We start from the raw sequence: 72,089 nt of genomic DNA, 5'->3' as shown, positions 1-72,089 counted from the left end.
AAAATTTTTTCATAAACTGATTTTTTGAAAATATATTAAGAAAAAATGTCTTAGAAAAATCGTTAGGAGATGCATCTTGAGGGATGAATAGACGGTTTTTACATTAGGGACAAATGGGAGTACCTAAGAGAAATTAATACAGAAAAACTGGTACTGCATATGGAAAACAGCTGACCAAGAGTTGCAACTCTGGATACTGAGGGCTAAGCTCTCAATAGACTACTTAGAAGGTAAATTAAGTAAAACATTCTTTGTACATAAGTATGCAAGTAAAGAATAATAATTATTAGAATTATTGTAAAAAATTCATGACGACTGTATTTTCCCACCTCCAAAACTAATGTAACCAGAATGAAATCGAATCAATGACCCATATTCATAAGTCATCATACAAAATGCCATAAAAATCTGTTAAGTTAATTTTAAGACATCAAATAACTGATGATAAAACCAAAAAAATTAGGCTTATTATTAGAATGAAATTCTAATGAAAAATCCAAATGAAATTCCCTGAATATATAACCAAAGTTACATACTAATGTAATGGAATCATCTAATTCGTGGTAGAATGTGACTTTGAGTCCAGAACAACAAAAAAGAAAATACGGTTTTTTCCCCCATCCCTTCATGGGGAAGACCAAATACCATCAGAAAGTATCTCAGGTGCATTTAATTATATCAAAAAATTTACCTATCCTTTGAGTAAAATTTTGAGATATGAGATCTATAAGATCCCTTATAATGTGATTTCCTTACCCCCTTGACTGATTGTAACCAAGATCAAAAAATAACATCAGATCTTATACATAAAGATCACCATCATGCCAAGAATTCTTAAAAATAATCAAATGTTAGTTATAAATTAATTTCTCTTATTTTCCATACTTTCATAAGAAATGTTTTGTTTTTTAAAATAGGTTCTTCAGTGGGAGAATCTTTTAACCAATGAAACTTTTGTTCTGATCAGTTAAAGTAGTCAATTGAAGTAATACTACTTAGAACAAAAGAAGTTAAAAAAGAAAGAAAAGTAAAAAAGTGGCTTTTACTGATATGAAAGTGTCATTCTTTTATCCACATATTACCTATATTTTAAAGGAATTGCTCTTATCTAACAGTATATTTTACCCAATAAATCAAACGGGGAATCACTTTGTTTTTTTACTTTATCTAGTAAGGCTAGCATGGGATGCTTGTTCTCTTGGAATTGCTATGACATTTCAAGACTTACATCTCATGTCAAGTTCCTCACAATCATTACATCGGTGATAATGCTAATCAAAAACCCAACTGAGAGGTTTTCAGTAAATAAACAAATATTTATTATTTGAGAGGGTAACTAACCTCATTTTCATATTCCCAGCCAATGATAACACCTATGTAGGAGTAAGTGTGAAACTGTACAACTTGACCAACCCTAAACAATAGATCAGATGGCCTTTCTTTATGCACTCTTGTTAATCTTGACGGTAAATCAAAATCTTTTGGAAATTTCCCATCTTCTGTGGATTCCTCTGTAGTTTCATCATCTTTGTCATTATCATTACCTAAAATATCTATCAAAAACAATAAGAAAAAAAAAATAATAGCTAATGAATATAGCAGTCAATAACAGTTAAAAAAACATATGCTATGTATAGATACACTTACACTTAAATAGACATTTTAATTTGTATAAACACATAGAAATACTGAATATGTTGTCTGTGTGTGCTTACGGAGGGATTAGAAGTAATTTCCTTGTAAACATTTATACAGTGATACCTTCACCAAACCACACAAACAACAAGGAAGAAATACTGTAACTCCTAAATACTGAATTCTAAATCCTTAGTATTGATCCAATAGAATATCTCATTAAACTCTCACACCCCAACAGGAAAAAAGGAGTTAAGGGAAAGCAGTAAATAATTATCCCTTTCTTCCGGTAAGAATGTTCCACCCAAACAGGGAAAACTGATCTAAAAGTTTTTTAATTGCTTTTGCAAGAGACTCACAGTTCACTTTAAGGATAACTAAAAGCTACTAAAAATTACTTAGTTATTTACAAATTAAAATAACTACACATTAAAAAAAATTCTGATCTGCAGGAATAGAATAGTCTAAGTAAAGACAAATTTAAAATTATAAGTAAAATTCTAGGTGAATAATTTTTGTCTATCTTTGGGTATGATTTTATATAAATATTGTCAAGAAAATATACACTGAATAATACAGGTAGCCATTTGTTATGTCATCAACATGGTGCAAAGAATAAAAGCCCATAATTGAAAAAAAAAAAAAAATATATATATATATATATATATATATAATGCAGGCAGCTGCTTCCATTATTCAATTTTAAAAAATGAGCAAACAAAAGTGACCCTTTATTTCAAATTTAACAAAGGATGGCATTATGCCATCCTGACTGAAGATTTGATGCAACGGCAGAATGCTAATGTTGGCATTTTGTCACCACTTTTAACTTCACTAAATATATTTTTTTTTAAATGAACAAAAACAAATAAATCCTCAATTTCTTTCAAAAGTAACATTCATAAAATAAGAAAAAAATATAAGTAATAAAAATTGAGATAGGTTTTTTTTTGGGGGGGGGGGGGTATTATATCACAAGTCTTTAAAAATTAAGTTAAAAAAATAGTTTACTAACCTGCAAACATCCAAACCATTAACTCTTGCCATTTTAACGTCCAGAAATTACTACTTAATAAATTGTCTTTAATTTCACCGATACCTTTCATTGTATTTATCACAATTTGAGATCTTTCTCTATCTTTTACATTTGTAAAATATCCTGATATATAATATTGAACCGGAACACAAAGTAACAATAAACAAAACTGAATAATTTCCCGTTGCTGCCAGGGCATTATTTGTTTTCAAATCGTCCATAAACTTAATATATTAAATAAAAATTTAATTTCCTAAAATTAATATTAAAAAAAAAAGAATCTTACATAACCTCAAAATACGAATTATAATTTTCAAATTAATTTAAAATAATTTTTCGACAAAATAGCGGCGAATTAAACCTTTTTAAATCACTGATAACGAACTGATAGCTGGCATTAACGTAATTTAAAACATGACGTGTTAACACTTTGTTGATACAGTATAAACATGATTTTTAAACAATTCTTGACTAAACATAACCTTGCACATCAGCTGTTGAATAAAAATTGTATAATAACGTTCCTTTTATATTTTTAATTTCTAAAAGTAACACTTATTCCTCGGCTAAAAATCATCGTAATAATACTACATAAAGATTTAGACATTTGTTATGATTCTATTTGTTATAATACTCGCTGGCAAAATTTTATAGACGATGTTATGATTACTTTTGTGGTTAGAGAAAAATTATTATATTAAAAAGAACTGTGATTCAACTTTCAAATATACAGCTGAATTGTTTATAAAGTGCAACAAGAAAGGATGAGTAAACTATTATAAATTATATGTTGGCATCTCTGTGGAGGGTCGTTAGTATTTATGTTATGGGCTGTGATTAGACTGTCATGTGAAAAAGTGTAATGTAATACAATGGGGATTATGATTGAAAATTAAGAAATATAAGCCAACAAAAATGAATAATATGACTATATCGGCTGTTCGTCCGAAAACGAGTATTTTGGATAAATCTCTTAGTAAAGGTAGAGGAGAGGTTAATCTGAGCTGTTACGCGTTATTGTTTTCTGAATTAGTTCAGTACTGTCAAAACAGAGTTTATACAGTGCCAGAACTTCAAAATAAGTGAGTGATTTAGGTCATGATAGAAGTTGATTTGTATTTTTTTTTTCTTTGAGAATGGTTTATTTTATAATCTATAAGTAACGTTGCATAGTAAACTAGTAAGTTAATAAATATTTCTTTGTTGCATAGTAAATTAGTAAGGTTACAAATTTTTTTTATGTTCATGAATTTGGTTACAGATTGGCAGAAATGGGGCAGGAAGTTGGCATCAAACTGTTAGACTTATATTTTGTTCGTGAAAAAAGTTGTAAAAGAGAAACGAAATTGTTAAATATGTTACTTTTCATAAAAAGTACTTTGTGGAAGGTTTGTATTTTTTGTACAAGATTTATAATAGATAATATCATTAAATGATTCTGACAATCTATAAATCAGGGAATAGTAATCAGTAAATGTTTACTGCTATCCAATTACCGCTTATAGTTTGCAAACATTTCTTTAGCAGTGTAACAATGTTTTCTATATAATATGAGTACATATCAACTTCGTAAGTTAAATCAGCATACTTAGTTTTTATTATTATAATGAGTTTTAGTTTAATGGTGTCATCTCATTATCAAAATTACCTGACAAACATAACATTTTAAATTATTAATTGGAATTTCTGATCATCTTATATTGAAGAAATCTGTTAATTAAGGATACAATAATTAAGGTAAATGTTCTCAATTGATTTAGTAGGCCTGTGTTAATAATTTTAATAATATATTTAATTATGGTTTACATGACTTTGGACTTTAGTACTGCATATAAATGTCATTTATTTTATTGAGCAATAAATACATCCTTCTGTTCCAAGCTGCATAAACTTTCAGGTATTCTTCCAAATGTCAGATTTGTTCTCTAATATTTTCAGCTATAAATAAATAGTTACAAATCTTTATTAGTGTCGTAGAATAATTTGTTTTTATTATTTATGAAATAGAACACATTAATTTATGCTGTAATTTAAATCCATCACTGTATTGCTTCTTTTTAGTGCTTGTTTGTATTATGAACTATCACTTTTCAGTAGATTAGTGATTAAACTTATTACTTTGAGTTTGTATAAGACTTTATTTTATGGAGTATCCTACATTATTTCCATCCTTGGTAACTGATTTCAGTCAATTTTGAATTGCATGTGCATTACTTAACAGAAACGTAACAGCTCTAAAACTCAAGAAAATTTCTGTTATATATATTTTGCTGCTGTTATTCTTTGTTCTTTTACGTTGTACCATTCATTTATTTATTTAATTTATTGTTTATGATCTCAAGTCAATCTGGAAAATGACTTCAAAGAAAATATTTTTCATTCAACAGAGGAAAGTGAGAAGGTTGGACACCTACTTGAAATGAGTCCTAAGCTTTCTTTTGGTTAGTTAGCCATTGATCGTTGTATTTCTCTAAGTATACATTGTCTTTTCCACTATTATGTTTTTTAACATACCTTCCCTGTTTTTGGTTTTGTAAGTATAGATTTGATGCTGCTAGGTACATGCTAAGGATGGCAGGAACTGTAGAATCCTTGAGATTTGTTATATAGAGGGGTTGTCCATGGACCAATCCAAAGTATAAAATATAAATAAACCTTCATTCATTGGTTCAAAAAAATGATGATTCAAAAAATGATTTATAATTTAAAACTATTAGAATCTGTAAGAAGAAAAATTCTAGTGTACCTTATACACTTTATAGTTGTGATACTTGTAAAGCTCATTAAGGGTAAAAGATACCGATTAAAAGTTGCTTTCTTTGAAAATAATTGTGTGTATTACACACAGTTAGACCCTGCTGTGAACAGAATGAAGAGGTCCCTTATTAGGCATCATCTATATTTCAGAGGGTAAGTCACTTATCGTGCTACTGTATAGTGATTAAGATAAATAGGAAACCATTTCACTCCCCATTTTTTCAGGGTAAATCTGTCATGAGATCTTGTTGCTCTGAATTTGACTAGTTTTCAGAATGGCTTGTATTTTTTTTTTTAATTGCAATCATTACAGTCATAGCATTTAACACATTAATATAGAATGAGCTAGATGATTAATGAAAAAGTGCTAAGCATGTACCAGGAATTAAACATAAAACCTACTGTTTATTAACAATTGTTTTCACCAATAAAACTAGAGGCCAAGTAAATAAAGTTTACTGCATGATATTTTTATATATAAAAGATTTAATGATAAATATCAATTTATTCCTTATACTCCAAAATATTGAGAATTTTTATTTTTAAATTTATTTACTGAATAAAGGTTTAAGAGATTTATATAATGTTTTTTAGGGTTTGTTTGGAAGAGAAGCAGATAAATTGGAGCATGCAAATGATGATGAAAGAATTTATTATTTAATTGAAAAAGAACCGTTGGTTAATAAATTTATTTCTGTGCCAAAAGATAAAGGAAATTTAAATTGTGCCATATTTATTGCTGGTATTATTGAATCTATTTTGAATAGCAGTGGATTTGTAAGTACTTCATTCATAATTATACATTTTGGTTATTGTACTTTATTTTATGTTGTTTGTAAATTCAGTCACGCGAAATACATTATTTAGTGGCTGCTCCAAAATACTGGTACATTGTTTTGGAATGTAAAATCATTCAGTTTATTTTTATTATTACTCCAAATAATGTATAATATTGGGTCCAGAAAGTATGTACAGAGTTTAGAGTTAGCTGTAATTTAGAGAGAAGTTTGAGAAAAATATTTATAAAACTGTAAAACTATTAATTTATCGTAAATGACAAAGTATAGTCTATGTTTTTTTAAACATTTAAATACTTTTTGCTCATAGATGAAAAGATCATGAATTAGTTAACAGACAGTACAGAAGTTCTACTAATTATGTATAATTTGAAATACATATATAATTCTTGTCAGAAATATACTACTACACAGATAAAAAAAGGAACTGCCTCATCTTGTATGGATAGATTATGGGAAAATTAATAAAATCTTTTATCAGAGTATCGCCACAAAAATACAATAAATAAAAAATAGATGTAATTAGTATTAATTATATAAAATATAACTGCATGAAATAATATTAAGCTAATTGCATGAAAATATTAAACATAAAAAATAACTACAAAATAAATCACAATTCAGAAGATGTTAAAGAACATTTTTAGTGCACTATTCTGTACATATAGAGATGCAGAAAATGTAAAGCTTTTTAATCAATGTTATTTAGAAATTTACTTGTAAAGCCATATTGTTTCTGTAAAAGAAAATTTTATTTGTATTTTTTAAAAATTGGTGGGAAATTAAAAAAGTAAAAGTATTATATAAATTTGATAATTTATTAAAAGTTGGAATAGAAGTTTAATAATAAGGCCCTTTCTCTTAACCAAAAATCTTGTTTTGAGTTACACTGAAACAGTTCTAATGCCTGATATGATAGAGGTGGATATTGTTATTTTTTTTTAAGTACAAGAAAATTTCTGTGTAGTAAAGGTCATCCATAAATATAAACACAAAGAAACAGTTTTAATTTTCTAAATATTGGTCTACATGATTCACGTTTATGGGTTAGCAATGAAAGCTCATTTTTGTATCTTAAAAACTAATTCTCCACTTTTGAAGGAGCCTAAAAGTTTAGGGAAAATTATTTTCCCTAAATTATTAAAATGATGAAGTAAATTATTTTCAGTATGAAGCTACGTTACATGTTTATTACATGGAACAGCATAATGTTTTAATACAGGGTACTGAACTCCACATGTCATTAAGGAACATCAGTGAGACATCACAAAAGTTAATGTAATTTACAAACAGAACAAGACAGAATTAAAGGTTCCTTCTTTTTTTGAAGTTTAGGTTAGGAATGTTATATGTATGAGGTATTAATATAACATTAAATGTTATAGGGTATAAGGTGCTCCAAATACCAAAAGATTCAATTTAGATGCAGCTCCTCCACATTTTACCATATTTGTGTGGGATTATCTAAATGAAAGATTTCCTCGGTGATGGGTCACATGAAAAGGGCAGATAGTTTAGTCTCAACAGTTTCCAGATCTTACCTCTATGCATTTTTTTTGTAGGGTTATGAAAAACCATGTGTTTTCTCCATTTAAATAAGAAATTTGGAACATTTATAAACACAGATCTCAGAAGTTATATTTTATCTATCTTCCTAGATATATTGTGTCATGTAGGGCAAGAAGTTGAATAACATTTTGTTATCTACAAGTCATTTAAAGGAGCACACATCAAAATCTAATGAACAGGTAAAATTTTTGGAAAATTTTTCTTCATTTTGATATATAATTCATGTTCTCTGTCATGCTGTATTTCAAAACTAAGAAGTCTTTTAGAAACTCCTTTTTTATTTTTTTTATTTATTGAAATCCAACCACTAAAGAGAACACACCAGTCACCAATATCCACTATCTAGTATTCAAATCCATCTAGTATTCAAATTTTATAGATAAAGTATTCAAAAAGTATAGATAAAGAATTTTATAGATCTAGTATTCAAATTTTATAGTATAAAAGTAATTGCCTTTATTATGATTTGGACCTTAGAATTCTCGAGTTTGAAATCAGCTGATTTGTGATGACAAGTTCACCACTAGACCAACCCAGTGGGATAATAAATTAAATAATTTTTCCTTATCTTTCTTATTGTACAATGAAATGCATGTAATAATCTATGTATTTTATCAATGAAAGGGACTACACTGCATTTGTTTTTATTAACCAAAACAAAAAGGTAATTCTTAACCTGCCTATAAATAATGTAATTGATCCATTATATTAATTGCATCCAAAGTTAATGTTTTAAAAAAATATCATATGAATAAATTAGTCAATGATGATACATCAGTTTAATTAAATTAAACTATTTTTCTTTGTAAATGGTCAGTAATTATTAGTTATTGTTTGGAGTGTATTCGGTTTGGTAAGAAAATATTTTCTTTTTCAGACAGCTAAAGTGACAGCTCATTGGCATAAAGGAACAACATATATGGTGCAGTTTGATGAATCCGTAATTGCTAGAGATAAACAAATGGAAGAACGTTAGAAGATATGTGAATGAATTATATTTAATTTGAACATTCCTTTATGAATTTTATTGTAATTTGTAAGGAGATATTAAAAATGTGCAAGAGATTTTAGAATTGTTTTTTGTTCTTGTGGTTATGGCTCTCTCTCTACATTATATATATATAATGTAGAGAGAGAGAAATATATATATATATATATATAATGTAGAGAGAGAGAAATATATATATATATATATATATATGTAGAGAGAGAGAAATATATATATATATATTTCTTTTAATTAAAAATATGTAAAATAAAATACTTGTAAAATTATTTTATTTAATTTTCAATTATATATATATTAATTTATTGATATTAATATTTTTAAGATTTATATTATTCTTATGTACTGTTAAATCATATTTTAAATTCTGTTAATAATACCATCTAGTACAGAATATTGAAATGTTTGAATTTAATTCAACTGCATATTAAATAAAGTAACAAACATTCATAACTGAGGATGCGGGATCCCACAAGTACTAAGTTACTGTTAGATATTGTCTTATCTCAATATTCTGTACTTAGTGGTTTATATTAATAGAATTTAAAATGTATATATATATATATATATATATACTAGCTCTCTGTCGCAGCTTTGCTCACGTTTATATGGTTACTTGCATTTCCTGTTGCCGTCAATCTTTTTTTTATGTTTTTTTACTCAAGTAACTGGAGGTAGGTCCAACCAGTCAGCCCACCGGGCGGTCTAGTAGTTAACCTCATCATTGCAAATCGGTTGATTTTGAAGTCAATTCTAAGGTTCAAATCCTAGTAAAGGCAGTTATTTTTATACAGATTTGAATACTAGATTGTGGATACCGGTGTTTTTTGGTGGTTCTGCAGTTTGAACTTCAGTAAGGGAAATTAGGACAAAATTTTGTTGTTGCGATCAACATCTTTGATGGTATGTTGTGTTTAATTTGCCTCGAATTGTGAGACATTCACGAAATTGGCTCGGTTAGCTAGTTCAGAGGGATACGATGTAGGACATTCAAGATATCCGAACAAGGCCTACAGTGAAGGCAAAAGCTGACTTAATAAATCACCAATGCAAATGTCTACAGAGGCATTTATAATGGTGGCACCCTAATGAGGCCAGGCTTATTACTATGAGATGTAAAACTCGGAGGGCGATAGACGACTACAGCATGGCTAGGAACAGGGGGAGGGGGTGTGGCGACCAGAACGTTACTAGGCAGGTGTCTTCTCCTACAGGGTTGGGATGTTCTTTGGTGGTTGGGTTTCAATTAATCACACATCTCAGGAACGGTCGTCTTGAGACTGTACAAGACTACAATTCATTTACATTCATACGTATCACCCTCATTCATCCTCTTGAAGTAATACTGTACGGTGGTTCGGGAGGCTAAACAAAAGAAGAGAAAGAAAGAGGTCTAGCCAGTCACACATAGGTAACAGTGGCAGTGGCTTTGTTGGTTGAGCCACATTGACATGTATCTTCTACCCTTAAAAAAATCGGAATAAAAAAATCTGAAAATAGTTTTTAGATATTTATGTGAAGAGTATTTACAAGCCCAAACCTATTGAATATCTTGTTTAGTATAGTCGGGATTGGGAAAATTACAATCATTGTTCAAAATTTTTTTTATCTTTCTTCATCACCTTTCAAGGTCGAATTTAAAAACTGTAGAAATCTGTTTGTTCACATGAAGATTACTGTCACATAAAATCAGGTTGATTTCTTCATTTGTTACTGAGGAATTAAAAAAAAACCAGGGTGTAAAAAAAAATTCAATAATCCATTAATCCATTTTAACCCTTGAAACTCAGAATTTGAAAAAATCTAGAAATTGGTTTTATATATTCATATCTCTATATGAAACTTTATTTTCTGTGTGTATCTCTATACACGCACAGAAAATAAAGTTGTTACCTTCATTTGCTACAAAGAAATTTAAAAAATAGTAAATTTCATCATTAACTCCACTTTACCCCTTTAAACTCAAAATTTCAAAAAATCCTTTTTAGTGTGCACTGTAAGAACATGTAAACAAATTTTATCTTCAGTAACTTTTGTTGTTGATTATGAAGCACTTAATATATTGTCTTCAATTTCAGTAAGACTTTGTTGAAAATATCTATACTAAACAATTTCTTGGGAGTGTCTGGCTGTAAGAAAGGAGCATGAGAATGTAGCAGCTAATCACATAGCGGCCCAAATGTGAAGTGCAGCACCTAATGAATTATTAATTATATACAAGTTTAATAAATAATTCTTTTTTTTTTAGATAACATTTTTGAATAATCATATCTGTTAGATTGAGACTGATATGCATGCAAAATTTTGAAAATTTGATATTGCCAACAATATTCATTTTTGGGATGAGCACCCCATTGCACCTCCCAAAATAGCACCCATATACACCCCATTTGTTACCAGGTGACGGTGACAATTGGTCTAACTTCCCACAAGGTGCTTGCATACCTCACCACTCTAGCATCACACGCAATCCCCACAGGAAGCCCATTATTGTTAAAGAGCAATTTTTTTAATTTATTTAGTATTTTATTTAATTATATAATTTTTGTATTATTATTCATTCGATGGATTGGAATCATTCAGTTCAAACCCAGCTCACATAGCGATAGGCTCACAGTTCATTAAGTTTGTGCTTCAACCGGCAAATCTTCACTACTACATATATATTTTCAAGATTTTTCAATATGAAATATATCTGAAAACCTTCTTAGTTATGCCAAGAAACATTGGTAAAAATTTGGTTTTGATCAAGTAGTTTTTTTGTGTATCCTAGACAAAAAAACCTCTATCTATTTATATAATAGTATGTATAAATAAATATTGAAAATATATTCCTATAGATATTGACCTCACTTTCATGGGGAGACCAGATCTGAGGTAATTTAATTAAATTTAGTGTTAGGGAACTCTGATGGAGTTGCAATATGGGAGGATGAAGGCATTAACCTGGCTGCTTTAAGCAGACCAGATCAAAAAGCAGAATTAAGTTTATTTTGAATAATTAAAATCACTGGGGATTTCCTAGGAATTCTTGGGTATTTGTGGAATGGAGTTAATGATTAGCTTAATTTTGTTTGATGATAATTAACTTAAACCATTGGACTTTGGCACAGTTGGATCAAAATTTGCTCCTATTTTATTTTGTAATATTTATATGGTGCAGGAGGATTGAGGTATTTCTTTTTTTTTTTTTGTCTAAATTAAGACTGTAATTAAAATAAAGTCTTGCTCTTATTGGTTCTTTATTACTTACATGGTAAAAAATATACCTTTACTCTGGTTCTTTTTCATTTTGCACAAGTCTTTTACTTACATGTTACTATATAAATTTAATGTAGACACATTTGCAGTGAATTCTCAGATGTCAAGGGAAGATAGAGAGTAAAACAGAAAGAAAAACCCATCTATATGATTATTTGCTTCATATTTAATGCAAATCTAATTGAAATCACTAGACTATTTAAATTCCATTAATTAAATGATAATATAGCAACCGACAAAATATTCCAAAATTTTTCATGAAAATATAATATAAACAATAATTTACTTTTTTCTTTGGGGATGTTGTTTCTAGGTTTTAAATAAAATAAATTATTTTAAATATTATAATAATAATAATTTATTTTTTTAATAGTAGGGGTGGCATATTTATATTTTTGTTAGAAAAAATAAATAAAATTTTAGTACTATTGTTATCTTTGTTAGTTTTGTAACTTAGTACCTGTACAATTCATTTTAAAAAAATGTTCAACATAAATTGATGGGTATTGTTTTATGTAATTAACATTCTTTCGCTGCTTATTATTGGTGTGGTAATGTACGTTTCATCTGAAAGACTAGGTTAAAATCTCAGTCAGATTTCACATTCTAAGTAGCTAAGAGAATAAATAAATTATTATCTTATATGTTCTAATTTATTTTTTAAAATAAACCCTTTGATTAATGCTTAGTTAGCATTTAAACATTTTTTTTTCAAATATGAAACACACCATTTTTAGAAATGATATAAAAAAATGAATAATTAGTTTTTATTTTAAAATTTTAATTAGTTTTTAACATTTAAAAAAAATTATTTATAGAAGTATTGTAACACTCCAATAAAATTTATAAATAATTTTTAATTTTACTTTTTTTTGTAATTTTGTTTGTTTTATTATTAGAAGGCTAAATCTAATAATATTTTTTTAATTTATTGTATATGGTACTGGACTTATAATAAGGAAGAAAAAACTGAAACGCATAAAATTTACTTAACTCATGTAATTAATGAATAACTGTTTAATACAACAAGATTTTAGTTATAAAATCATTATGGTGATGACAGAGGCACTTAGCATGTCGACTGAACTGCTAACATTCACTCAATGGACTGTGCTTGGCTATAGTAAAGTATGTGATAACTATAGTGTTGAAAGAATGAGGGATTCTTGAAACATTTATATTTTAGAAAAATTATATTAGAAACTGGAATTTATATTAATAAAACTCTTGTTTACATAACTTTGGTTGTTTCATAGATATTTTTTATGAAAAAAAACTTTTTTTATCGTTATATATTGTTAAAGCACATAATGTTCACTTTCAAAATTTGTCTAGCTAGTTTCAAAAGTGGCCTATAGTACACGCCAAGAACGCGAACGTTAAGCCCCAGATTGAAACCATGGGGAAGTGGGATACGGGATGCTGCATTTTTCAGTGCAGATGCTCCTAGGACACACAAAATTTCCTTTTTCTGTGTGTGAATGAGCCAGTAGAAACAGAGAAAATCATTGGATAAGGAAAGATTGGCCAAAAAGAGAGCTCATTAGAACCTGGAACCAAAAATGTACTTCAAAAAGCTCTCATAGTTAGGCTTGATGAAGCAATTTGTCAAAGCCTTTCCAAAAGAAGATAAATGTTTGAGAAACAAATGGAAGTTACAGAAAAAAAAGCCTGGGGGAGCCTTTAAAGTAGTAGTAACTGAGCAATAATAAGGATCTGAACTTCAAATCAATCATCGAGAGCATGCTGCATTAGTACAGAAATTAGGCTGTTCCATGAGCTTGAAGGTTTACTTCCTAAATCCACATGTGGACTACTTTCCTGAAAATTTCGGTGCTGTTAGCAAAGAGATGGGTGAAAAATGTTGTCAGGACATGAAAGAAAAGGAAAAGAGGTATCAAGGAAAATGGACTTCTAAGATGATGGCAGACTACTGCTAGAAGTTACACAGAGATGAAAGTTACACAGAGTTAAACAGGAAGCAGAGTGTAAGCCACCCAAAGAAACTTCTGACACATGGAATAGAATTGTAAGTATCTTACATACTCATGAAAAGGATGGGGAGAAGAGGGGAAATGGTTTCCAAAGGCACAATGTACCTCATAAAAATTAAGGATTAAAATAGATAGAAATTAGGCTTACTTTGTGGCAATTTTCATTTGAAATTAAGGGGTCAATGAACCCCCCACCCTCCTCTTCAGACCACTCAATTGTTTAGCATAATATACTCGAGAATGCATAACATATGCTAAAAAAGTGAATATATTATATTAATTTATTACAAAAAAAAGTTATGTCTATTTTATTGTAGCACACTTTCACAATCTTTCATCTTTTTACAAATTTTGAAATTTGTGAAAAATCCTGACATGATGAAACAAAAATGAAGGTTATTTTTGTAATGAGCAATAAAAAATACATAAGAATCAATTAACAAAAACTAAAAAACACATCCATCGCAGGCTTGTGTAATTATGAAATGTTAACAAGCATTAGGTTATGGTAACACCCACTGGGTTGGTCTAATGGTGAACGCGTCTTCCCAAATCAGCTGATTTGGAAGTCGAGAGTTCCAGCGTTCAAGTCCTAGTAAAGCCAGTTATTTTTACACGGATTTGCATACTAGATCATGGATACTGGTGTTCTTTGGTGGTTGGGTTTCAATTAACCACATATCTCAAGAATGGTCGAACCGAGAATGTACAAGACTACACTTCATTTACACTCATACATATCATCCTCTTAAGAATTATCTAAACGGTAGTTACCGGAGGCTAAACAGGAAAAAGAAAAAGGTTATGGTAACACCATATGAAGTTCAGTACTCTGAATCGTCAGTTACATTTTCTCAGCAACCACTTAACTCAATTAAATCTCAGTTAAACAAGTTATTTACTTCGTAACAGAAAGAAGTGAAAATCCACAAATATAAAATTGAGTAGCCCCCCTATTTTTGTTAAAACAGAAGTACCTATTATTGTAAATTGTACACTTACTTAACTGATGGCAACAATTTTAAATATTATTATTATTTTGAGCTTTAAAAATTAATAGATTTCTGCTGAAAGAGAAACTAAAATAAATTAGATTGAAGAAATTGAAAAGGATGTCCCAAGAGGTACGAATTTTAAGATTTCCACTGAATTTTAAGGTTCATTTTTCCTGATCAATTTAGTAAAAATTTCCTGACTTGTAATGGTATGCTGTTGCCATTTACTCCAAAAGATACATAAATTTTTTTTTTTCAGCCTCTATCATCCCCATAGCTGCCCAACTTACACTGTGTTTCCATTATTTATTATTACATTTATTTTTAAAATGATTTTTTTACAATATTCATTTAAAATTAAGCAATTTTTTGTGATAAATTATTTTAGTAAATTACATTGTAAAGTACAAAAAAAAGCAAAACTAATAAGTTTCTCGCATAAAAATTATCATGGTAACTAAAAGTACCACAGATAAAAATAACTGACTTGCACATATGGTTGCTAACTGTTACAAAAAACTAGCCAAGTAAAAAAAAAACAATATTTAATAACTTTGTTTACATAAAAATAATAAGATACACAGATTTCAATTTAACAAAGAATATAAGTATGATCACAACTTAAAGGAAGATTAAAATCAATGTGAGTAAAAGTAACACAGATAAGAAAACTATAACAGAACACCTTATTTTGTAGAGAAAATAAATGTTACTAAGATTTACTTGAAAAATATTTTGTCATTATTAGTCCAGTGTATTAGCAGAATGCCATCAAAGTACGGTGCAAGGCCATGATTGATGACAAGAACATTTAGTAGCTCCAAGCTAGAATTTTGATGCTATACAAATATCAGGAAAAATAATTTTAAAAGTTACAGCAATATCTTCATGTAAACTTCAGTATAACTTATTTTATACAACAGTGAGAAACCCACACACAATCTCCACCTTAAAGAGACATCATCATTACAACAAAAAGTAATTTGTTTTGTCATTTTGCATAAATGAAGCCCAGGATTCAAATGTATCATTTGCTGCTGAAGAGCTATTACTCTTGACTAGAACTAGAAGATTTGGGCAAAGAACACATATATGCATCACAACCACTATTCTCACAACTGTTGATTAAAGGACTTCACACAGTTTACTGTGTGAAGTCACTGCCTTTTGACCCATATTGCCAGTTCCAAAATGTTTTACAAACATCACAGAAAGCATGATAAACATCTCTACAGACTGAATTCTGAGGGTAATTTAATATCTAACCACTCGTGAGTAAACAGTCTTTTTAAATGGCATTTAAAAGCAATTAATTACCTAAAATACAACAAACGACATGGTCGTTTGAGATAAATTCCGAGAACAGTTACCAACCTTTAAATTTTTCAACAGCAACTTTTTTTAAAAATTTCACAGTGAAAAAATTAACTGCAATTTGGGATATTCCTCCTTTAATATAAAAGAATTATTGGGGAATGCAAATAAAAACAGGGTATGTTAATGGCTGCTTAAAGCATGTAGTTGCAACGCACTGCGCGAAGGATTGCCACTTTGGCATTACTTAAAAAATATTTATTAATAACCAACATAATTGTTTTATTTGATAATAAAAATGCAAAGATGGTTGTGGAAAGAAATGGATTGGAGAAAAAAAGAAGAAAATGAGTCAAACATAAAAAAAAAAAAAAATAGTGAAACAAAGAATAAAGTAAGATTTCAATAATGATTTAAAAAAGAATAAGGAGATAAGCAGTGTATACACACACAGTAAGAACTATTTGACCATTAAACATAGAAAAATGACATTTTTAAAAATGCTACAACCTCAAAACAATTATTTTTTGATATGAGGCCACCACACTCAAACCCCCATGGTTGGGCACTAACAATTTTAAATGGAAAGGGTAAGAATACACATCATTTTTAAAAGACATTGATCAAAAAACATTTTAAAATACAAAAGTGATAAATCATATTTTATTTTTTTATTTATGTAATGTGTTAAAGATTCAAAACTAAAACCTGAATATATACACACATCTACCACTCACACCATGTAGGTTGGACAAAGTGGGGAGCTTTAATCTAGTCTTAATCACCAAACTAGTACAAGGTAAACAATAAACTTACATCTGATTACACTAAAATACAAATCAATCAGTTTTCTGTAGAACATTGTTTATTACATTAAAAAAAACTTACAATGTACACATGAAAATTAATAATACTAATATTTCAGTGGATGTTAAAGTTCTGACTTCAAAGACACATTATAAAATCAAACTATATCATTCTGAAATCTTTTACATTATGAACGAAATGTTATACATTAACACAAAAAAGAATTACAATTTATATAATAATATTATAATCTATTTCTAGAACTAAAATTCAAATCAATTTCACCTTTTATTACAAGAAAAAATATTTTTAAATATAACAGTCATATAAACTTGCAATAGTAAAATTTTAGCAAATTATTTGTTGATAACTAAAACTGCAAAAAACCCAAAGAAACGCTATACTGTTTGAACCAATAAGTAAACTAGAAAACTCAAGTTCCCCAAATAAACAAGTAAAGAAATCAAATCTCTAAAAAATAATAAAGCATCTAGTGAGGACTAAACTCCGCAACTTTTAAAATTATGAAGATTAGCATTAATATATTTGATCTATTAGAGAAATTATTTTAGAGCATTCGGACGACAGAAAAAAATCCCACAAGAATGGCAGTTTACTCTAATTCATCCTTTACACAAAATGGAAGTTAATAATTGTAGAGCCCTGAGGTAGATAATCCCCACGTCCGGAACACAACATCTATGTTCCACGTCCAGGGCGGCAACAGCTGTACTTACGTATATTACATGTAGCTGGCTAACAGGGTTCCGAGTAAATTCCTCGGTTATGCGCTTTTTTAAGTTTGTCCTGTTTCCAACTTCAGGTCACTAAATAGACTGGTTTTTTCGGCTACCTGCAGGAAATGGAATAATAAACGATTTTGGAAATGGACTCATACCACTCTTAGAGCTGGCGATGTGGCGGCCAGGGTCAACGTAATTGCAGGTGTAACGGAGACCCTTCCGTTGTCCGCATGCCCCCTGCGATGGCAAGCATGTAGCAATGGTGCCCATGTATGTCGGTGCATGGGAGCTCTGAAAGCTTCGGTGAGTAGGAGCCTGGACATATGCCGATTCCACCGGAGTACCGGATCGGACCTCCAAGGTTAGTAGCCCTGGATTGGGATGTACCCCGGCGGCTAGCCTTGCTACAGAAGGGATCAACCGTTCATGAATATTGAACAATCAAACGTGGCAGAGGGTGCACGTAAACACCCTCGTTTAGAATCCTCCGATTCGCCACAAGCGAAGAGGAAAAAGAGCAAAGTGTGACAAAATCAAGAAAGATGCTGATAGAATCAGTAAAGATTTACGTAAAAGCTTATTTGGCTATAGTGTACCGAAGCCAAGATTTTTCATTATTACAAAGGAGAATGGAAACTTCCAAAAAGTTAGTCCATTCTTAATCGCAAAAGAAGTTACAAATTGTGCTGGTGGTCCCGTTAAAGAAATTCGAAAGACTTTTAATGGATTGCACGTCGAAACTATCAACGACGTGCAAAGCCAGAAAGTCCAGGCGTTGAAGAAGATCGGTGAATTTGCGGTCTCTGTTCAACCGCATAGCACACTGAACTCATCCAGAGGAGTTGTTGTTTGTCGCGATCTTCTTAATTGTACAGAAGAAGAAATTGTACAAGAAATGTCGAGTCAGGGAGTAACTCAATGTCGCAGACTTACTATGAGAAGAAATGGTGAGATTCTTCCTTCGGCCTCGCATGTTTTAACATTTAATAGGACGAATCTTCCTGAAGAGGTACGAGCTGGCATCCATCGGCTTGCTGTACGAGCATTTATTCCGCAGCCAATGAGATGTTTCGGACACACAGCAGTTAGATGTGAAGCGCAGGAAATATGTATATGTGGAGAAAAAACACATGAGGGTGACCCATGTAAAGACCCTCCAACCTGCGTTAACTGTAAAGGGCATCACTATTGTCGTTCAAGAAACTGCCCTACATATAAATTAGAAACAGCAATTCAGAAAGTTAAAACGAAGCGAAGAAAATTGTTAATCAGCGTACACCACGACCATCGACTTCTTACGCAGAAGCAGCGGCTGCCCCTTCCACATCTAAAATTAACGTGGAGCAGTTGCTTAACACGATGGCTCCAAGTCTTGCGACGATGATTGAAAGAATCATTGATTCAAAGATTGAGTCGACTGACTCATCGGATGGAACAAACTAAACATGAGAAGGCTCACTCTCCGTCTGACGCCATTGACATGAGAGACGCACCAGCACAGTTTAAATCACCAGCTAAACCTGCTATTACTAAGCCACCAACTGAAGTAAGAATAAAAAATCTTGACTTATCTAGCAAAGAGAAACGGATCACTCCGTCGTCTAGTCACAAGCTTAAAGAAATTGTGACAAAAAAATCTGAATCTACAGAAATGGAGGTGCAAGTTATTATTGAGAAACCACCAGACGAAGAGAATATAAAACCTGTACCAATAGTCTCCAAAAGCGCAAAGATCAGCTTCGGTGAGAACATCTATTTCAGCTGGACCCAGTACTGCAGTAGAGATAAGAGTCCAGCTCATCCGCCGCTGAGACTGCATCGCTTATTAGTTTAGATTCCCTAGCAAAGATGCTAACAGCACCGACGAAACTTTCATCAACTGACGTCAGCCGCAGAACGTCACTGGCATCCGAAAGAGAGGAAGACGATGCCATGTCTGAGGCCTCAGATATGCTGTCATCAGAGGTTGAGACCGTCAGAAGAATGGAGAAACGGTGCAAGAAAGGATGGCCGAAAGGAAAGCCTAGAAAGTAATATTCTGGATTCGAAGTTAGAAGAATGTAAATTTTTTGAACATTTTTTGATTCATAAGAATGTAAATTTTTTGAACATTTTTTGATTCATAAGAATGTGAATCATTGAACCTTAGCCCCAAGTGGGATGGGGCTAATGACCAAAGTAGTCTATGCCTATAAAAACCTCAAAAAAAATATATATATATAATTGTAGAGGAATTTCTCTTCATTCAGTAACCTTTAAGATCTAATAAAAGTTGTAGAGAATAGAAGAGAAGAGCACATTAATAAACAATTTGGAGAATATATCAGGGTTGTATAGAAAGGGAAGACTTCAGCAGAACAAATAGCACGTGTAAAATTAATAATCTGAGTTAGAATGTGAAATACAAAAATTATACAATTAATTACATTTTAAAATGGTATATGATTCTGCTGGGAAGTAGGAACAAATGATACATTTTCTAATAGAACAAACAATTACCAATGCTTTTTCTAAAGTTAAATTTATTTGGAATTGTCAGAATAATTAAAATAAAAAAAGGTATAAGGTAACAAGACTATTGACCCTGATCGCTTTTAATTGTGTTCTAGACAGTCGTAAAAGGAAAACAATGAAACTGAATGTGGTAGAACACACAACCTAACCTAAAAAAAAAAGTTTAGGTTACAAGAAGGACAATCTAAAAATACATTATTTTGTTTTTATGGAAAATCAAGCAATGATTGCAAACAATTTTGAACTAGCAAAAATTCAAACAGAAATGTTAAAAGTAATGGCAAAAAATAAACCAGGATTATATATTTCCTTTGAAAAAACAAATGTTTGATGAATATTAAAAATAAACCAAAATCTCTAAAAACTATCATAAAGAATTAAATTAATTAATTCGTCAAAAAAAGTTCTTAAATATAAATCTCTTAAAATATACAATAAAAAACTTCTTAAAGAAATGTAACAAGGTATTTTTTTTAAATTCTTAATTTTTTTAGACAAGTTTTTACCTTGTCAAGCAAAAAAAGTAAAATAAAGCATTTAATAAAGTATTTTCCGACAGTATATATTTTCAAAAATATTTTGGTAAATTTTCAAGTATCAATTCATATTTTAAGAGTTATTACTTAAAGTAGTAGAGATGCAGATAGAATTTCAGAGCATGGAGAGTGACCACCTGGCATCAAGTCTCTGCCCTCTCCTATCCATTCAAAAACCTTTTTCTAATGTGAACAGAATGTATTTGAAATGTAATTAAAGTATTATGATTTGAAACGTATATTTCAAAATGTTAATTTTAGTTGATTCAAGGTTATCGAACATTTTTAATAATGTTTGTTAGTGTGAAAGAAAAAAAATTCACAACCAGGAGATAATAAAATAAGAGATTTTTAAAGAAACTGATATATGAAAGAAGCAGTCATTTTTTTACAAGTATGTTGGTAAAAAATTAAAAACTTCAATGAATGAGTGGTCAATATTGACAACAGGCAGATATTAGATATACACTTCTTGTCTGGTTTTAATATTTGAAAACAATACTAAAATCTAAGATATGTGATGTGAAGTAAACTTTAATGTAAAATCAGAACAAAGTTTTATTTGTATAAAGAAGTTTTATTTGTAATCAAGAACAGTTTTATTTGTAAAGAGATTATGAGAAAAACTATTTCATTTGAGGAAAACTATGTCAAAAACAACTCTCAATTGTGAACTTTACACACATACAATGTGTCTACACCACTTTTTCTGAACTGATGGAATTCCTCAGCACCTATCAAATTATCTAATTGGCATGAATCTAGGCTTAAAATGTTAATAACGTCATCCACATATTATAAACTAGAGTAATATATAAATATATAAGTAGTTTATAGCCTACGCCAGCCTTTGTGGTGAGAGTTCTGTTCTAGTGTCTCTACCTTTAATCCGGATGTCCTGGGTTCAAATCTTAGTCAGGTATGGTGTTTTTCGCATTCCACAAAATTGCCATTTCATCTCATCCTCTGACGCAATATCTAATGATGGTATTACATCAATGTGAATGATGGTTAACAAATTATAAACATTAGATAATTTTGTTATACTTGTTTTAAATTATAAGATTTTTAAACATCATAACAATTCTCTAATATGAATTATTGAGATGTCGTTAAGTGTAACTCTCGTTAAAAGATTTTTGACAAACGTTACAAACAATTTTTCTCTTTGGTGTGTAAATTAATATGCTTCTTTAAATTACAAAGATTATTAAAAACCTTTTGGTAGAAGCTACAAACTTGATAAAAAAGGTTTTGGCAGAAGTTACAAATATAATTTTTCTCTTTTGTATGAATATTTAAATATGAATTTAAAGAAAAACTTTGATTAAAAGACTTCTGATGAAAGTTGCAAACAAATTTTTCATTTTTTTATGAATATTAAGATGTTCTTTAAACTAGAAGGATGACTCAAATCCTTTTGGCAGAATTTACAAACATAATTTTTCTTTTGTATAAATATTAACAAGTATTTTTAAATTAGAAGGTTAATAAAAAAAACTTTTGACAGAAGTTACAAACATAGTTTTTCTCTTTTGTATGAATATTAAGTGCCTTTAGGATTAACAAAGTTACAACTTTACGAGTTGACAAAGTTACAAATATAACTTATATACAACAAAGTTACATATATAATATATATATATATGAATATTTAAATGTAACTTTCTACTAGAAGTTTCATTAAGACTTCTGACAAAAGTTATAAATATAATTTTTCTCTTCATTATGCATAATAAGGTGAGTTTATAAATGATTATCATGAATAAGACTTTTTTTTAAGTATAAAAGTTATTTTTTTTCTTTTTACAATGAAAATTAATGTGTCTCTTTAAATAACATTTACATCTGAACCTTTCATCTCATTATTCATAAACCAATTTCTTTTCTTTCTGGATATACAACTTGTTTTCACTAATTATATTCTTATAATTTTCTCCTGTTGTTACATTACCATATATATATATATGCACACTTACAATCACTGGATTTAAAATCAATTTTTTTTTTTAATTCCATCATATACGGAATTATTTATGCATCTCTTGCAAGTAATACAATGCTTGATACTTCCCTTGATGGTTCCTTCATTGACAGTAACCTGTAAAATTAAAAAATTTATTAATTTAAATTATTATTGTAATTATTAATTAATTACAAATTGCAAATGAAAGGGAGAAACCAAAAATCAATGTCCAATTTTGACAACAAAAATAGCATCAGTTTGTTTTTTTCAGGAGTCCACTGTTACAATGCATATGTCCCTCGACATGCTTTGGTGCTCTACTACACTTTTATTGAGTTATCATATTCCTGAACAATGCTTCCCCAAATGTTGGATCAGACAAGAGGTCCAACTGCATAGCCACCTAGACTCCCAGATATCACTCTTTTGGCCCTTTTTTGCTTGGGGTTTTATTACAAGTTGTAACAAAGAAAAGTTTGAGATTTAGACGATTAAAAACAAATAATTGCTGAAGAACCATATATAAATGTGGTCTAATAATGCCGCAGATCCTCCTAAACACCTGCCAAGAGTTAGATTATTGTCTAGATGTCTGCCAAGCTACAAAAGGTGCATACATTGAAGTTGAATAACATACATTAAAACATGAAGAGTTGCTGTTTATTTAAAAAAAATTAATTATATTACCTGGTTCTCTTAATATAAGCTGTATACTTTCACACTATAAATAAATACTTTTAGACCTGATAGTCTGTAGATAATATTTATTATTTATATATATTTTTTTTTTTCTAAAATTGATCCTTTTGAAAATCATATTCCTCTGCACTATACAAATTATATTAATCCAATCAACCCAAGTACAGAATAATAAAATAAAATAGGATGGCACCTACACCTTATTCCATAATTCAAGCAAAAGGACTTTCCCAAGTCCCTCACATCTTCAGTTGCTCTAATAATTTTTCAAATCATTCATACCAAATTACAAATTAAATTTGAAATCAAAAATCCTATACTATAGGTAAGATAACTTTATACATTTTGGAGAAATACTATATATATAAATATAACAGGAAATTCACTTGATCAACTTGCAAAGAGAATGTGAAGATGACACACTGGGCTGGAGTAGATGGCAGCACTTATTCAGATAAAAATAATGATCCATTATAAATCCATTCATTATATAATAAATTATATATTCACATACATACAATAGATTAGAGTAGTCTCACACACACAACCATTAATCTACTGTTGTTAGTTGTAAACTATTCATGCATCAGTGCCGTAAAGTTTCATTCCTTGATTGTTTTTCTATAAAGAAAAAAGCCGTGATGGATCATGGAATGGGGTGGAAGCTAATCAGAGTTTTGGAATCCTTTCAAGGAACACACTGAATATTTGCTGAAAAATTTACAAATGCCAGTATCCCAGAAAGAGTAGCATACACAATTCAGTTAAAAAATGGCATATAACAGGGTTGATTTCAAATTGCATAACAAAATAGACATCCACAAAATAGTTGCAATTTTTTCCTTTAGGTTATTTAAAGGACTGGAGTTTATAAATTGAAATCCTACACTACTGATAACTGAAGGCGAGAGGAGTTCACAATAAGAAACTGAAGTCATCGATAACATTTTGCATCAGGTGACTCTCAGTATGATTACTTTAGCAGCGCTACATCAGCTCCGCAGATAAAAAAAATTGATGCGATTAGTCTATATTAACTGTTTATTATAAACAAATGAAATAATGTTAATGTAAATAAAAATAAAAAAATCACAAAAAGATAATTCACAATTCAGAGGGCACTAATGAAAATTATTTTGAGCATATATTTATGTATATTTTGATCGGAATGCAGATATAAATTATGCTTTTTTTTGTTATGAGAATTATTTAAAAATTTATCACAGAGGAATGTTGTTTCCAAAAAGAAAGAAAATTATTTAATTGTATTTTAAATAAATTGGTGGAAAGATTTTTCAAATGATTCAGCAACTCAGAATCACAGTAGGGCCCTTTTTCTTGTAAGATGAAGTATTATGTTGAGTTATACGAAAACAGTACTGTTGTATGGTTCAATTTAGATGGATATTGTTATTTTTAAAGAATAAGTGACAATTTGTTTCATCAAAGATTGCATATTCATAAATATAAATACAAAGATAAAGATTTAATTTTCTAAATATAAGTCTACACGACTCATACTTATAAGCACCAGATAATGATCTGACAGCCATATAAAGAATGAGCCCTAACTGGCTATTTGCACACTTTAAAAATCTAAAAAGTAATAACTGGATGAGAACCTGAAAGAGACAGAAGAAATGAAAATAACCCAAGACTACAAAGAACATTTACTATGAGAAACAATGAAGAAAAAGCAACTGAAAAAGTGAAATATGTATACAGAAGAAATTTGATTTAACAAGCAAGATTAAAACTGTAATTCAACCAAACATAAATCGTGTAAACTTATGACATCAAGCACTGATAATAGTTATTTAACCCCTTACCAGTTTTTGACAATAACTACCTTGATAGAAATAATTTATCATCCACTTTTTCACTGAAAAGTGCTGCTAACGAAATAATTCTTCAATATGAATTGATCTGTTGTGATGAGTTTCAGCAATGTGTATAAGTCTAGCTACACTTTTACTAAAACGGTAAAGTGCTAGTAGCACATTGTTTCTCTATTCTATATGTCTTGTTCTGAACAGCTGTTACTATGCATTTTTTTGTTGTTTATCATTCTGCAAAGTTGCATTCATGTTAGTTTTATTTGTATGTTATTTCTTTGTATTATTGTTTTCATTACTTTGCTATTATTTTTGTGTAATTTTCAATCGCATTTTTATTTCCAACTGTTTGTGTCTATGGATGTGACCGTATGTAAATAACAAATAAAGTTGTTTACTATAACCTTTATTGTAACAATTAGATATTAAATAATATTATTTATTAGTTCAACATGACCTGTTTCATTAAGTTGGACTTTTACATGATTTAGCTGATAGCGATTCAGACAGTGATTCTCATTTTCTTGGGGTTATTAATGACAGACAAGCATGATAACAGGATTTACAGCCTCCTGTTTATATAGGAAAAAGACCTTGAATATCAGTTTCTAAAAAAAAGGCAAAACATTGGGCTTAGAATGGTTGATATATGATATTACTACAAAAGCAAAGTTTTGTACTGCTACTGGTACTCCAGGAATAAACCTCCCAATTGATGACCATAATAATGTATATTTATTATTCAGATTATTTTTTACAATGAATTAGTTGATATTCTAGTGAAGCAGACTAATCTGTCAAAAATTTCTTTAAAAAAAAACTAAACCAGTTTTTGAGGTTTCACCTATGGAAACAATGATAATGATTGAGATTTATGTGGAATTGATCAGGAATTATTTTGAAGACACAGTGGAAGAAGAAATATAGTGAACAGATGAAGAGGTTTTAGAAAGAAAAGGAAAGAAAGCCTGGTTCAAGTACACACGCTCTCCTAAAGGGGAATTGGAAATAATAATAATATGTATGAATTAGGGAATAAACTGGATGTAATCCAAAATTTACAGTGGATAATCCATAATACAGTGGGATGTCAATTTTCTAGATGTCTAACTAACTGGACTGCTTAAATACAGATAAAGCAACTTAAAAAAAAATGTTTTTCTTACACTAGATATGTTTTACTGAAACTCGTTTACTTTTTTAAATTTTTTTTTAGTTAGTGTCTTATCCATTAAATATAGAACGATATGTGCAGTGCATATATGTTAAACCTTTTTTAAATTATTTTTTCAATTTTCTAAATTTGGCCTTGGAAGGTCCATCCAGATAACTGGTGCTCCACTGTATGCAAAATCTAACACCCTTAAAATTTTTTGATTTATAAGTTGGTCTCTTCAATTACTAAAGGATCTTTTGGAAAAATCACCATTCATCATATCAGCCAGTTCCTCTTTCAGTTGTACTAAATATACTTCCTACAACACATAAAAAAAATGAATGCTAAAAAGTAAATCTGTATCTCTAATTCACTTACCACAGACATTAACGGTGCAGCCACAGTCAAATTATTATTAAGTGACTTTAATGGGCCAGGTTTTATATGGGAAAACCTAGAAAATGTTTCTTACACCAAATTTTATCATCCAGATTTAAATGTTATAAATGCTGCTACTAACAATTGAAGAGACCGACTTAGTTAAATCAGAAAATTTTAATTTTCTGATTTAACTAAGTTGGCCTCTTCAACTGCTAAAGGATCTTTTGGAATATCACCATTAATCATATCAACCAGTTTCTCTCTCCTCTGTAAGTTGAACTAAATCTACTTGCTGCAACACAAAAAAAATGAATGCTACAAAGTAATGTTTATTATTTTTTTTGTATAATTTATAAAAAAATAATTTGTGTCTAATTCACTTACCACACACATTAACAGTGCAGCCACACTTATATTTTACTATTATGTGACTAATGGGCCAGGTTTTTTTTTGTATGGGAAAACCTAGAAAATGTTTCTTGTACCAAATTTTATCATCTAAATTTTAAATGTTAAAAATGCTGCTTGCTGTTAACCTTAAAGATTTCTCTACTAATTGTAATCTTTTACAATCAAATAATATGTTACAGTAATTCTTCTGATTCAGTTTTTTCTAATCTTACAAACATTAATGCTAATGTTTATGGTAAAAACATTATAAATGTACGTTATGGTATAATACATACCAGATTATAAAAATATAAATTTTGTAAGATTCAACATTTAATGAATGAGAGTTTGATTCTAAATAACATTTGTTTATTTTTTATGTTGCCACATTAGCTTGAAGCTTGTGTGTGGAAGATGAAAATGCAATTTTGTAGCATAAGATAAATACCATGCCTGACCGGAATTTGATATTGATCATGATATAGAGATTTTTGCTGAGGAATTGAAACTATGTATTACGGTGGTCACTATGAAAGATGGCGCTTGTGTTTAAACTATTTGATCTCAGTTAAACCGCATCTCATTTAAAATCTTATTACATCTCATGTTAAGCTGTTGCATCGCACAATAAAAATTAAAGTATCATCAGAAACTGCATTTTGCACTAACTGGATTCGGCTGATTTTAGTTAGTCATTTGTTTTAAAATTAGAGGCATGAAAATCAGATTTTTTTTTTGGGAATGTCAACTTTGAATTGCTATAAAATCTAAACCGAGAGAGATAAAAATGTTCTACTTTTGGAAGTGGAAGTAGATTAAACGATTGTTTCTCAATAATCTTAATTAAGATTTAGCCCAAACCTACTATTTAAGCCTACAGATTGTTTCAAGTAAAAACGTCACATTTCAGTTATAAATCTCCATCCATTAATATCAGGTATTCATTTTGTAGAATTTTATTTGTATAGTTGAATTAAAAAACATTCGTGTTTTATGGTGAGGATCATAATAATCGATTTAAAATTGTGGCAATGTATGAAGGGCTGAAGAAGCAGTCTCAGTGAGCAGTACAGTATCAATATTTATTACAGTATATTGATATTTAAGTCATTGTATATTAGTATAAATTAACTGCAATGCCAATCTTCAGTCTGATGGGTTCATTAAGCCCTTAGCTGTGATATCTAATAAATTATATGGATATTTTATTTCCATGTGTTCAGTTTGTGCTGTTTCTTAGCAAGTTTATTTAACAGTGCCGCATTGTGTTAAAAGACAGTTTAGAATGTAAGTTAATTTGCATTTTATTGTGTTTTAAGTGTAATATGAATGAGATTGAAACACCTTCACTTACCGGTCAACATGACCATACAATTAAAGAGTGGTTCGAGAAATGTAATCTACATCAAATATAAATTTTTGCAACAGCTATCCAACATAAAATTCTGTAGCATGATTTACTTTGATAAAGTTCAAGACTTCACTGCTGAAACATGCAGTATTATTTGGAGGTCAGTACAAAGGATATGTAGTACAGCTAAGGAGTACGATAGTTACAACAGGTGCATTCAGTTTGAAACGCCAGGGAAAAGTAGGACACGTAATGCAAATCAGTTAATGCACACGTAATACAATCATGTATTGCACAGAATCATATCAGTACTATCCCTACCTGTTCAGAATTAAATCCCTACTGTTAAGAAGTTCAAAGAAATAGCTAGGAAAAGTTCAAAGAAATAGCTAGGAAAAGTTCAAAGAGGTCATAGCTTTGCTTTCATCTATGACCATTGTGAAAAAAAGTTGATTTTCATCATAAAAAAAAAACTGAAGATGGTCAACCATTTGTTGATGTAAAAACTTGATATTGCATTAAACAGAATTGAATCTTTAAAGACAATTCACAAATTAAAAATGGTTTTGGTTAGCCATACTAAATAATAAACTTTCACTGCTACAAAACAGGCTATTTAATTGAAGAATAATTAAAACTTTACTACAATTTATTTTTTCTTCAATAGTGTTTACAAAAATAAACATAAAAATTAATTCTTGAAAAAATATGTAGGCTACTCATTGAAATCTTTTTTACAAGCATTTTTGAATCAAAATTGTATTAGGTTACTAGTATTGGTTAAGTTGTCATTAAATTACAACCTATCATTTATTAATAAAAAAAAATATTTTAAAAATATTGAAAATGTCAAACTCAACATAGGGGCTAAATATAAAAAATATATAAAGTTTATAAATATATATAATAAATAAATATATAATTAAAGTGCAAAGAAGACAAGAAACTCCCTTGGAGCAGTTATTTAGCGAGTCAAAATGGTATCTTTTTAACAGGTTTTCATGATTTTTGAGAGGTTATAACTTTTTTATTATTACAATACACAAACTATTTTATTTGCCATAAACATCTACAAAAACACTGCAAGTTGTGAAAATTTGAGATTTTTATCACCAGCCCCATCAGAGTTACTTGAAGCCAAAATTTGAATTTAAAAAAAAATTATTTTTCAAAACTTCATAAGTATATCACCATTAATATTATTTATAGTAAAACTACTAGCATATTCCTTCATATAAAAAAATTCAAACTGAGTATGCCATATCCCTGCCTCTTGAAAAAATATTACAAGTGAAATTTCACAGTTCTTCATGTTCAACTTTTTTGGTAATATTCTCATAGAAAGAAGAGAGATAGGTAAACAAACCACATGACTATTCTTTTACCTTGAGAACATATGATTAAATTGTTTTTTGTTTCATCCTTCCAGGACCAATAGTTTTTTAGTAATGATCTTTTCCGTAAACCCTTACAACAATCACAAAAATAGGTGTATGCACTGTAACAAAAATGGTCACCACAGGTAAACTGCTTATATAAAAAATTGTTTTAAGGTTCTGAAACATGTAGGAAACAAGTGGTTAAGTTTCAATTTTTTTTAATTGGTCAAGCAACCAGCTTATGTTTTTTTGGGACACTTCAAATGGATTGACCCTAGTACAATACAGAACAAAAAAACCAGTAAAGATTTCAAAGAAAAGTAGAAAAAAGAAACAACATTGGTCAGAAGGGAGAAGGCAAAAATAAAGCAAAAGAATGAAGAAATAAATAAATGTAAAATATTTATGTAATAAGTTATTTTATTACATTTTATGTAATAAAATGTAAAAGTTTGGTCAACTTTTCCAAAGTTGACCAAACGTACAAAAAAAAAATATGAAAAAAGCTTACATGCTTATGTGATGTATTAGTTTCAGTCATTTCTGCTACATTATCCTATTCAGTCTCTAATTTAATATTTTTATTCAGAGGCAGAGCTTCACTACTATAAGTATTATTTGGAGGCCCGTTCATTATTTATAAAAAAAACACCAAAAAATTAAAATAGATATCCATAATAAATAAAGATACTATTGAGTTTTTTTACACCTCTCTTGTAATTTCTTAATGATTATTCTTTATTTATGTTATGGTGGCTTGAATGAGATTATATTTGATATTGATGCAAGCAAACTTTCTCAATGAAAAAGATAACACAAGAACAGGCGAATAATATTAACACATGATTGCCATGTGCGCCACATGTGGATCACATTAAATCTCTCTGTGAGGCCATGTAACATGGCCCTTCACTCACAGATTCTTTGATTCATAGTAAACGTATGTGATTTTTATTTTTTTACTTCCTTGTACAAAGTAAAAGTATTGCGATTGAAAAATTTCGGTTTTCAGATTTCATCAGATATATCCACTTTGACTATCCCTGAATCCATTTTGACTAGTTTTGGTGTGACATCTGTACGTACATATATATCTCACGTAACTAAAAAACTATCAACTGTAGGATGAAATTTTGGATTTAGGCTTGTTGTAACATTTAGATTGTAATATCTTATTGGTGAAATAACATTTTATGTACAAATGAGTATATGTAATTTAATAGACATATGAGGAAGTCATATTGTGTCCACATCAGATAGGTGAAACATCTGATTATTTAATATCGATTGAAAATTATAATTTAGAATTGTACTATTTTTATTTATGCATTTGTTTCTGTCTACTTTATAGATAATAAATATCGCTATAAAATTTAGTAGCCTTCTGTTTCATTTTTGTTTTCACTTTGTTGATGGTTACATCATAATAATTTAAAAAACAAAGTATTAGATACAAATAAGACTTAAATTTATTTAAAGAGTAATAAAGAAACTTTTACTCTAACTTAATATTTCAGGAAAGATTGTTAAACTAATAACGATGTTAAATTAAAACATCGTGCCAGTTTCCATGGCGTGAGTGGTAGCGTCTCAGCCTTTCATCTGGAAGTCCCGGCTTCAAACCTCGGTCAGGCATGGCATTTTCACACACTACTTGTCATTCATCTCATCCTCTGAAGCAATACTTAACGGTGATCCCAGAGGTTAAAAGGGTGGAAAAATAAAAATGAATATTTTAGCAATTGTGTAATTGTTCACTTTTATTAAAGAATTTGAGGAGTTTAAATGAAGTGCAGCAAAAATGTGTATATGTAATTTAATAGGCATCAAGAAAGTCATCTGGTGCCCACATCATATTTTTAAATATATATATATATATTTTTTTTTTTTCTGTTCTAATGCAGATTTTGGCACAGATTCTGATGAAAACCCAGAATACAGATCAAAATTTGACAAACTAGTTGTAAATGACAACACAAAAAATTAGAGGTTTATAGATAGTGATTCAGAGGAAATTATTATAACACTATGTTGGATTATTCTGTCAGTAATTTGGCTGATGTAAATAGAGGCAGCAATATTCAGATTTCTTGTACTCCCGGTCAAACTGACAATATCTTGGGAGTGTGCACTAGTGGAACCTTCAATGCTCCAGTGTTTTCAACAGTACACTATACAATGATAACAATGAAGGAGATAATGAATCTAATCTAACTGCAGTTAATAACGACTTAGATACACGTGAAGTTTTATGAGAACCTGCCAGTGAAAATTCAGTTATTTTTCCCAATGTCTTTCCACTATTAATTAATGATGAAATAATATCAAAGGCGCAGATGCCAACTCCCAAGAAGTATATGATGCAATTTTCAATTTATTAGTCAACGAGACAAATCATTGTGCAAAAGAAATGATTGAATTTTAAAAGAGAAAGAGACCAGCTGATAATTATAAAAAAGCTCTTAGATTGACAAAATTCATCCATCTATCCATCTGACAAAATGAAACGAAAAGATTCTATGGGACAATTTTGTGAATAGGTCTTGGTAAAATGTGAGAGTGTGTAGCAAGTCTGTTGTATTCTGACCAGGTTAGTAAACTAATTTATTGTAACATATTTGAGATTCTTCTGAGAATGTTCCACATGAAAATGCTGGTCCAAACGGATGAATCACCAAATCCGTCCATAAATAAAACTTAAAACCTATAACAAACATTAAAAGAAAACCCATGAAAAAAGCCTGATTACAGAATCATACAGCAGCAAGGGACATTGCCCAGGCCCTTCAATTCGTAGAGAGAAATGGTGATACTCCCAACACTTCTACATTCCGTTCTGTTCAAATAATAAAAATGCACCGCACAATGAAATACTGTACCAAGTACAACTCATCGACTAGCTTCTCCCAAAGTTTCAAGATCGATGAATCTTCAGGAAGAGATGTGAAACGATGAAAAATCTTTTCACAGGACAGCTTGTCTTCATCAATACTGTCCAAAACAAGACATCAGCACAGGGTGAAACTTTTTAAATTATTGTCTGGGGCTACACATGAAAACATATATGCTGGAAAAGAAGCAATTTCAGATAAAGGAGTTCCAGAAAAATATGTGTTAGAGCTTGTTGGACCATTACTTGATGCTGGATGAATACTTTATCGTGAAAATTGGAGTACAAGTGTGTCGTTGGCTTCTCAGTTACTTGATTGTTATACACATCTTGTTGATACCATTAATGGCTAATCAAAAAGGAAATGCAAGACTAACAGAAACCAAACTAAAAAAGGTGAGGTAGTACCCGATGTTCAGGTACAAAAAAGATAATATTGAAATGGAAAAATAACAGGGTGTTAATGATTTTAACAAAACACGCAAAATGGTAACAAAACAGAAGAGAGAGAAGGACATCATGAAACCCAAGGTGGCAACAGACTTCAACAGTGCAAAAGCATTTATAGATTTGTCTGACCAAATGAACTCATATTCCACCAGCCTTCAACATTCAATCAACAGGTATCAAAAAATCTTTTTTGAAATACTGTTTGGAACTTCAATTGTCAGCGCTTGGTTTTCATACAACCTTGTTATCAAAGCACAGAAACTTCCATGAAAACCCTAATATTCAGAGAAGAATTGACTAACATTTCCTACAGACGTTTAACAATGATGTGTAAACTGAAGTCAGTCAAGATGGATCTACAAAAAAGACCAACAGTAAATAGGCTGATCAAAACCTAAGTACATAAGAAGTCAACAGCAAGACAGAGGTGCAGTGGCTGCTATAAAATGAAGAGGCAAAACAGAAGATGAATAGGATGACGACAAAATGTTCTGTGTGTGATGCCTTTTGTGTAAAAATTTTCTTTATTGAATTATTTATAACAAAATTGATAATTAAATGATAGAAATGATGAACAGAATTGATGGATGTTATTGTTTTCTGTAAATATTTTTTTTTGTAACAGTATGATGGAACTAGTAACAAAAGTTTAATTGATGTAAATAGGTGGTTTCCTTAAGAGTTATAAATATACCTTTTTTATAATAAAAGAATACTTCGTAGTAAATAATATCAAAAGTCATGTGATCCCTCTAAGGCTCACATGGACCTCACATCAAAAGGCTCTGTTTGCAACACATGGCTCAAACCAGTTTTTATATAAATGTGCATATCTGTTACACTTTTAATAAATATTACATTTAAATATCACTAAAATGAAAAGATAAGTCTCATGGTCCTGATGTCAGTTTTATGCATATGTCTGACACTTAACAGAGCACAGCAACAAATAAATACTGGCAATCAATGTAAATTACACAAACTTTAATAATTAAAAATAAAACAGCAAAATTATGCGGAAGCAACTTAGATGCCGGCTAATGTTGTGAAAGATTTAATCATATAGATTAAGATAAAAATCTTACAACAGAATACAATAAAACATTTGCAGATTGGTCAATTTCAACTGATGACAATTATGTTACAAAAAAGAGCCTGATTTTGGAATAAATATTTCTTTTAACATGCCCACACTACTAAAAGTTACCAAAAATGGCAAAAAATACTAACTGAGCATTAATCAGAATACAAAAAAAAATAAACAATGCAAACTTGTTTAGTATGAATGTCAATAAGCACAAGCTTATGGAACTTTTATTTATTATACTATTGTCATGTTTGTCCTATTGTGAAACAAATTCATAATGGTGTGTAAATCTTTGCTTACTCATATCTTTCTTCAACATTATGTTACATCTAAAAAGTTAATAAACAAGATGAACTATTTATAAAGGAGTATTAATATTTATGTACAACATTCATATATTTTATATGTTTATGCCAATGCGTAAAGTAGCTTTAATCCAATAATGTTTTTGTTATTATTTTAGTCAAATTAGTCATAACTGTTTTTGTTCTTACCAATTTTAATGTTGTTGTCAAAGTTCCTAGAAGTCTAATTTTCTTTGTCTACGATGATGTCATTCCTCAACTTGTTCGTATTCAGAAATTTTCTTATCAGTCTTACATAATTCTTTTAATGGTCTATTTGTGTATTAAAAAAAAAATCTTTTTTATGTCTATCATTCCCAACCTTGCTGTTTCTTTCTCGCACAAACACTTGCAGACTACCTGTTGTCAACACACACACACACACTCTTTTTGTCTACGGTCTAGTTTGCTTCCCCCTCTTCTCATCACGCCACCTTTCTTCAGTGCAGGTCAAACTTCCACAGCGTGTGGATGCCTGCGACTCGTTCACGTTTTCTTCCTCGTTTAGTGTGGTAATACTCGGTTGCCATATCGTCTTGTTGTACTCGTCAGTATTTTGTGATTTCACAGATTTCTGTGATTGTTTTGCCTCGTTTCTTTGATAAGTTAATTTTTAAATTCAGTAGATAATGTCTAGTGTTGAAAGTGGTTCAGTTACTACAAGCCAGCCAAATTTATCGAAGCAGGATCTTTCCAAATTGGTTATTACAAATTTGTGATGCTCCGTATTATTCATTTCCAGTAACAAAGTGTGTCCTCTGCATTTTCTGATACACCATTGTAGATTACGCCAAGGATAAATACGTAAAAAAAACACTATTTTTTATTAAATATTTATTTTAAGAAAGAATGAGTAAGCATGTACATGTATATGTGCTCACAATTGTGCAAATACTTGCATCTGTATTAAAGAACTGTGATGTTAATTCAACTCTCATTCTTTTGCTTAGTCAAGTGTTAAATAGCGACTCAAATTTTGTTACATGTGAACTGGATGCAAGTTTGCATTAGAATTATAAAAAAAAGGAATGGTATGTATTTATGTGTACTTTAATTCACGTGTTCATCTTTGTACAAAAAATAATGTGTGATTAAGGTAAATTAAAATTATTAATTGCGAAATGAATTACCATATGTATTACGATTGCTCAAATTATTATTTATCTTGTATTATACGATATACATGAAATAATGTTTTTTAAATAAGTAAATTTTAGAATGTTTTTTTAGTTTTTATACATTTGCTATATAACGTATGCTTATGTTTTTGTAAATTGTACAGTACTTTTCAATTATTTTGAGATAATCATTTAAATAATAAATGATTATCAGTAAATCACTTAACCATTCATTATTGCTATTAATGGCCAAAATGTAGTGACAAAATCAGTGCACTAATATTATTAATAATAATAATGAACCATTAATTCAGTAATTCAAAAAGAGAAGAAGAAAATGATTACTTATTACTTAAATATTTATCAAATGAAGTGTTGTAACTATAACTTATAATATATTAATTTGTATAAATCATTATGAACAAGTTGTACATGATGTGTCAAGAAAGATTAGTTAAGAAAAGAACTGGATATTATTACTAAACAAACAATTGATTATATTTTGTTAACATTATAGTTATATTAGTTGTTTACATTATTATTTTCATCTATCATATTCATTATTATTTTACGATATTAATTATTTTCTAATTAAAGTCCAATATTTTTGGCAAAAACGAGTTATGTTTCTATGTTTTTGTTAATTTTACCCAACATTATATATCTGTTTCAAATAATTATTTATAATTCTAATTTTTCTGAGATGCTATTTAATTTCAAAGGCTTTTTAATAGAATCAATAGTTAATAGAATCGATTATTAAGTAGACATATGTATTTAGTTAGTTACGAAGATGTTTTTATTCTGTCTTTAGTTTTTTGTCCTTTATCAAGTGTTACAGTTTTCTGTAACTGATATCAGTTTATTTTAGTGAATTTTATTGGACATAGTAGGTGAGCAGGCAATCCACAGGGTTGGGCTAGTGGTGAACACATCTTCGCAAATCAGCTGATTTTGCAAGAGTCGGCAAATTTATACAGATGGACCAATCATTATATACAAAGATTAATTTATATACATTTTATATATATATATATATATATACTAATATATATACATTATTTATTTATATATACAAAGATTAAGGATTATATACAAAGATAATTCTACAAATAAGTTAAGATTAAGATTTATAGCTGCTAAACCTAATCTTTCCAACTGAATTTGATTAGAAACCTGGAAACTCTCCTCTAATCTCCAATGATGAACATTATAGGGAAATGATTGGAAGCTTAAATTATTTACCTTCAGGCAAAATACCAGACTTAAGTTTTGTCTGGAATATTGCATCTAGAGTACAGATTCAACCAATAAAGACCCATTTTAATTTTGTAAAAAGAGATTTCAGATATTTGTTATTCCAGAAGATGGTATTAGTTATAGTAAAACACTCAGTAGACAAATTGAGACATACAGTCATGCCGATTCGGCAATTTAAACATACAGTGTTTCTAAAATGGTGGCTGGCTACACTTTTTCAGATTCTACAAACTTTTTCAGATTCTAACTAAACAGAAAATATCCTTCGGAAAAATGGTGATTTCTCCTTTATTCTCCCCCATCCACCATTTTGTTATATTTATATAAAAATTTATTCAAGTTCGGAAAGACGAATCACATTAGTATTTGGTAAGCATCTTGGTAATAAAGTTTTAAAATTAGCAAAAAATCAGTAATTAAATACCTTCGCAAATTACAAAATGGCAGGCAGCCATGTTTATTTTTCAATCTGTTATATCTCTGTAAATAAATATTAAGGCTTTTATTTTGGACAAAATGACATTTTTTTAAATCTGTTAACAAACAGCAGAATTATGAAAGAAAATTGATGTAATTTTGTGTTTTCATGTCCTCCACTTTATGGTCAATTTGATTATACATTAATTTTTTTTTAAAGTTAAAACACCTACCTGTGATAATTTTATGTTAATTATTGTAAACACTAAGTGTAATTCAACAGTTTACAACTGTTAAAAGTTATCAGAGATGTTCAAAGTATCCACCATTAGAAATTACATAAGTCTCCAGTATTTTTCTGAGATATAATCTTAACTGTTCAAAAATTCTGGGAATATTCCTAATTTCTTGAAATTCATTTTGGATCCTTTGTTGAAGAACCTCATGTTGAGCTGAATAAACAATAAAATGTATCAAATGGCCCCACAGGTAGAAGTCAAGAGGGTTTAAGTCAGGTAATCAGGCAGGCCAGGGCACTGGTCTTCAGCAGGTCTATCCATTTTTCATGGAAAGTTTCATGCAGGAAATCTGATATAAACTGACTGAAATTTGCTGTATCTCCAGCATGGTGAAACCACATATTTCATCTTTTATAGAAGTAGGTCTTCCAGAAAATGTGGAAGATTTTTGTTTTAAAATGAGCAAGATAATTTTCTCCATTTAAACAATTTGATAGAATGACAGGATCCAAAAGATAGTCATTAAAAATACCTGGCCATATGTTCAGGGAAAATCTTTTTAGATGGCCACTCTGAAAGGTACCATTAGGATTTTCACTCTAGATACGTTGGTTGTGACGGTTTTGAACACCATCCTGTTGAAGGAAGCCTCATTTATACATTGTTTCAACAGTAATAGTCGCTGTCTAAAATTATTCAAAAGTAAAAAATTAATATAATTGTTTTATTATTATTTAATATTAAATCTTATTGTGAGAAAATTATTACTTAATTTGATACTAATTTACAATACTAGAATTAACAATAAATAAAAACAATAATTAATTAAAACTGAACGTAAAATGGAGGACATGAAAACTGACAAAAAATTACATCAATTTTCTGCCATAACTCTGCTATTTGTTAACAGATTTTAAAAAGTGCAATGTCATTTTGTTCAAAATAAAAGGCTTAATATTTTACAAATAACATAAATTTTGATAAAACTAATATTTACGGAGATATAAAAGATTGAAAAATAAACATGGCCACCACTTACAAAGGTATTTAATTTCTGATTTTTTGCTAATTTTAAAACTTACCAAGAATGCTTACCAATATTAATGTGATTTATCTATCCGAACTTGATATATAAATGTTTATATAGAAATAACAAAATGGCAGACAGGGGAGGGCAAAGGAGAGATCACCATTTTTCCTAAGGATATTTTTTGTTTAGTTTCACAAGCAGAAAACGAAAAACTATAGTCAGCTCACCATTTTAGAAACACTCTGTATGTATTGGGGCATTTTAATTCAACAAATTTTCAAAAATGTTATTGCATCACTATTTCGATGATATTTGGTATATGACAACTACCCGCCCGGTAGTGGCCAAAAAATATTTTTTTATATTTTTAAAAAAGTTTTTTCTTGAGTAATAGACTACTTTCTAGCCAACAGGTAAAAACAGCCACTTTCATGGCAGTTTTTTTTTTTCAGAGGTCAGAAAGATCTTTTTGGAAAGAGTACAGATGAAACTTCATCTTTGTGTACTCAAAATTCATTGGGTTATATAACCAAATCTTGTAAGGATTAGATGTTTTTCCAAATTTTGGGCTCAAAATAAATAAGTCTTAGGATAACAGGCCTGTTTTTTTATATTAAAAAAAATGGCTATCAAATCATAAGATTTTGAAAATATATCAATTTTGGGGCTCAAAAATCGCATGCGAGCAGGTGGCAAAAATCTGAAATGTTTACAGCAGTAAGTACTTTTTATGTACTTTAAAACCAGATAAAATTTATTTTGTTACTCAAAGGGATTGATGAGTAATGAAGCCATCAAAATCACTAAAAACAGTGTTCCTTTTAACCGTGAACAATGTATCAAAAAAATTCACATCATGTATTTTTTCAGATAATGTAGGTCAACTATACAAAATATTTTGATATGTCTATAATGAAGATATCATACACACATAAGTATAAGTATGACTCATACACACAAACTCATGATTAAACATGAAAGTGAACAGACATGAATGTTTGTGTAATCTTAAATGTATACATTGTAGAAGGCTCAGTTACTGTTTTGATTTCAATATGGCATGTTGTATTGTTGCTAGTGTTAATACTGTGGTTAGGTAATGTACACTTATTTATAAAGTAATTTTATTAGCAGTGAACTTCTCTTTTATTCAATCTTTTTTTTTAATTTTATTAATTAGAGAAATTTTTATTTTAACTGTAGAGAAACTGGCATAAGACAAAGTGAGGTGCAATGAGTAGTATTATAATTTATACTAACTATATTATTGTAAGAACCCTTGCATTTTATAAAAACACATTATGGAGTGTTCAACTGGGATTCACACTGAAACAGTGTGTCAAAAATTGACTTAGATATTTAGTACTGCACGATATTTTAGTTTACTGAACAGCAACATTGTTGCTGTTTTTTGTTTACTTTATTGTACTGATACTGTAGTACTGATTATTTGCTTACTGAACAGCAACACTGATGACTTGTAAGTGAATGTACTGAAACAAAAAATATCTGTACTTTTCATAAAACCAAATATTTAGATAAATATATTCATATTAATGGGAAAAGTTGCTCTGACTAAATGGGTCATAGCAACTTTTCCCATTGTCACACTAAACCGGTTAAGAAATCTGACACTTTCAAAAACCCATAAAAATTTAAAATTAATTCCAGGCAGAGCACTGTGTACAAAGTGCTTAAACAAAATACAAAAACCACAAGATTAACAGAAAGCGAACCAGAATGTCAAGATATATTTGAATCTCAATGTGCTATAGTCGAGTCTGTGAATAAAGCTTGTTCAGCACTTGGCATTTTCCCCATTAAGGTTAAAAAATTATCGAGCAGTGCAAAGGAACCAGTTTTAAATATAAAGTTACAAAAATAGCCAAGTAAGTTACCAGTAAATTAAACGATTCCTTTATTTAAATATTTCTACAGAAGAAACCAGTTTGTATCACAAAATTATGCAGATTTAGGTACAGAATATGAAGAATTAATCATTAAAATAAAGGATAAAATGAAAACAGTTTATTACCAAACAGCTAAAGCATTTAAAAAATTCCAAATGACTTTGGTGTCAGTATTTAGCCACAAACCAGAAAAAAGAAACCCAGTCACATAATTGATGAAAATGTTATTAAATGGGTCCAAGATTTACCAGAATGATGGGCACAGCCTAATGATGCCAGGCAAAAAGGATTGTCTCCAAGACAAGCTGACAGGAAGAAGATTAATATTCAAAAAAGAATTGTATAGTCTTCAAAGAAAAACAATTTAAAAATTGTTTTAAGACCTAAAGTTTGTGTTCTGGCTGGTGGGTCACATATTTGCTGTGTTTGTGAGTGTGTCACCCACCAAAATGTAAAACTCATGTTATCTATTCTAAAAATGAAATTTGATTATAAAACTCACCTTTCAATCATGTGATATAGAAAATGAAACTTGCATGCTGTCACAGTGTGAAAAATGTCCAGGCATTAATGAAATGCTCAGATTACTGCAAGAGAGCTGGGATGATTTTGATTCTGAAATTATCTTCAAACAGTGGGTTTCTGTTGACAGCTGTGAACTAACTACTCAAATTCTTCCATTTCAAGAGTACTTAGATAAACTTACTGAAAATTTAAATAATCTACAAAGGCATCATTTTGTTGCAAAGAAACAAACTAATTTCCTAAACATTAAAAAAAAAAATTGCTGGAAGGTGAATGTATTGTAATGCAAGACTTTTTTCAAATTTTTCCTTTGGTGATACAGGATGAAGTCCAGTATATACTGGTCAAAAACTTATGCCACAGTACATCAATTTCTCATATAATTTAAAAAAGGAAAATTACAAAGCCAAAGCTACTATGTGATTAGCATGTACTTGAAGAAGCACAATACTACATCATTTTTCTGCTTCCAAAAGTAAGTTTATAAAGTAAAAACACTGTTTTTACTTTATTTATAAACTAATTTTTCTGGTGGCTCCTTCAGCCCAGTATAAAAACAAAAAAAATTCATAAATTTGTGCTACCATCAAGATTTTGAAACAAACAGCAGCTGAATGACATTGTTTCCCTCATACCATGGAAAAGGGACTGCGACTAAAGCAAGCCTTCAAAGAACAGTCAACAATCAAATTGTTACACCTTCTGAAATGTACAATTATTGCACAGACAATACTAAAAATATAACATTTATTTTCAAGATGTTCAAGAGAATGAAGAATACCTCAGTTCTCAACAGTCCCAGAAACAAGAACCTTTCATAGTTATGTTCCAACAAGTCAGAAATATATTCTGATAGTCCGGGAGACCTCTGAATCAGAAATATTTATGTTAGTATCGGTACACAAGGATATTAATGTTTCTGATTGCTTTATAGGTTTACCAAAGCCAAAATGTAAAAATTATGTCTGCTGCATATATGATTGCAAGTGGTGGTTAGATGAAGTCATTGAAATCAAAATATATGAAAATGAAGAGGAATATCAAATACACTTTATCCATCCGCAGGGTCTTGGAACTTCAAGGGATAATCAAACATGAGTTCAACTAGAAATAGTAAGATTCTCACCCCTTCAGAGCTTTTTCTATCAACTAATGGAAGAGGACAACATTACACCAAAGATGAATGAGGACTTATCAGGAGTACTAAGTTATGGTAGTTAAGTTATCAAAAGTGCAAGATTTATTAATAACTTCAATTAGCAATAGAAAAAAGCGCAAAAGTGAGCTGAACAACTTGTTAATGTATTTGAAATGTTTATCATTTTGAAATGATAAAGTACTTACTGCTATAAAAATTGCAGATATTGCCACCTGTCCCACATGTCGTTTTTGGATCCCAAAAAATAAAGACATTTTCAGAATCTTACGATTTAATACCTAAGAGTTAAAAGGTAAAAAACAGGCCTGTTACCCTTCATTATTTATCAAACCAAAATTTGTAAATGTAACTTCAGTAAAAATTACAAGAATTTGTTATGTAGCAAAATGAATTTTGAGTACACTAGGATGAAGTTCCATCTTTACTCTTTCCAAAAAGCCCTTTTTGACCCTCTGTACGATGCAAAATAAGAATGCTATAGCTCATGAAAAAACTTTTTTAAAAATATAAAAAAATATTTTTTGGCACTACAAGGTGGGTAGTTATCATATATCAACAAAATCAAAAATAGTGATGCACTGATGATTTGTTGAATTAAAATGGAATATCCCGATTATGTTGGTGACAAAGTCAATAAGATCAACTAGTGAAACTCTCCTAAATACTGTGTTAGATCAGTTGTGTGGAAAAGTAAATTGCAGACATTTGTATCATTCTCTAATATGAAAGCTGGATATGTTGCTACAATAGAGGCAATCAATGATTGGTTTGGCTTCACATCTAGTTAAAGGAAGTGGTACACTGGATTACAATCAAAAACAAACTTAATGGATAATCAGAATGCCATTACCCTTAAAGATAAACTAATGTTCCACAACAAATCAAAACTAGATGCCATTATGTGAAGATGCATTCTATCTGAAAAATAGGCAACAGATATATTTACAAAAGGACTATCATATGCTTAAGTAATGAAAACACTCATGCGTATGAAAATTCAATATCAACTTCTGGGTGCTTGAATAAGGTTAAGAAGTATTAATATTTCCGTACAATGATCATATGTTTTATTTGGTTACTTATGTACACCACTATGGTTGGAAGGTCAAGACCACTATGACTGGTCAAAATCCGTTATATGCCCACCTTCTTATAATTATAGATAAAAATTAACCAAACATAACCTACGCTCATAAACCTCGACAATTTAACAGTAATGTTTTGATTACTTAAATAATTGCAATAATTACTGAGTTTGTTATTTAAATACTGTAAACATTACTGTGTTAATTAGTCAAGTTAGTGAGCGTTGGTTAAGTTTTTTAAATTAAATTTAAAAAATATTACTTATAACCTTACAGCCACAGTGGCACCTTTTATAATACACAAGTACCTTTATTTGTTTCAAAAATTATTTGTAATTATTATTTTTATGAGATGTTAATTTCTGAGACTTTTTAATAAAATCGATAGTTTGTGAAATTAAGGTTTACGTACTTGGTTGTGAAGATGGTTTGTGTACTTTGTTCAGTGTCACAATAGAGTTTTGTAACCTACCTCCGATAATTTTAGCGAGTTCTACCAGACACTAATAAAAACGATTGACATTTGCTAGGAGTTATCATGAAACAGATCTGTTTTCCACTAATTGTTAACATAATTGAAAGCTTCAGTGGCATTACAAAACTATAAACTATTCTTTTTTTATCATCAGAAAATAACGGATAAGAAAATAAGTATTATAATTACCAAAAAATAGAAACAAAATTACTTATTAAAAACGACTAAATAATATGCCCACTATATATGAATTTTTTAACACGTTGCTTAATCGATTTTACAACGAACAAATGAATTTACATCACAGATTTTAAACCCACATTACTAATTCATCAGTACAAGAAAACTGAGACTTAAATTCTATTAATCTATATAAGAACGGCATAAAATTAATTAGATAAACCAAAGCGAACACCAAACAAATAAATAACGTTAATACTACAATACTGCAGTCTCCTTTACAACGTTTCACACATAAAACTGCAACTTGGCACCATTGATGCCAACTCAACCAATTGTATAGTTCAATACATGCGATGTATCGTTATAATGATGGAAAAAAATATGTACACACATACGATATTGCACAACAGACTTATTAAATAATTTTTCATTCACGAAAAGTTAAACTTGCTTAATATAAAAAATAAAAATTTTTAGAGGCGATTGTAATGTATTAAAATAAATAAAAAAATAATATTTTTATTAAACATAAAAATTCAAATAACATTTTAAACAACCAGTAATCATTCTTAATAACTTAATCGTTTTTGTCCATGGCAGTCGGAGATGTTAATTTAAAAAATGCATGCTTCCGTAACGACAAACCGAACCAAATTTATAATTTGTTTTTTGTTATAAAAACATACTTCAAATATTTTATAAGAAATTTGTTGTATAGGAGTTCACCGTTAGACCTGTACGGTGGGCTACCACTAAACTACTTTCTCTTTTTCTGTTTAGGCTCCAGAACTTTGTTTTTTAACCTCCGGGACCACCGTTAGCTACTGCCTCAGAGGATGAGATTAATGATAATTTTTGTAGCGTGTGAAAAATACCACGCCTAGCCGGGATTCGAACCCGGGACCTCCAGATGAAAGGCTGAACGCTACCAATCGCACCGCGAAGGCCGGAGGAGTGGCCTCCACAATATTTTTTTTCCTGTTTAGCCTCCGGGAATTACCGTCAGGTATTACGTCAGAGAACGAATGAGGTTGACATAGACGAGTGTAAGTGAATTGTAGTGTTGTACAGTCTCAGGTCTACCATTTCTGAGATGTGTTGTTAATTGAAACCGAATCACCAAAGAAAACTGGTATCCATAATCTAGTATTCAAATTCGTATAAAAGTAACTGCCTTTACTAGGATTTGAACGTTGGAACTCTCGACTTCGAAATCAGCTGATTTGCAAAAATGCGTTCACCACTAGACCAACCCAGCGGGTTGGCCTCCAGAACCTTTTTTTACTTTAGACAGGGGGACTACCCCCCTGTCTTGCCCCGTCCTGTGAGCATCCCGGCGGGGTCTCCCCAGCTTCATTGAGGAACGTTAACCTCCCTTCTGGACAGACAAAATTCCCCTCTGCTGGAGGGCTGTCCTTCCTGTCCCAATGACCTTCAGAATCTGTTTTTTTTTAACCTTCAGAACCTCTGAGACCACCATTACGTATTGCTTCATAGGATGAGATGAAATGACAAGTTTTGTAGCATATGAAAATGCTATGCCTGACAAGGCCAAGATGCTACCACTTGTGGCCATGGAGGCTGGTAACCTTCAGTACCTGGTCTAACCAAACCTAACTGATGCAGATGGATGCCCACCACTTCAGCAGCCTGGCCACCATGCTATTCTTCAGCCCCTTACACGGAGTGATGCTCTTCACCAACTTTGAGATGAGATGGCATTTGATTATGTTGTTCGTGTCTAGCAAGTCTGTTACCACCACATATCTCACACCCTTGGATACGTCCACTTGACACATATGAAGATCACAAGGCTCAACAACATCAAGGATGCTGCAATAAGAACCCAAATCTTATTCGCTGCGCTCCCGTGTGTGAAGGTAAAACCTGAAGCAGCCATGACCCAAAAGGAACCGAGTACATAAATAGTCTACCTTGCCGCTGTTTTACACAGGCGTCATTATTAGGTGGTTTATTCTTTAAATCGGTATAAACATTTTATAATGTGGTCGAAGTAAATAACAGCTGATATAAGCTTTTTTTAATGCAAGTAGATATCTATAATTTGTTCGTTCAGGACAATCTATAAATGAGATGAATGAATGTTTACAAATGTCTTGAAGGAGAAAAGTTCAACAGCAAAAGTTAACAAAGATTTACTTCATACCTCTCTTAGAAGTATTTACTTCTTAAAAATCTTGAATTTAAAAAAAAAATATGGTCGTAGGAAGTGTCAGATTTGGTTTGAAAGGTTAATTGTCACAACATTTGGATGACTGTTGAGTTTTGATTAATAAATTGAGAGTCATGTACATTGTTACTTGTAATGGACCAAGGTAAATCTCTGTGTGAAAAACTTTGGACTGAAAACATAATATAATCACGCTGGATTTTGTTAATATTCCCAGTAATCGGCTGCCATTAAGTCCAGAATGGATTAGAGATGGCTTTAGAGATGAGTTTCAATTTACAATCCAGTAAAACTGACAAAATTTAGTATTCAGTTATTCTCGTTTTTGCAAATGTGGGCCTCTTGTCAAGGTGAATACCAAAGTATTTTGTAGAATTTGATTGCGGTAGTTAAACGTCTTTGAGTATAACAAATGGATTTGTTCAGAGAGTGAAACTAACATGCATACTTTTATTTTCATTTGACTATATATCACAACTTCTATCACCCTTCAATGTTGTTTAAGATTTCTTGAAGTTGCTATGACATGGTGTATGGGGAATTACTTTTACACAATACAAGCAAAGAATATTAGTAAAAGCTGCGCTACTGTACTGTTGGGAGAAACAGACATATTGGAAGTGTATGTAGAATAATTCCTTGAGCAATGCCTGTATTTATGGAAAATAGTGGAGACAATTCAGTCTGGAATTTAAATATCTATTACAAAAAAGTAACAGAAATATCTATGAAAAATATATGTTACAAAAGATATCTATTGAAATATCTATTACAAAAAAGAAAAGGTAGAATAAAAAAAAAGATAAGGTAAGGTAAAAAGATAAGGTAGATGCTGATTAATTTTAAAAAGCTCAGTGTGCCACACTTATCTAGGCTTGTCAGATATCAAGGAAATCGGTAGAACAGACTTTTTTGTCTAAAGCTATCTGAATATTAACAAAAACTCAATGAAAATTCAATGGTACTATGATCTGTTTTATAGCCAAACTGGTAGTCAGATTTTAGTTTGTTTTGTTGTAAAAAGGTTTTAATCTTCTATGTAGAAATTTCTTGAATATACGGGTAGCATGCTAATCGGCCGATATGATTTTATAAAAAAAATTAGTATTTAAAAAAATTGAATTTTTGGCTTTTTTTGACATCTTCTTTAAAGCCGATTGCAATCAAAATGGGGTGTGCATAACTAGATGTTACAACAGTGCTAAATCCAAAATTTCAACATTCTACAGCTAATCGTTTAAGAGTTATGCGAAATAAGTATGTAGAGTCGTCACGACGAAACTAGTCAAAATAGATGCAGGGATGATCAAAATGTATATTTCCGTTGATATTTGAAAAAATACATTTTTTCGATTACAATACTTTTTTTTCTTCATACAAGGAAGTAAACGGGAGAAATTCTCAATCACTTTTCTTACATTTTGTGTGCTGGAGATTTGTAGAATGATATGCCCACCTACGAGTAATGCCTATCAAATGACTTTGGAACATAACAACAAACAATAAATCAAATGCCTTTACCAAATCTGTCCCTTTTGTTATTTGTAAATTGACTTTTTTTTAAAAAACTGGTTTATATATAAGGCAACATTAAAAATATATCCTCAGCCAAGCGATGTAAGTACCCAGTTCCTTCTGTTAGAAAAATATTTTTCAGTGTTTTTTGCCTAAAATAATTTTAAATGTCTGGTTCAATGTTGTCATGGCGGGGAATCTATTCATTATTTCTAAATGTAAACAAATACACCCATGCACGACTGTAATGAGTCCATCAGAACACTTCACATCTCAATTTCTTATCAAATCGTGTTAAGTTCACATTTCCCTTTACCGGTATGCATTTTTACTTAAATTCGTTATTTTAAATTTGCTAAATTATACAGAAATATCAGTCCGTCACATCTCTGCTGATGTGCTTCTCAGAGGCGTGATGCTAAAGAAATACTCATCGACAAAATACTAACATAAAAGTTATATTTTTAATTATGAAGTGCAAAAATCTTCTGAATTATTTCAGTCGGACATCAAAGAATGGCTGTCTCTGTTGAATTATAGTTAATATTAAAAAAAAATGCTTACCAACAATTGAATTTGACGCGTCCAAGCTCTGTACTCGCTACAATCACTCTGTAGTTAACTTTAATGTAGATAAAATTCAATAGAAATTCCAGAATAATTCAAATTAAACTAGAAAATCCAAAAATAATACGATTCTAAACTACAATTGTCAATTAATAATAAATAATCAGATGTTTTACCAAATCTATTACATATACACATATGTAATAATGCCTATTAAATTACATATACACATTTCTGAAAGTACTTAAAATTTTATTTCAGTAATAACTTCTGATGTTTTTATTTTATATTTTTTTAAATTATATTTAACATTTATCTTTTGTAATTTTTTTTACAAGCACGGGTTAATAATTATTAATAAATCAATATAAGTTTAAAAAAAAGGCTGATAGAAATAAATTAAAGAAGAGAAATTAAGTCCGATTCAAATCGATGAGCCTTCCCTTGTTAGATCCAAATATTTCATTAACTAAAGTTTTATTTGGCTATAATTCTGGAGCCGATGAAAATACGTACCGATGACATATCGTTGAAAAGCTCTCGATGAGTACTGCAGTTAAAAAGTCCAAAAGCCAAACTTTTTGGATTTTGGGCGTTATGCACACTTTTGGTTCAGTCGATTGCAATCGAAAGGGAGGTGACAACTAGATGTTACAACAGTCCTAAATTCAAAATTTCAACATAATACGGCTAATCGTTTTTGAGTTATGCGAGATACATATATACGTAGGTGTACATACAGACGTCACGCCGAAGCTAGTCAAAATGGATTCAGGGACGGTCAAAAGGGATATTTCCGTTGAAATCTGAAAACCGAGATTTTTCGCGATCACAATATTTTGTAAAAAAGGATTCGTTATATTAAATTTTATCGATAATATCAAGTGGAAATAGCTGCAGTTCCAGTGCCTTTTTTTGTAGGATTTATATAAAAATTAATATTGCAGTAGCCCAATAAATACAACAGCAGTATTCTGCAATTCTTAAGCTATGAAAACAACTTAATGAAAAAAAAAGTACTTTACCTAAAAACAATATTTATAAAATTGAAATTTACGTTTGTGTAAAAAGAAATTTATTTTTATATGAATTAAAATATAAAATTTATAATTTTTATTAGGAAAAGTTTTTTTTTTTTTTTTTTTTTTTTTTTTAATAATAAATACAAACGACGTTTTTTTTTTAAAGAATCAGGTTATTAAAATAATCTCTGATGAAATTCTCTCTTTCCATGACGAAGTAGTAGCGTCTCGGTCTTTTATTAGAAGATATCCCGGTCAAGCATCGCATTTTTCAAACCCTATAAAATTTCCATTTCATATTGCCAAACTAAAGCTTCAAGCGTATATGAAGAAGCCAAATTGGATGAATTAATCGTCCAGAAAAATGTAATCTTTGACAAAGCTTACCGTATAAATTAATAAATACAATTTTTTTGTAATTAATTTAAACAAAATTTTATTATACAAAAAATCAGCATTTTCACTGAAATTTGCATTGCAAATTATTTTTATTGTTATTTTTATCGCATAAAAATTTATTTAATAATTTGTACGGTAAGCTTGACAATTTAATGCAGCTAAATTGCAAACCATTAAAAAACGCAATAAATTTAACTACAACATATAGTTCAACGGTACTTGTAATCTGCTACCTTTGTGTACATGGCAGTTCACTAGTATTTGTACTGAATTTTTTCTAATTGGATTTTCATATGTTTCTTTCATGTTAGTTGCATTTGCTAATGGCACAGAAGGAAATTTTTTGCTGTTGTGCAAAAAGACAGTTTTTAAACTAATTTTCAAAGAATCGATGAACAATCTTGTTTCTGTAAAGTTGTTCATTATGCAGTGCATCCATCACGGCACAAATATTGTTAGAAAACACTAAACTATTTTTTCAGAATAGTAATCTTGAAAGTCTTTCTGATAATAATGAAAGAAACATATTTCATGTCAGTTTGGAGAAGATTCCAGCCTTTCAACCTAGATCCCAAAAGCTCAACTTGTTTCTTTCACAAATTCAAATCCTGAAAAAGTCATATAATTCACTTTGAGTTACCTAATAAAATTCAGGGGAAGAGGATTCTGCTTAAAAAGTAGGACCTTCTTGCTCTTCTTGTCAGACTTCAGTGGCTACCTCATATTCTGATAAATCTTCTAAAGTTAAATCCTCACCATCCTAATAGTTAAATCCTCTCCTAACAGCAGATGGTGTATGTTTGGATACTAGCTATTCTTTTATTTTTGTAATACAGAAATATTAGTTCAATGATCTTGTAGTTCATGCCACATATCGATATGGCAAAACTCGTGTGCCAATTATCCCTAGCCCAGACACTGAGATGTTTCACGCAGGTTGAACAGTAGATGTGATGGGATCAATTCTTACCTTGATCTCAAAGTTTCGTGCCAAAATTTACTTCATAGCATTTTTTAATTAGTGTAGTCAAACTTAATAGTTGTTGTTCAAGCACTGAATCCCCACACTTGTAACAGAAGTTTGGCTCATTTATGCACTTCTTGGCATATTTATTCTCTTAACCCAACAAACCCGACACAGTAACTGTAAATCACAAAACAGAATGAAACCACTGTATGTGCATACACAGTGAATGTTTAAACAATATTGGTGTATTCATTAAATCACTCTGAAGACTGCTCTATACTGACGTGTTAGAGCCTACTGTACATGAATCAATCATGCAAATGCAGATGTTGCCTTCATAATATTATAATTGTATCCATTCTCAATAAGAAATCACTTTAAATATTCTTTTATGTATGTAAGTTATCCCCCAACAAATACACAGATTTCCACTTAAAAATATGTAGAAATATATTATTTAAAAATACATAAAAAATGTACTTCAAAATATGTTATCATATGTAGATGATGGACAAATTCTGATTGCATTTTTTTAATTCAGCATAAAAAGTTACAACAGAAAAACAATAAAACTTTCATTTAACGAAACTGTGTTTATTAGTGTAATTAGATCATGATAAACTGAATGCAACAGTTGATTTATTTTTATTCATTATTCTGGCAAACCTTCTTCTTGTTTTGTTTTACATTACTGTATAAGTTGTCAACATATTCATCCTATGATGCATATCTCATACCTTCTGTATGAGAAGACATCATTAACCATATGCACCGCTCTGGTACATTATTTAATTCTAATCCACTTTTACTTAGGCATTCATGGGCTGCTTATAAATCTCTCTGATAGTATTTAGTGAGCAAATGTAAACTTTTCTGAAAATTACTTGCTAATTTTGTCAATAAGTTAATTTGAGTTCTTTATGTAATGAGTTTCTTGAACTGTTATGTTACAGTTTAACTAATAGTTCTATTATAACGATTAACAATGCTCTTTTTAATTAAGTATTTTTGATAAATGGTCATGTTTTCTTAGATAAATAAATAACTAGATACACAAGTTCTTTTAATTCACTCCTTTCCACTCTTTTAAATCATAAAACTGAATTATAACATTGTTATAGAACAGCTATGAATTAGATAGTATGTTTTTTTCTTAATGCGAGTAAATAAATAAATTTTTGTTACTAAGAGTACATATATAATACTAACATTGTTCTTTTTATCCTTTGTTGCAGGTACGACAACGATTACTTACATAGGTTAAGAGTGAACAGCGTTAATGTGGCTTAACTAATTAGTTTTATAATAACTATTAAAGGGAGGACTACTTACTTTGTAACTGGTGCTCCTTTTCCAGTAGGAATAAGTTTCTTTTTCAGGTAATTATATATTCTTGTTTTATTTTACAAACATGTGCATGTTAGAGTAAATTTGCATGTTAGAATTAAGGAAAAATCGCGTTTCCCCAGTAGGCCCCTCAGTAGGTTGTAATTGTTTTTTAATTATGTTATATGTTGCGTTTTTTACAGGTTCATTATATATTTTAAGTTAGAATTATGTTAAGTCGCGTTCGCATTCCATACCCCAGCCACAGTAGGCCCAATTATAAAGTGAGATATTATTTTAAAATTGTTGTTTTATTTATTTAAGATTAGATTAAGTACATGCTGTTAAGCCATGTTAACCTGAACCGAATTTTCTGAAGTACTGTTTTATTTATTATGTATGTATATTTCAAGTACACCAAACTGTATTTTTATCAATTGCCTTGATATTTTTGCTAATTTTGTTTCGGAATATTTAAGTTTGTTTCAGGTATAGATGATGGTAATATTTTAACTAATCAATGATGTAAAAAATGGTGTGATGAAGAATAAAAATGGAAAAATGGATTCCAAAAGAATTAAAATATTAATAACTTGTTAATTTGTAATAATTTATTTTATTATTTTTCTACTAATTTTTCTCCAGAGTGTTGAGAGTTTGTTTCAGGGACAGAAAATAGCGATATTTTAACTAATTAATGCTGGAACAACACACTAAAACATAATGCTTAGAAAAATGTACATGTGATGAATGTATAACAAAAAATAAGATGAAAAGGCCTAATTTCAAAAGTCAAAATGATGATCAGATTAAGATTAACCTAATTAACATCTAGACGACATGAGTGAGTATAATTTTAAATTTAATTAGATTATAAGAAAACAATGTAAAACCTCATGATCAGATTTCTTTTACAAAATAAGTGAAGGGTTTTTTTGACATCATAAATGGTTAATTAATTAGCCTTATTTATTAATAACACAGAATTGTGAAGATTTTTACTATATGTAATATTTTATGTGTCTGAAGATGAATTAATGGCACTAGTTTTAAATTGATTTTTTTCAATAATTATTTGTAAAGATTTTCCACAATACTATATCTTAGATGTTGCTGTTACTCTATTTTTAGTAGTAAAAGAGTTGCTGCATTCACTATAGACACATTATATTAATTATGTAAGCATCTTAAATCTGCATTTGCCATAGTCTAGTACAAGTTTTATTTTATGTCATACTAAAGATGGGCTCTCTCTTTTTCTGTTTAGCTTTTGGAACCACCGTAAGGTATTACATCAGAGAATGAATGAGGATGATACGTATGAGTGTAAATGAAGTGTAGTCTTATACAGCCTCAGGTCGACCATTCCCGAGATGTGTGGTTAATTGAGACCCAACCACCAAAGAACACTGGTATCCACAATCTCCTATTCAAATCCATATAAAAGTAACTCCCTTTAATAGGATTTGAACCTTAGAACTCTTAACTTCAAAATCAGCGATTTGTGATGATGAGTTAACCACTAGACCACCTTGATGGGCTATTAAAGATGGGCTGCTTTTCACAAACAGCACTGCTAACCTGGTAAATTAACTGTTATTTAGCAAACTCGCTGGATCCCCTCTTATAAGTAATCGGTCTTGGTTTGCATTCTGTTACGTAGTTTTGTTTGCATGACATTAAAAATTGCTAATCTGAACAGAAGGCTGAGCAAATACTTTGGATGGTGTAATAAACTTATACCAGATAGTATAAGTGGTTATTAACAAGGTAAAGTAAAATTTGATTGGCATATTTAAAATGAACTTAGGAAATAAAAATAAAACAAAAACATGGGCTTTGCATATCTTCTGTATATCTTGTGCAGAAAGGGATTCATTCATCTATGCTGTTTGGTATTCAATTGGTATAGTGTGAAAAACAAAATCATTTCAATTTTTTGTTTGCAGAATATCTGTAGTTAAAAAAAGATGCTATTCAGTTCATTAATCTGCCACTGACATTAAGACCTGTGCTTTATGGACAGGATACCCCTATTTTAAGATTTCAATTTGTGTACCAGACAATAAAATTTCATCCACCTAGCATATAGAAAAAGTTGATACAACTTTATAAAAATGCAAAATACATTGTGTAAATGGTCGTTATGTATTATAATGTTTATATTTTAATAAAATAGACCTTGAGGCATAATATAAACTGGTTTCTCAAAAACAGTCAACTAGCCTGTTAACATAGCCTTATTTGTTAATAATAAACTTGTGAAGATTTTTACCATGTGGAACATTTTGTGTCTCAAGGTGAACAAGTGTACTAATTTTAAATTAAATTTTTTTTAATAGTTGCAAAGATTTTGCAAAAGGGATTTTTATGCAAAGAAAACAGCATCACAACATTTTTTTCTGTCTGGCCATTTTAGGCGCAACAGATTGTGAGAAGAAGAAAATGTTAGTTCTCCTTTTATCAAATCTGTTTTTAATGTCTCTTTTCACTAATTTACTCAGTTTATTTTAATAATTGCACCAATTCAATAGTCCTACAAATAAGTTTGGAGAAGAATACTAGTTATACAAGTAGAAAGTTCTTCTCTTTTTTAGGAGATCTCTAATTACAACAATAACCACCTGTTTACTAAGTTTGAAATTTCTGATAGGGTTTATTTGATTCTTTTTACAGATTGCGCTAAGAGAGACAAAACATTAAAAGCCATAGAATATCAGAACAGCATACAGGAAAAACTAACAAGATAAAGAATAAAAAATTATAAATTATGAGGAAATGTTTTGGTGCAAGTGGAATGATGGATAGAATTTGTAATGAAAAACTAAAGCGGTTGTGACATCTTAAAAAAAATGCAATGTGAGAAGTTAGCTAAATATAATTCAAGCAAAACAGAAAAGCAACAGACATAGAGGGGTAATTGGAGAAAGGCGGTACTGCAAAAAATTATTTCAAATATAAACAGATGAAGTAAGTACTGTGTTCCAAAATTGTTACTTTAAAGAAAGTTAAATACTGAAGTTTTTTATGTGTTTTTTCCATCTAGTTTATTGAAAAAATAATACTGTTAAATTAAATTTTATTATACTATATCTCAAGATGATCTAAATCCAGTTATATTTTAGCCATTTAATATTTGTTTTTTATTAGACTCAGGCTGTGTTTCCCTAGAGAATACCCACCATTAATTGAATCCTAACAAAAACAGTTAATTATTAACATTGAAAAAATTTAAATCTATTTAAAATTGCCTAACCCTTCACTAGATTTGAAGCTTGATATCATCCAGTGGATGAATTCTGTCTTTATAGCTGCTGAAGAATATGGTTGAAAATAGGTTAGAATAAGTGTGCGATATCTGTAATAGTAAATGTTAAAATATTTAATATCAATATTTTAATATTTATTAAAACTAATTGTGCTGATCGCCAAACTTACAGTTAAATAAACTGGTTTTATTTGAAACAATTTCTCAATTAAAATAACAAAACATCAGCTTTTATTAGTTGCAATAATTTTTTAACTTTTTACATTTTCATTTTACCTTTAACTTCATTAACTTAAACTTCATTTTTCTTTTTAAACTTTTTTTATTTTCATTTAGATTAAAACAGAATTTGTATAAAGAGATAATTCTAGAAAAACTTTGTGTATTACTCATTCTCTAAGCGATTATTTACTCTTTTTTTTAACCTCCGGGACCAGCGTTAGTTATTGTTTCAGAGGATGAGATGAATGATAAGTAGCGTGTGAAAATACTGTGCCTGATCGGGATTCGAACCAGAGACCTCCAAATGAAAGGCCAAGACACTACCATTCACTCCATGGAGGCCGGTAAAGTGATTATTTACTTAAATGAAACTAACTTTGCTAATAATAGCACTAGAGTGATAATTAATACAGTCTTTACAAAATTTTATGATTCTTAAATTATATTTCTCTACAGACAAAAAACAATTACATCAACTAAGTACAAGATAATTAAGTGATTTAAACAGATATAAATTCTTTCTCCAGGATATTAAAATCGGTCACTTTAAAAAAAAAAAATCATAAGATGCAATGCAGATATTTGTTGAAAACCTTGTTCAACATTTTTTTTTATTTCAGTAGGGGAGAAAAATCTCTACCAGCTGCCATCAGGCATGATCTGATGACAATGTGGGGCTCACACTTGTTAAAAACTGCTGTAGATCGAACCCTAGACCCCTACTAGACTGGTTGTTCCACAAGTGAATAGAAATAGAGAGGAAGAAATTCCACGGTGAATGGAGGCTACATTATCGTGTTTTCCCAAAGCATGTGGGGTGGGCGGGATAGGGATAGCCTATGCATGGAGTGGTTAGGGGCTACTGGGTCGCTGCCACTGGTGATATGTGTAAGACTCCCAACACCGCCCTGTATGTCCCACAGGAGAAATAGCATGCCCTGAGTAATGCCACAAGTGGGTATTGGGGCATGTTTTCTTAGGAGGAAGTTGTTTAGTGAGTCCTCATCTCTGATGGGAAACCTCACACATTCAGTGGTGCGGGCTGCTACATGTCTTGTTGCAGATTTTCCTCCTGCGCAAAAAAAAAGTATTAACTGGCAATCAAGAAGATTTCTTTTTGAAATTCATAAAAGAAGTTTTATATATATTTGTGAAATCCATCTACTAGACTATTATAATTATTAGGAGAAATTTCCAAACTAGATTATGTAATGTAAATTACATCCAGCAATAGACACTGATTCTTACCACAATACAGTTGTGTCTAAATGTAAGGTGAGATACAGAAAACGAAGAAAAAATAGGATAATAAATACAAAAAAAAAGAATGATATGAAATAAAAATTGGGACAAAAAGATCATAACTATTACAAAAAACAAGATTTTACAAAAAATGAACAGATAAAATTAACAGAGGATATAATTTTAAGCAAGAAAGTGGCTTTAGAAATATGTCAAAGAAAATTATATATTTTACATTCATGTTTGAAATTTTTTCCACTTAACTCTAGCAATGTAACTGATAAGCGCGATGATCACTTTCCTCAGGATATATCAAGAGATGAAAACATGCTGCCAGGGAAAATGGTGCCTAAAGATGCTTGCCGATTACAGCTAGAGAATGAAAGGGATGTTTCTGAGGATGATTCAGAAGAAAACTAAAGAAAAACAGATATTAGGTAAGGTAATATCATACTTACATAATTATAAGTTATAAGCATATTATAGGTAATATAATTCATTAATCAGGTTTTCTTTAAATTTGTATTACTAAATACCCTGCCCTCTGATTTAAGTTTGGTGTGCAGATTTGAAATTGCAAATAGTACTATTCATCTTATTAAATGCATATAATTTGAATAAATTGTTTTTTTGAATGGTGGGAATCTGCAAGTTGTCGATGGTTATTTGTTTTAATTTGTGCTTACTTCAAAAAGTTAAAATTTTTCTTTAAATTGAACATTATTGTATTTTTTTAATTTTATTTGAATTTTTTGACTGTTTATTTATATAACCACTAGAAGAGGGGTGTATGTATTTAGATTTATAGAAGTAAATTTGATGTAAAATCAAGTCTGTAACACTTTTATTGAATGCTAGGAGAGAAATTATTTGAATTGCACCAAAAACACTTGGTATTAAAACCATTTTTCTGTAGTGTAATTTATGGTAATATTTTTTAATACTACAAAATGGTGAAGAGAGCAATTTGTGTTTTTTTTTCTTTTTTATCAGGAAGAGTAAATATAATTCTCTGTTTATTTAAACCATATGTGCAACTTTTTTTTTTTTTGTAATGATTAAATAATCATTACAAAATAAAATAATAAATAAATAATCTTCCTGAAAAAGTCAGGAAGAATTGATTCCTGGTGATCGATATCTATTATTAAATTTCATAATATTAAGATATAATTTATTCTGGTAAAAAATGTATAACTTTTGTTGCTCTTATGCTAAGGGGTTTAATATACTTTTTTATTTTTTTTATTTACAGCCCTGTTTGCCATGATTTCAGATTTTGTTGTTCATTAACTTTAGAGAGAGGAATTTGAAACGAGCATAAAATTTTCACCAGATTACAGTTAAATTATTTTATATGTTCTCATACGAGACAAGTGCACTGTTCTACGATCGTAAGTAATTACAATATTACTTAAATTTAGTAAAAAAGAATTGTTTTATTTTTCAGTAAAATTTTTTAATAGTATTGCAAAAGAGAAAGCTTCTCTTTGAAACCCTTCTCAATTTCGGTCTGTTAAAAATAAGTAGTCTCTCCATGTCTGTGTAGAATTGTTGTACACTAGAAACATTATGCTTATTAGTGCAAATCACTTTTTCTGCCCAGCATTATGAAGTGATGACCAAGACTGCCGACAGTTTTAGTGGAAATTCTTGTTAGGTTTAGAGTCCTTTTTCATCTTTATCTTAATTGAAATTGTGCGGTTATGTATGACTCTAAATGTTTATATAATAATTATGAATTTTTAATTTTCAGAATTCCTAAAGATTCTCGTTCAAACTTAAAATAAATTGAAACAATAAATATGCACAAAGAACAAGTATAATGTATATCACAAATTAACTAGTATTTATTCCTGGTTTATAAAATATAACTTTTCAAATAGAAGATTTTTTTGTTATAATGACATATTATGATTTATTTTCCCCTGTCTGATGGCGTGGCTTAAACCCGATTTGTATTAACCCTCCCATTACCAAGCTTTTCGACACCATTATTTTACCAAGTAGGGTATTTTGACTACCCCAGTACAATTTTGTGATTTAGTGAAATATTTGTTTTTAGATTCTGTTATTTTCAATGAATAGTTTTATTTAGTATTGAAATACAGTTTTTCAAATAATTAAAAGTATTTAAACTGAACATAGATGCAAAGTTCAATAAATTTTATATCATTCACAAGAGAAATTCAATATTGGATATTTTTTCACCTGTAAAATTACAAATGTATACATTTTGGCTGTCATTGCAGTAAACTAGTACTTTACCTCAAAGTAACAAATAACATTTTTGAACTGTTCATTCAGGTACATTTTTGCACAATATGCACTTCACAATAACAGTTCTTTTTTGAGTTCATTACAAACAGGTTTTTTGCACATTACACAACAGAATCTTGTTGATAGAATCTTTGTTTCTCTTGTAATTTTGATATCGCTGTGATGTTGGTAACTAACAACTCTGGGGTTGGATCATTGCTGTCAGAATTTCAGTACCAAAAACTTTCAGTGCATCTTATACATCCTTATGAAGACTGTTGATATTTCTAGCTCTTTCCTCCATGTTGCCTTTGCTGAGTCCAAATGCCAGCTCAGTCATGAAGGGTTTCTATCGGCTCCGATTATTTTCCATCCGCTTAGGAAATCTTTGTGTATACAGAATATATGCATTCAATGTTGCATCTACCATCTCCATGAAAAGTCCTAATGGCCACCCCCTGGTTCCTCTAACACAGCGTATTCTCTTGTCATTTTTCACCATTATCTATGGCACCTTTAGTTTTGTTGTAATAGAGTATTATTTCAGATTTGTATCCACTTTCTTCCCCTCTCACTTGCCTCTCATGGTACTGAGTAGAGAGTAAGATTACCGGCTTGCCCCTTTTTGAAACATAGGAAAATACAGTCAAGTCGTTTGTGAAATCAAACATTGAAGAATGTTCTTTCTGGGCAAAAATTCCTTCAGCGTCTCTTTCTTATTGGAATGCAGAGTACCAACTAGTGTCATGATTCGTTTTAGTAGTTCAGCAACCAAGGGAAAACTGGTGAAAAAATTATCAGTTGTCATTTTTGGCATTTCATCAAAAGTGGGTGTCTCACAACCCCACCAATATATCCTGTCAATAATAACTATAAAAACAAAATAAAAAAATGGTCAGTCACGAGTGTGAATACAATTTTAGTCATTTTAGGACAAAGTCATGAAACCACAAGTATGTATCTCTTCAGATAAAATTATTATAGGGAAAAAATCAACCTGGATTAGTCAGAATACCCCGCTTAGTAATGCGAGGGTTAATGAAGTTTCTTTTGCAATACTAATTTAAAAATATAAAAAATCATATATTAAAATGATTTTTCATAATTCAGACAAAAAAAATCAAAGAAATATAGTATTTATATTTTAATCAGAAGTCAATATTCGTTGTAAGAAACAAGTAAACTCAATTGCGCTTATTATATTTATTACTCATGTAATAATCACTTAGGAAACAAGTTAGAATTTTTTCTGAATCCTTTCAAATTTTAGTTCTTTTATTCCATATTTTATATTGCCCCTCTTTTATTTCTTTGCAACATTAGAATTTCATTTCCAGTTTTATATACTGGAACTAAGAAACCTAAAAATTCTATAAAGTTTTAGGTAGATTTAATGAGAAAGCTATCTATTGTGTAATGGGTACCATGATTCAACTTATGGAAAAATTTTGACATATCTTCGTATTTCACATCCCCCAGACCCCAAAACCACCATCAGTTCAAAAGATTATTTATATATATGTTTCACTTTTTTGTTGACACGATAACTGCCGCAATTTTACACCAATCACTTTCAAATTATACATAAAATATAACGACCCAAAATCCCGGTCAAGTTCGTTAATGGGCAAAATCAGACAAAGGGGAGGGACATTTTCAAAAAAACAAAACATCCCTATAACTTTCTTATTAAGTAAAATATCAAATTTGTTTAAAGTTCTACTATTCTTTGGATAAGGGCCTAAGACTTATCGAAGTAAACACTTTTGATATCGCCAAAAATTGGCCCAAGGAGTGGAAAAAATGAGGTTTCAAAAACAAAAAAATCATACTCCCTTAATAGGCACAGTACCAAATAGGTTTAAAGTGGTCGTTAGTCTTCTAAACATGAGCTTAAAACCTTCGTCTGAAACAATATTTGATGTAACCAATCCTTGTGGCAAGGGATGACCAAAATGTTGCTGAAATTATAAGAATATGGGGCTTGTCATACACTAAACATGAGAAACTTTATTTTACATGCAACCATTATCGTATTGAGTAAATTTGAAGTTTTTCTTAACTTTAAGGTGGAAATCTTTTTTATCCCTTACTTAGTACTGTGAAATCTACCTCCACCTTCCAGCATACTGAAAGGGTTTTTTTTTACACTAATGGATCACTTCTGAATAATAATTAGGTATTTTTTATATTTGTAAACAAATTTTATGATTTTTAAATTCAGGAATTAACATTACTTTTTATTATAGCATTCATTATCTTCAATAATTTTGTTACAAATTCAATAATTTGGTAATAAATGTAATCGATTTAATTTAATAGATAAATTTAAAAATAATACATAACACTTTCAAAAAAGGAAAAAGAAAAAAGACATTAATGTTTAATTAAAAACAAAAAATTATGTACAGTTAAAGATTAATAATTCAAACAAATCAGGACATAGATAATTTGAATTCTAAATACGTTCAAATTTTTGAACATACAGTATATTATTATAAAATAACATTATAAAAGAACACTAAAATTAATTATGGAAAAACAATAAATACACAAGTCATTTATATATTTTTATTTTGGTAGAAGAAAGTTACAGCTTGAGCCATATAAATTAATAAGTTGAATAAATTGCATAGAAATACCTTACAACAAGCAACAGCAGAATATTTTTAGATGGCCAGAATCATAATTAATATACTATTAACAAAATATTTATATTTATTTATCAAATGAAAAGTTATGTGAAATATTTGCTAATTTTTTGATGCATCAATTCTTTACAATTTATTACTCCAAAATTTAACTGTAGTAATCTTCTTGAATCAAAAGATTCAACACCTCTGAAACTTCTAGTACAGTACAATTTTGACTCATAAAACCTCAAGACAGGATGCAGATGGATCAGAGAAATAAGAGAGGATGTGAAGGAAATTTGCCTTGCACCAGAAGACACTACAGATAAGATAAAATTAAACACGAAAATCAAGAACAGACACTTGCTTCACACTCACCAGAAAAACACATAACACAAACATTTTTAACACTAGAAAGGACACAAAGAATGGGACGTATTAAAAAGTACTGGAAGGACTGCAAGGCCCAAACAGTCCCATTAAAGAGACTTTGGTAATGGACTAACTAAAATGTTCTTATGTGGTCATAAAAAATCATATATATAGTCTCTTCTTTTAATTATATTTTTCCAAATGCTACTTTCTTCATCAGTTTGTCGCAACTCCTCTTCATTTGTCACTTTATCCACCCATCTGATTTGTAACATTTTCCTATAGCATCACATTTCAAAATCTTTTCATCTTAGGTACTCCGATCGTCCAAGTTTCACTTCCATATAAAGCTATGCTCCAAACATATTTAAAAAAATGTTTTCCTGACATTTAAATTAATTTTTGATGTACTCAAATTATATTTCTGAATGAAGGCTCGTTTTGCCTGTGCTATTCAGCATTTTATATCGATCCTGCTTTGTCCATCGTTAGTAATTCTGTTTCCCAGAAAACAAAATTCTTCTACCTCTGTATTCTTTTTTCTTCCTATTGTCATCTATATTATTTCACCTACATTATGGTGAAATACATGTAGATTATTTCTACAGTAATAACTGGTTCACCTACATTATTTCTACTACATTTGATTACTTTCATTTTGTTCTTGTTTATTTTCATGCGTTAGTTCTTGCGTAGTAGAACTTCATCCATGCCGTTCATTGTTTCTTCTAAATCTTTTTACTCTCAGCCAGAATTACTGTATCATCAACAAATCATAGCATCTTTATCTTTTTACCTTGTACTGTTACTCCAGATCTAAATTGTTCTTTAACATCATTAACTGCTGGTTCTATGTAAAGATTAAAAATTAACAAGGATAGGAAGCATCCTTGTCAGACTTCCTTTTTTATTACAGCTTCTTTCTTATGTTCTTCAATTATTACTGTTTCTGTTTGGTTCCTGTAAATGTTAATCTCTGTATTTGAAACCTAAATTTTTAAAAATTCAGAACATTTTAAGTCTATAAATGCCATGTATGCTGATTTGTTTTTCTTTAATCTTCCTTCTACTATTAATCTAAATGCTAAAATTCCTTCCGTTGTCCCTATACTTTTCCTGTAACCAAACTGGTCTTCTGCTGACACTTCTACTCTCCTCTCAATTCTTCTGTACAGAATTCTAGTTAAGATTTTTGATGCATGACTAGTTAAGCTAATTGTTCTGTATTCTTCACATTTAACTGCTCCTGCTTTCTTTGGTATTATGACTATAACACTCTTTTTGAAATCTAACAGAACTTCCCCTTTTTGTAAATATTACACACCAGTTTGTATAATCTATGTATTACATTCTCACCTGCACTGCGCAGCAATTCTGCAGGTATTACGTCTATTCCAGGAGTCTTTCTGCCATTCAAATCTTTCTCAAATCTTTTTTTTTTCTTTAATGCTTTCTTAAATTCAGATCTCTGTATTGTTTCTCCTCATTCATCCTCTTCAACATCTTCTTCTTCCTCTATAACACCATTTTCTAATTTATTTTCTTTGTATAACTCTTCAATATATTCCACCCACCTATCAACCTTTTCTTTCATATTATAAATCAATGTACTATCTGTGTTTAACACATTATTAAATTTTAATTTATGTACCACAAAATTTTCCTTAACTTTCCTGTATGCTCCATCTATTTTATCAGTGATCATTTCTTTTTCCACTTCTGAACATTTTTCTTTAATCCACTCTTCTTTCGATAGTTTGCATTTCCTGTTTATAGTATTTCTTACCTGTCAATAGTTACTTTCTTCATCATTAGAATTCTTATATTTTCTTCATTCATCCATTAGCTGCAATATATCCTCTGATATCCAAGGTTTTCTACCAGCTCTCTTTGTTCCACCTAAGTTTGCTTCTGCCGATTTAAGATTTCCTTTTTAATATGCTCCCATTTTTCTTCTATATTTTCTACCTATCTTTTTTATTCAGACCTCTTGCGATGTCCTCCTCAGAAATCTTCTTTACCTCTTCTTCCTTAAGCTTCTCTAAATTCCACCAATTCATCTGACACCTTTTCTTCTGGTTTTTTAATCCCAATCTACATTTCATTTTCACTAAATTATAATCACTATCATTGTCTGCTCCCGGATAAGCTTTGTAGTTGATGAGTTGATTTCTAAATCGTTGCTTAACCATGATATAATCTATCTGATACCTTGTTGTATCACTTGGCTTTTTCTATGTGTATATTCTATTATGATTTTTAAACTGGTTGTTGGGAAACTAAATTAAACTTCGTCCAAAACTCTGTAAGTCTGTCCTCCTCTCTTTCATTCCTTTTGCCCAGCCTGAATTCACCCACTATATTTCCTTCCTTGCCTTTTCCAATGCTTGCATTCCAATCTCCAACTATTATTAAATTTTCATCCCATTTTATGTGTTTAATTGCTTCGTTAATCTTTTCTTATACACACTCTACCTCATCATCATAGGCGCTTGTAGGCATATAGATGTTAACGATCATTGTTGGTTTAGGTTTTGATTTTATCCTTATTACAATGATTCTATGACTATGTATTTTGAAATATCCAGTGATAGGGAAGAGTGATAGAATCACTCTTCCCTATCTTCTTGTTTATTATCACTACTCCTGCCTGCCCTTTATTTGAAGCTGAGTTAATTATTCTAAAATCACCTAACCAAGTCGTTTACCTCTTCCCACCGAACCTCGCTAATTCCTACAAAATCTACATTTAACCTATCCATTTCCCCATTTAAATTTTCTAACCTACCAACCTCTTTTAGACTTCTAACATTCCATGCTTCAACTCGCAGAATGTTATTTTTCTAATTTTCTGGTGACCCTTTCCTTAGTGGTCCCCACCTGAAGATTCGAACGGGGCACTAGTTTACATCAATAATATTTTACCAAGGAAGGTGCCTCCATCTTTGTTACTACAGAGAGTTACATTTTCTTGGAAAAAAGCAGCTGTAGTTTTCCATTGCTTTCAGCTGTAGCAGGAGAAATACAATGTATATAATATATTATTATTCACCGATCAGAATACAGGATTTAATTAATTCATTTAAATAAAGACTCTTGGACGCTAAAGACAGTAACATCCTGGAACTTAAAAGGCAAGAGGAAAAACGGTCTGTCATTAACAGTGAGGCTTTATGGTGTAAGCCATACTGCTGGATTGAATGTACGGGAATCTGTCGATTCATTCAGTTACAGCCAACAAAGTTGATTTTTTGTGAAGGTAGATCCTGCCATCGGTTAAATTCATGCTTTTGACCATAACAGTGTACAGATATCGACCGCAACAGTAATCGCGAAGCTAAAAGAAGAGCTAAAAAGAGTTCCTGACTTCTTTTAACTTTATTTTATTTTACCAATTATAAGGCCAAATTTGGGATTTTAAATCGATGCGAGAGTAGTCTACGTATATTTGACTAGGGACTAGTGGTCCTATGTACTCTTCTATCTATTTTATACCTAAATATAAGTTTTAAATATTTAGCTTTAGCAGTAAAATGACTGCTAACTAAGATTACTATTAGCAAGAGTTCCAAAGATCACACTGCGGGTTTATACGCCATCATTAGGTAGCCTAAAGAGGTAGCAGAAGAAATATTAATTAAAAAAAAAAATTGATTCATTAAATGTTATCTCCCTCATCTAAAATTGAAATCGATTTGTTTGTTTACGTCGCTCGTATGAAAGGCACAATTCTGTTCATAATTTTGTAAGTTAAGCGTAGTAAATGATCTTTGCTCATTAAAGCACAATAATTTTTTTTAAATTTATAATAGAAAAGTAACTGATTTGTGTATTTTTTTGTTGCAAAACCCAGAAATACATATACATGGCAAATATTAATATAGAGGACCAAAATACTCTTTAAATTTTTATCTCGAATCGATCAGAATAGATTACGTAACTGTACATTTCTGTTTGAGTTCATTTCTCAAAGTACTTTCAGAACTTTTATTCTGTTAATCCATATATCGATTACATTCATTCTAATTTTCCTCATATTATATAAGCCTTTTTTAATATTTTATGAAAAATGAATTCATAATCGATTGTTAGAACTGAAGTAATATACTCGTACTTGTAACGAACCATCGTGACACATATGTTTTTTCATTCGATTCTTTCTATATTCTCCTGAAGACGGGTGTAACAGGTGAAAACCTTCAGATATATTTTATTAATAAGAGATTGTATATCGTTATTATAATAATTTTTGTTTTTTTTTCAGGGAAAACGGATGAATATCAGATGTGAAAGAAATTTATGAATTATAAAGATTTATTATAATTAAAATTGTAATATTATAGTAATGTATAAGTTTTTTTTACTTATGTTATATGCCTGCAATCTGATAATGTATCAAACACATAAATATTGTTAGGCTATTCTTATCAAGGTTTTGCCACGGTTTCCCTTGATACAATAGGGCAAATGCCGGAACAGTTCATTTAGTTTTTCCGTGGAATTTAATCTTTGATATCCTTATTTACAAAATAATAAAAATAAATATTATTTATTTATACTTTTATTCGTTGTAATTTTTTACATTACCTGCTTAACGCCTAATAATGCGACCCCGTTAACCATTAAAACTTGAAATTTAGCTCAAATAATTTTTACTTCCTTTACTTCGTACAAGGAAGTAAAAAGGTTGATTTCAAGGCCACCAAGGAGCCTAAACCCCACTAGATTTAAACGTTAATTTAGTAAACGTATTTAATATTTTAATAAAAATTGTAATTATGTAGTAACAGATTTCTGAATTTTTGCGCGCGCGCGCGTGTGCATGCATGCGTGCGAACTCTTGCATTACTGATAAAGACATATACACACATAGTTTTATCAAGCTGGATCATTAGATTTTATTAAATAACAAAAAAGCTTCATACCGTCGGTATTAGTTCAATTTACTTTTGAAAGTACAGTTTTATTTACTGTAATACATAATTTGTGCTAGATTTAAAAAAATTCAGATTATGATAAAAGCCAAATGTTTAATAAAAAAATAAATGTAATAAGTAAATTCTTTATGGTAATAAATGCTTTAATAGAAAAGCAATAGTTCGATAGGCAATGATAAAATAAAACAATAATTTATAAAATTGTATGGTTCATACGCTCTCAGAAGTAATTATTTTTTTGTTTAATTTGTTTGGGATGACGCATCCAGTAAAAATAACTGTCAGTCTGTGACTATACGACGATGGTGCGGGGAAAGCGGGGGAATGAAATAAATGCAGCAGGTGGCTAACTTGACTCTGATTGGCTACCCTCGGACAGTACTGGTCAGGCGATGGTACAATTCAAATACAACCGTAAATGTGCGTACATGTGTACGTGTGTGTGGGTTTTTGCTGTCGAATAACAAAGTTAATATCCCTATTATATATCTTATATAGACGTTCGATATAATTAAATTATATCAAGATTTATCGATCATTTTATATCTATTATTACATTTTACTTAAAATAATAATTAATCTCCCTTAATTTTAATAATTTTTTAAAAAATATTACGATTAAATTTATCAGTTTTGAAAAGTAATTTACAAAAAAAAAAGATTCTAATATTACATAATAACAGATAAAATTTTTCCAGTTTTATTTACACCTCGTAATCTTTATTAATGCTATTCCTAAACGTATTAATACCTAATACATTTTTCTATTTATTTATTTGTACGGGCAATAGACCGACATTCAGTTCGTCACTTACTTTTATTTCAAATTTTAATAAAGCGTATAAAAAAGCCAATTCTGACCAAAATTTGAACACAGAACTTTCTGTCTACCTGTAATTCTGGTATCTTTTGTCAATGTTTTACATTACTATTAAGAATTTGGTACGAAATTATATACTTATTTAGAGAATACGATTTTCAAAATAAGAGTCGCTCTTGGAAAGTAATAAAACATCACAATCACTATCATCACCCCGTCTCTTAAACCTCACTCTGTCCCAGACAGCGCAAAAATTCACTAACACACACTCTCTCTCTCTCTCACATTCTCTCTGTGGGGGCGTGTGCGCGCGTAAATTTTGAGGGGTATAAAAATCATTTAATTTCTTACCGAAGATGCACTATAGTGGATAATAATTTCGTTATCGGATCTATCTTCTCAAGGACGCTTTCAATTCCCAACCTCCACGATATTTATACCTAATCGTAGTTCTGTTAAATATTATAAGGAATAAATATAGCCAAATCAAATTTAATTCGAATCTCTGACATATTTTTTTATGTACGTGTATCGATTCTATGAAATTATTTCATAAGTACAAACATTATATTTCTCACTGTAAAAGGAGAGTAATCCCGTCTAAATTTTTTAAACGTTCAAGTTGATCGTCGCATCGAATTTACAAACTTTACTAAGACTTTTAGTGAAGAAATTATTTTATCATAAATGATGTTTTTAAAAAGATAATTTTATAAAATGTAAACTATACATTTTATATTTGCGTATTTTTACTTTATATTTTAATTTGTGTAATTAAATATATATGTATACACACACAAGATGATTTAGGAGGAAAGAGAAATAATTTGGGAACCGATTTTAGAGCCTGAAATTAAGAAGAAGGGTTCGTACAAACATACGTCCGAAAACAGTTTGTAATCTAGTTACGGCTAGCAAATTCTTTAAAAAGAATTAGGAAGAAGCCGTTTCCCGTTAAATACTTTACTTAGCTAACAAATGTTGTCGCGTAACAAGGTACTAGTATTAACCTACTGAAACGGAAATGATGTTCAGTCGTACAAATGACACCTTCACTTCTTTCTCCTCAACGAAGGCTGTATATACCGAACATCATTACTATCAGAGAAAGCAATTCTTATTGGTAGCTCCTATACCAGAGACCGTTTATATTTATCACAATCACAAGAAAGAATGCGACAAATTAATAGATTCTTTTTTCAGGAAACGATGTATTATACACAGACTCCAGTCTGTGTGGAATGTATAGTAATTAAGTCTATATCAGCTAGTTATTCTTCCGATATAATTATTTGTTTCTTAAAAGCACTTTTACAAAATTAATAACAAAAGTTATCGTAATCATTTTTTTCATAAAATGATCAACAGTTTTGTAAAAAAAAATCGAACTAGTGAGTTACAAATTAAACATTTTAATTGCAGTTATTTGTTTGTAAAATGCGTATTATTTTTACGAGTAAATCCAGTATAAACTTTTCTTTATAAATTAAAAAATTATAGTTTTTATGAATGAAAAAAAGTTAAACAAAAGAAAACAAAAATAATAACACTTATTTTAAGCTATATTAAAATAATATTAATATAAAAAAACTTACCTCCATCAATAATGAGGGTCATTAAACACCCAAAACAAAGTAAACAACGTATAAGAAATAGTTAAACAGGAATGACCGCAGACACGAGGATCCAAATTGAACTGCATATCACAGGCCATCTGTAATGTCGCTAGATTCCATAAGCTTTCGTTCTCTGCCACGCACGTTATTTCTCTGTAGCTTCAAACAACGTCCGAACAACAAACCTGCAAAATAAATTATGAAAATTAGCGCGCCAACTAAAATGTATTGCCTACACTGTACTGTTTCTCCTCTCATAATAACAACCGACAGTATAGCATTAATGTTTTACAGATTTGAAAACTTTTAATTTTACAAAATAATAATTGAAACCAAATTTTCGCTTAAGCCTATGTATATAAAGTTAACAAAGGAACGTAACCAACGTTAAACTGTAATGTTAAGGTTTTCAGTTATTTCGTTTTACTTAATATTCAATTAACGGATATAATTTACACTCACGCATATTTTATGTCCAAGAGCATATTGGAGCAAAAAAAAAAACTAGAGAGCGCCCGTTCATCTTTTTTACTAAATATTGCTACTTTCTTTTAATATAAAAACAAGTTTATAAAAAAAACGTAATAGCGTAATTAAAAATAAAAATGTTACGTCACCACTTTAGTGTCACAAAGTAGCATGCTTGCCTGCTACACCTGCGGATGGATCAAGGGAAACCGTGGTAAAAACTTAATCAGATCGGCATGAAAAATTTCACTATCGATTACAAAATAAAATTAGGTTCGATTAAAGTCCATAAATATAAAAACAGATGAAATAATATCGAGATAATTAAATTAAGCGACTAAATATAAAATAATTCACAATTCAGAAGGCGTTAATGAAAATTATTTGTATTTGTTTACACAGTGAACAGGATACAGGAAATTGAGGGTTTTTTTTTACTTTTTAATCGGTATAATTTAAAAATTTATCGACACAGTAATATTGTTTATGTAGAATGAAATAATTTAATTGTTTTTTAAATAAACAACCGATGTTAAATTTTTTTTTGAAACTGTTCAGTAACGGAAGCATAATGCGGGCGATGTACACATCGTTTGTCTTTTAACCCGTGATTTCTCAGAAACTACTAAAAATACAGTTCTCAAACCAATTTCTTTCGATTTTTCACTTCAGATTTCATAAAGAAAAGAAAACATCGCATTTACTCTTTTATTTAGATCTACAATTGGCTGAATTTTACCAAACTGGCAAGAATTAAGGTAAAACTTTTGTCAGACAAGACTCGCTAACCAAGAAAATGTAATTTTTAAAACTATTTGAATGTAAGCGTAACTAAATTTTTAATTGAAGAAACATATTTTCTTCTTGAGGGGTTCACGATTGTTTTTTTTTCTTTTTTTATAATTTCAAGTAATCCTCATTACAGTTTTTTTTTTGTAATAGATCTATATCTACATATATATATATATATATATATATAATTTGATGAAGGGGAGAACGACTAGGAAACAAAATGTTTTACTAAGAAATTTGATTTTTTTTCCTTGATATACTTTCAATACTGCATAATTTTTATAATAAAAACGTCATTTGATAAAGGGATTCAAATCTGACTCAAATTTTATTACTCGATATTTAAAAATATTTCGCGATTGTATTCTAAATATCAATGGCGTATTTGAAATAAAAATCAGTCATGAGGAAATCTGGGGAAGTTATGCAACCGTTTACTAGTTTTGTTTTTACAGAAAAAAAACAAAAATATATATTAATTAATATTAATTTTTAGGATTCGGTTACAGCTCGGGCATATATGTAATACTTGTATGAGTTTTATGCGTTAAAAAAAAAAAAAATCTAAATTGAAGATTCGATTATGGAGATGATGTTAATTTTGCACGCCTAATCGTTATAAAAAAAAATAAATTTAGACAATTTGATTACCACAGAGTTCAATTGTTGTTTATAAATTAGTTCGTAAAAAGATTAAAAAAGGAAGAAAAAGGATTGAAATAATGAAAGTCTGGGGTTCGATTCACGGTTTTAAAAATACTTATTTGCCTATTATAAAAAGACTGACAAGTTGAAAGTCGCGATTTCGAATCTCGGTTTCCGCACAAAATCACATACTTAACGTTAAAATAAATATTACATAACGTTTAAGAATAGACTTGATCTTCCCCCCAGAACACAGTTTTATTTTATTTAACCCAGTTTCATTCAAAAATACTGTTTATTAACGATAAAAAAAAATAATAATTTAAAAAATGGAGAGATATGCTGAACGGTCTCGGGTTCAATTCCCGGCTTGGATAGTAAGTAGTTCAATTCGTAATGTATATCCGAGTATCAATATTAAAAAAAGCTTAAGTTCAAGATCCTGGGTTCGACTCTCACAACATAATCGAGCTAAGGTTCGATATTATTGACTTACATCCGTGAGCTTATACGTGTATTTAAAATACAAAATAAA

At 29.9% G+C, this 72,089-nt stretch overlaps 2 protein-coding genes and 2 long non-coding RNA genes across 5 annotated transcripts in view; 2 read left to right on the top strand and 2 right to left on the bottom strand.

Annotated features, from left to right (window-relative positions):
- Positions 1–3,173, bottom strand: part of LOC142328427 (uncharacterized) — a 14,238-nt gene extending 11,065 nt beyond the window's left edge. The window contains exons 1-2 of the mRNA XM_075372163.1: positions 2,651–3,173; positions 1,342–1,553 (exon numbers count right to left, since the gene is read on the bottom strand). Of these exons, the coding sequence (XP_075228278.1) occupies positions 1,342–1,553; positions 2,651–2,870 (432 nt within the window). The 5' untranslated portion in view covers positions 2,871–3,173. The remainder of the gene's footprint in view (positions 1–1,341; positions 1,554–2,650) is intronic.
- A 157-nt stretch (positions 3,174–3,330) lies between these two features.
- Trs31 (trafficking protein particle complex subunit 31) lies at positions 3,331–8,859 on the top strand. Its single transcript, XM_075372164.1, has 4 exons — positions 3,331–3,753; positions 3,933–4,059; positions 6,023–6,205; positions 8,672–8,859. The coding sequence occupies exons 1-4, from the start codon at positions 3,587–3,589 to the stop codon at positions 8,768–8,770; spliced, it is 576 nt and encodes a 191-aa protein (XP_075228279.1). The 5' UTR covers positions 3,331–3,586; the 3' UTR covers positions 8,771–8,859.
- A 6,844-nt stretch (positions 8,860–15,703) lies between these two features.
- LOC142328477 (uncharacterized) lies at positions 15,704–44,602 on the bottom strand. 2 transcript variants are annotated; one of them, XR_012757285.1, is made up of 3 exons: positions 44,048–44,602; positions 26,999–27,293; positions 15,704–23,065 (listed from the first exon to the last, which is right to left on the bottom strand). It is a non-coding gene; the product is annotated as an uncharacterized LOC142328477 (long non-coding RNA). The 2 variants fall into 2 exon arrangements; XR_012757284.1 differs by having other exon boundaries at positions 44,300–44,602.
- An 8,162-nt stretch (positions 44,603–52,764) lies between these two features.
- Positions 52,765–66,743, top strand: LOC142328139 (uncharacterized). Its single transcript, XR_012757197.1, has 6 exons — positions 52,765–53,124; positions 54,957–55,250; positions 56,004–56,114; positions 57,319–57,449; positions 58,268–58,406; positions 66,541–66,743. It is a non-coding gene; the product is annotated as an uncharacterized LOC142328139 (long non-coding RNA).
- The last annotated feature ends 5,346 nt before the right edge of the window (positions 66,744–72,089 follow it).

The sequence above is a fragment of the Lycorma delicatula genome, chromosome 7 (genome assembly GCF_047948215.1).
Source record: "Lycorma delicatula isolate Av1 chromosome 7, ASM4794821v1, whole genome shotgun sequence".
Classification (NCBI taxonomy): domain Eukaryota; kingdom Metazoa; phylum Arthropoda; class Insecta; order Hemiptera; family Fulgoridae; genus Lycorma; species Lycorma delicatula.
Note: the sequence above shows the minus strand (reverse complement) of the source record. Positions and strands in the feature narration are given on the sequence as shown.

Excerpts from the sequence above, each read along its gene's own strand:
- Trs31 (XM_075372164.1), top strand. The coding sequence starts at position 3,587 with ATGAATAATATGACTATATCGGCTGTTCGTCCGAAAACGAGTATTTTG. Across the intron at positions 3,754-3,932 it reads GTGCCAGAACTTCAAAATAA|ATTGGCAGAAATGGGGCAGG; the intron begins GTGAGTGATTTA and ends ATTTGGTTACAG. Across the intron at positions 6,206-8,671 it reads TTTTGAATAGCAGTGGATTT|ACAGCTAAAGTGACAGCTCA; the intron begins GTAAGTACTTCA and ends TTTCTTTTTCAG.